The sequence below is a fragment of the Indicator indicator genome, chromosome 12 (assembly GCF_027791375.1).
Source record: "Indicator indicator isolate 239-I01 chromosome 12, UM_Iind_1.1, whole genome shotgun sequence".
Lineage (NCBI taxonomy): Eukaryota > Metazoa > Chordata > Aves > Piciformes > Indicatoridae > Indicator > Indicator indicator.
The window spans coordinates 3,042,421-3,113,788 of NC_072021.1; the positions used below are offsets into that span (position 1 = coordinate 3,042,421).

General features: G+C 48.0%; 1 protein-coding gene across 1 annotated transcript; it reads right to left on the reverse strand.

Moving 5' to 3' along the window:
- Window positions 1–9,893: 9,893 nt before the first annotated feature.
- Window positions 9,894–40,547, reverse strand: CRISPLD1 (cysteine rich secretory protein LCCL domain containing 1). Its single transcript, XM_054385264.1, has 14 exons — window positions 40,512–40,547; window positions 28,012–28,130; window positions 27,576–27,708; window positions 24,992–25,107; window positions 23,409–23,509; window positions 21,429–21,611; window positions 21,275–21,335; window positions 21,083–21,149; window positions 19,922–20,052; window positions 17,844–17,887; window positions 17,682–17,754; window positions 11,659–11,725; window positions 10,714–10,844; window positions 9,894–9,945 (listed from the first exon to the last, which is right to left on the reverse strand). The coding sequence occupies exons 1-14, from the start codon at window positions 40,545–40,547 to the stop codon at window positions 9,894–9,896; spliced, it is 1,314 nt and encodes a 437-aa protein (XP_054241239.1).
- Window positions 40,548–71,368: the final 30,821 nt, after the last annotated feature.

Here is a 71,368-nt window from a genome sequence, read left to right on the forward strand (position 1 = left end):
GGGCTCCAAGAAGGCTGCAGAGAGACTGTTTGCAAAGGCCTGCAGTAACAGGACAAGGGGCAATGGCTTCAAACTAGAGAAGAGCAAATTTAGATTGGATGTGAAGCACGAGTTCTGCACCATGAGGGTGCTGGAATACTGGAACAGGGAGGTGGTTGGGGGCCTGTGAGGCTCGACAGGGCTCTGGGCATCCTTATCTAGTGAGGATGTCCCTGCTGACTGCAGAAGGGGTTGGACTGGATGAGCTTTGGAGATCCCTTCCAACCCAGACCATTCTGTGATTCCTTTATTCTATGATTCTGTGACTCATCTAGTGACTAGTGCTGCATTAACGTTCTTTGCACAAAATTATCTTGTTCTTAACAGCTGTGGTGAGTAATTGCACATCAAATGGAAAAGCTTCCTGTGTCTCCTTGGAGTGTGTGCACTATTAAGTTGTTAAAAAAGAGACAAATCCAGAAAGGCAAAAAAAAAGCCCCAAACAAACCCCAAACCCAAAGAACAAGCTTGCTTGGCTGCAAATGGACTTCAATGCACAGAGTCCTTTGTTTCAATGCACAGAGTGAGATTTGAATCATTGAATCCAGAATTGTTCTGATTTGACAGGACCTTTAAGATTATTGAGTCCAACCATGATGATCTTCAAGGTCCCTTCCAGCCCAAACCATTCCTCCCCCTCTACACTGTCATGCTGAGACCACACTGGAATCCTGTGTCCAGTTTTGGGCTCCCCAGTTCAAGAGAGACAGAGACCTGCTGGAGAGAGTCCAGTGGAGAACCACAGGGGTGACTGGAGGACTGGAACATCTCTGCTATGAATAAAGCCTGGAGAGGAGAAGGCTGAGAGAGGATTTTATGAAAATCTACAAATATCAAAGGGCTAGATGTCAAGATGAAGGTGTGAGGTGTCCAGTAACTGGACAAGGAAAAGCAGGTGCAAGCTGGAACCCAGGAGGTTCCACCTCAACATAAGGAGACACTTCTTTGGTGGGAGAGTGCTTTAGCCCTGGAGCAGGCTTCCCAGAGAGGTTGTGGAGTCTCCTTCTCTGGACACTTTCAAGACCTGTCTGGATGTGTTTCTTTGTGACCTGCCCTTGGTGATCCTGCTCTGGCAGGGGGGTTGGACTGGATGATCTCTTCCAAGCATGAACACTCTATGGTTCTGTGATCTTCATCACACTATGGACTTCTCAGAGAATTGCTTCTCCTTGCTGAATCCTGGGTAAATCCAACATAGCATTTTATTCCACAGACATTACCTGCCATAACATTCACATGACATACCTGCCATTCACATTCTTATGAACTAGCACTTTCCAAAGAAATTACTCCTAGCTTCAGCACTGTTAAATGCTCTAAGAGCCTGCTGGATTTCTCAGCAAGAAGTTGGAAGGATGGTTTCATGTGAGGGAAAGAAAAAACAGAAGGCAGGTTATACCAACCTAAGATCACCTTCCATCTCATATCAAGCCTAGATGACATCCATGCCATGAATGAGCAAAGCTATTTCTGAAGGCTTTGTATTTACATTTTTGTTTCAGCAGACCTTGGCTGAAGCAGGATGCCTTTTATTCAAGTCTGTAGGAGACGGATGCATCAGGGTCTGGGCTGATGAGGAACAGCTGAGGGAACTCAGCTGTTTAGCCTGGAGAAGAGGAGGCTGAGGGGAGACCTCATTGCTTTCTGCAGCTCCCTGAAAGGAGGTTGCAGTGAGGTGGGAGTTGGTCTCCTCTCCATAGTAACAAATAATAAGATGGTTTGAAACGATGTCAAGTTGTACCAAGGGAGGTTTAGGTTGGTTATGAGAGCAAACTTCTTCACTGAAAGGGTTGACAGCCAGTGGAGCAGGCTACACAGGGAGGTGGTTGACTCCCCATCCTCTGAAGTGTGTGAAAGAGGCAGAGATGTGGTGCTGAGGGACATGGTTTAGCATCAGCCTTGGCAGAATTAGAGAATGGGTGGACTGGATGAGCTTTTCCAATTGAAATGATTCTAAATCCACAGTCAGAGAATCACAGAGTTGTTTAGGTTGGAAGAGACCTTAAAGAGTTAGATAATGGTTGGGCTCAATGATCTTAAAGGGCTTTTCCAGCCCAAACAATTCCATGGGGCACTCAGTCAGAAAAGTACCTTTGAGCATAAAGGTTATGTTGAAGCCTGGTGTCTAAAAATAGGTGCTTAAATGGATTACAAAATGCAATGTACTTATGGCCTTGTTTCATGGCAAGTGTGTGTATCAACAGTGCTGAACTGATAATTTCCTGATTGCTCACTCTCTGGAATAATCACTCTTTCAGAGTGTGAGGTTCTGATGTCACTCCCCTTTGCTCCAGTGGGAGTCTCTTATTAGCCTCAAGGAGAATGGGAAAGCAGTTGATGTTTGGGGACAGAGTTAGATGCCACCACTTCACTCATCACCTGGCAATCACTGTGTGTGGGAGCAGCCTTCTTAATGAGAAGAGGGGTGAGGGTGGAAAGGGTTAAATCCCACGAGTTTCCTTGTTAAATCCATGCCTGGGAGTTTGTGAAAGGGCTGAAAGGAATCATAATGCAATTGCATCCGCTGCTCACAGCTATTTGCTCAACAGCCACTGACAAGTTCAGATGATGTCATGCTTCCAACATCTGCATTGTTGCTGGACTCAGTTCCTAATTAAATCCCAGGCTGAAGGAGCAGTGGTTGGGTGTCAAGCTGCTCAGAGGTGGTCTCTGCACCTTAGGGAACATTTCTGCTTCAGCTCTCTGTGTCCTTACTGAATGCACAAAGTCCTTTGTAAGAAAGTCTTCCCTTTCAGCCTTGGGTTGGGGTTTGCTTCCCCTCAGTCACCTCAGGGCTCTTAATGGCCACCTACACAGAACATGACAAATGCTGCTCCTCTAGCAAAATGTGTCCTGGCAAAGTCTCAGTGATTTATTGACACTAGGAAAGCACTCTGGCAGTACTTTGCTGGGGCAGGACCTGGACAGTAAGGAAAAAGAAAAACTTTACCTGGGATGGAAAAGCTGCTTGAGAGTGCTGCTCCCAAAATCATCCTGAGAAAGCAGGGGGCACACATCATGTGTTCAAGGCCTGCATGGGAGCTCTTTGGCCATGCAGCTGGTTTTTTTCACTGCCTGGTGTATAAAGAAGTTCTAGTGATGAAGAATAAAATCCAGACCCAGGGTCTGCAGTGAGCTTGCTAGATACATTAGAAAAGTCCTTTGACCTCAGCAAGATATTCCCTATACTCAGCTCTGGTTAGACCACACCTTGAGTACTGTGTCCAGTTCTGGGCCCCACAATTTAAGAAGGACATTGAGACACTTGAACATGTCCAGAGAAGGGCAACGAGGCTGGGGAGAGGTCTGGAGCACAGCCCTGTGAGGAGAGGCTGAGGGAGCTGGGGGTGTTTAGCCTGGAGAAGAGGAGGCTCAGGGGAGACCTCATTGCTGTCTACAACTACCTGAAGGGAGGTTGTAGCCAGGTGGGGGTTGGTCTCTTCCCCCAGGCAACCAGGGACAGAACAAGAGGACACAGTCTCAAGCTGTGCCAGGGGAGGTTTAGGCTGGAGGTGAGGAGAAAGTTCTTCACAGAAAGAGTAATTGGCCATGGAATGAGCTGCCCAGGGAAGCACTGGACTCACCATCCTTGGAGGTGTTCAAAAAAAAGATTGGATGTGGCACTTGGAGCCATGGTTTGTTTGTCAGGAGGTGTTAGGTATTAGGTAATAGGTTGGATTTGATGATCTCTGAGGTCTTTTCCAACCTGGAAAAACAAAAAGCACCCAAAACATTTAGAGATCCAATACCTGCACATGGTGCCTGTTTGCAACTGAAGCCACAGAAGATAAACAGCTACCTAAGAACTAATTACACATCCATAGAATGGGTTGGTTGGAAGGAACCTTAAAAATCTAACCTGGCCTTGAACACCTCCAGGGAGAGGGCAGCCACGACCTCCCTGGGCAACCTGTTCCAGTGTCATCTACCTTGCAAGAAAAAGCTGAAAGACTTGGAGCTGTTTGGCCTGGAGAAGAGCAGGTCTGAGAGGGAATCTCATTAGTGCTGATCAACAGCTAAAGGGTGAGCGTCAGGAGGCTGGAACCAGACTCTTCTCAATGGTGTCCAGTGACAGGACAAGGGGCAATGGACACAAACTGGAACACAGAAGGTTCCATGTAAACATAAGAAAAAAAGTCTTCCCTGTGAGGGTGCTGGAGCCCTTGAGCAGGCTGTCCAGAGAGGTTTTGGAGTCTCCTTCTCTGGAGACATTCAAAACCTTCCTTTGTGGTTTCCTCTAGGTCACCCTGCTTTGATAGTGGGGTTGGACCAGATGATCTCCGGGGGTCCCTTCCAACCCCTACTGTTCTGTGATTGTGTGTCTGAGGACTGCCCCCACCTAAAGAATGAGAAACATCAACTAATCCCTACTAATCCCTGCACTGAACTCGCTGACCCTGCAGCCAAGCCCTGCTCTGTTTGAGCAGATTATTTGCAGACTAGGCGAAAGCACCAGAGGCAAGGCACGAAGAGGAGAAAGTCTTTTCTGACACCAGATCAACACTGTTGCCCTTAACATCCTCACTCACAGAGAACCTGGTGAACTATGGCTGTGATGAGCAGTGAGGTAAGGTAAAAACTGTCTGAATGGTTGCAGCTGGAGAAGCACACAGTGCCACAAAGCCTGCTTGGAGGCCAGCAAGTACGAGTGTACTCCGTGGGTCTACACTGCTCCAAGCCTGCTTAATATAGAATGGTTTGGTTTGGAAAGGACCTCAAAGATCATCCAGTTCCAACACCCTAGTAGCAGGGTGAGTCAAAGGTTAATACACTGCAGCATGGTTTCATGCATTCAGGGATTCACAGAATGGTTTGGGTTGGAAGGGACCTTAAGGATCATCCAATTCCAACCCTGCTACTATGGCCAGGGACACCTCCCACCAGCCCAGGTTGCTCAAGGCCTCTTCCAGCCTGGCCTTGAACACCTCCAGGGAGGGGGCATCCACAACCTCCCTGGGCAACCTGTTCCAGTGTCTCCCCACCCTCACTGCAAAGAGTTTCTTCCTGATCTCCAATCTCAGTCTCCCCTCTTCTAGCTCAAAGCCATTCCTCATTGTGGCACTCCCAGCCCTCGTAAAAAGTCCCTCCCCAGCTTTCCTGTAGTCCCTTCAGGTACTGGAAGGCTGCTCTAAGGTCTCCCTGGAGTCTTCTTGTCCTCCAGGATGAACAGCCCCCAACTCTCTCAGCCTGTCCCCACAGGGAAACATGTTCAGGGAAATATGTTCTTTAATAATCTGGGTGAAGGGACAGTGTACCCCCAGCAAGCTTGTTGAGCTGGGAAGAGTGGCTGAAACACCAGAAGATCCATCCAGAGGGACCTCAACCTGGACAGGCTGGATCAATGGACTGAGGCCAGCTAGATGAGATTGAACAAGGGCAGGTACCAGGTCCTGCACTTGGGTCACACCAACCTCCTGAATACTCCAGACTTGGGGCATAGTGGCTGGAAACTGCCCAGCAGAGAGAGACCTGGGGCTGCTGGTCTAGAGCTGGCTGAACATGAGCCAGTGTGTGCCCAAGTGGCCAAGAAGGCCACCAGCATCCTGGCCTGAATCAGCAATGGTATGACCAGCAGGATCAGGGCAGTGATAATTCCCCTGGACTAGGCACTGGGGAGGCCACACTTTGAGTCCTGTGGAGTTCAGTTTTGGGGTGCTCACTCCAAGAAGGACATTGAGGAGCTGTCCAGAGAAGGGCAACAAAGGCAGTGAAGGGTCTGGGGAACAGGGCTGGTGAGGAGTGGCTGAGGGACCTGGGGGTGTTTAGTCTGGAGAAGAGAAGTCTGAGGGGAGCCCTCATTGCTCTCTACAACTGCCTGAAAGGAGGATACAGTGAGATGGAGGTTGGTCTCCTCTCCCTAGTAACAAGTAGTAGAACTAGAGGAAATGGCCTCAAGTTGCACCAGGGATGGTTTAGGTTGGCCATTAGAAGAAAATTCTTCACTGAAAGGGTTCTTACCCACTGGCACAGGCTGCCCAGGGGTGTGGCTCAATCCCCATCCCTGGAGGGGTTTCAAAGAGGCAGAGCTGTGGTGCTGAGGGCCATGGACTAAGCCCAGCCTTGGCAGAGGTAGAGAATGGTTGGACTGGCTGACGTTGCAGTTGAGCTGACTCTGTGACTCGGTGGTGGTGTGGATAGTTGTGTGATATGACTGACACCATTTCACTGGTGCAAACCCCATGTTCCCACCTCTCATTTGCACCACTGTGCCTCACAAGTCCCACCCTGACTGCTTCAGAATGCAGTTTGCTGCCTTTCCGAGGGCACAAACCCTCTCTCCTGTTAGCACTGGGACTGTGCTGAAGATGCCTTTGTTCCCACACCTGCCTGTCCATGCTCCTGCTACAGCAGGACTATTCCCCTCCTCCCCTCCCTCCCTCACCTCCCTGTGACTGCACAGGAACAGCCTCAGCAGCAGAGCCCTGCCAGGAACCTGCCATCCCTCCAGCCCTGCTGTGCACTGCCCCCACTCACAGCCTCTCAAGATTTTATCTTTGTACCTCCCACCTTTGGCTAGGAAGGAAAAGAGGCCTTTGTGCTCTTGCTGAGACTCAAAGCAGCTGGGTTAGGTGGAGGAGACATTCTACCTGTGTTTCACAGTCACTTCTGTCACTAGGCATGAGTCAGGAGAGTGAGACAGTACAGATGCTTGAGTAGCTCCAGGGTGGAGCCCAGGACTTGTGTCTCTCAGCCACCACATACCATGGAAGTAGTAGGGTGAAACAAGCTTAGGTGCTTTATGTTGGCTTTTTGGGGACACAAACTGCATTCAGAGATTCACAGATTCACAGAATGGTTTGGGTTGGAAGGAACTTTTGAAGATTATCCACTTTCAACACCCCCCCCCCCCCCAATACTTCCCACCAGCCCAGGTTGCTCAAGGCATCATCCAGCCTGGCCTTGAACACCTCCAGGGAGGGGACAGACACAGCCTCCCTGGGCAACCTGTTCCAATGTCTCACCACCCTCACTGCAAAGAATTTCTTCCTCATCTCCAGTCTCAATCTCCCCTCTTCCAACTCAAAGCCATTGTCCCTCCTCCTATGAGGAGCCCTTGTCAAAAGTCCCTCCGGAGCTTTCTTGTAGGCCCCCATCAGAGTGAGGAAATAAATCACTGCACCTGCACAAGATCAGCAGATCTCCATCAGTGGCAAGTCTTTCTCAGCAAGCCACCAAACCCATCCACCTCATTGTTTCTTCCATTTAAAAATGCAAGTTGCTCTCATTTCCCCCATAGTTGTGGCTGGATAGGAGAGGGGCTCAGAGCTCCTCACCAACCCACCCCCTCAGCCCAGTGATAGCTGTGCTAGAGCAGGACCTTCACCTCCAGTCCAGCAAGCACTCCATCAGTTCATACAATGCACTGCTTTGTCTGCTGGCCTGGGCTGAATCCCAAAGCTGATATTAAGTCCTTTGGCATGTGATGATCACTCTGTCCCTGTGCTCAGAGCAGCATGCAGCCCCACAGCTCTTGGAGACCTCCTGACACAGTAAGAGGAATTCTTATTCAGAAAACATCTTTCTGAAGTGGAAAAAACAAACAGAATCACCCACCCACCACCACCTTGAAACAGATGGACCTCAACAGTTGAATAAGGAGTGAAGGTGGAACCAGCCACAGAGAGATTAATGCAGTGACGGTTTCAAACTGATTCTGGGCTGTGCAGTAGCAGCACTTTCTGAGAAGCCAAGGCCAGCTGGCTCTTTTCATTGCATATAAACAAGCCCAAGGGAGGGATTAAGCCACTGCAGGATTCACCACTTGGCCCTCTTGAACCTCAGCCCATTGGCATCAGCCCAGCCAGCCAGCCTGCCCAGGTCCTTCTGCAGAGCCTTCCTACCCTCAAGCAGATCAACTCTCCCTCCCAATTTAGTGTCATCTGCAAACCTACTGATTTGGTAGAGGTTTTGGAGAAGGCTTTGGCCTGATGGGGTTCTGTGTTAAGCCCAGACTATGGATTTTTGTGTATTTCATCTGCTTTTGCACTGCTTGGCATTGTAGTTTGTAGTCATTAATAGCAATTTCCATTTAATCTTCCAATATATTCTGTATTTCTGTCCAAAGCCTGTGTGGAGCCTTCTTTAATTACGTTGAAGAGTAATTTTAGAGGCTGTCTTCCTCCACTACTACTTTTAAACCAAAGACACTAAGAAAATGTTTAACATAACTATTAATTATTTATTAACTGTCTTCCAAAGAAAGAAAATATTTACCTTGCAGAACAAGTCAATATTGGGTAGCTGTTCTTCTTTTTTCTTCTTGATTCAGGACAAAGAATTCCAAAAGAAAGGCTGCCAAAGGTCCTTTTTACTATGTAAATTAATTTTATTCAAAACAAGATTAAAAAAAACCCTAGGAGAGCTGGCCTAACTACATGAGGTAGTACCTGTAGCACAACAGAGGACAGCATTCTGAAGGAAGGAGGCTACCAGGGACTTCACAAGTTGGATGGAAATCAACTCAAGATGAGAAATGAAACCTAGCAAACAGAAAGTGGAACAGCTTTTCAGTGTTAAAGCACCAATACACTTCTCACAGAAAGAGACATGGGATCTCCACTGCATGTTCTTCCAGACTTCTGCCAGGAGATGGTAGAGTTAAAGCACAAGGCTGGGCACCACAAATGCATTTTTATCCATGGGGAAGCAACAGATGACATTCCTGTCACGGGACTCCATACCATGATACTTCCTGGCCTGCAGGAGTATTAGCCAGATCAGGAGAAGCAGGGTGAGCCTTTGCTACCATGTTCTGGAAGTGCTTCAGGGACATCTGCCCTCTTATTAATGGATACAATGGATACCATGCACAGCTTCAGGTCTCCAGCTTGCAGGTCTGTATGCACACCCACATTTCCACACCTCTGCTGAAACCCAGTTTGGGTGACCTGAAGGAGTCACATGGCAGAAATAAAGCACTTCTGTTTGTGGAACTGATGGTTTAGTCTTTAATTTCAGATCCTGCTTGGACCCTTCACAGCTACCTGTGTCTGCCTCCACTCCTCAAACCCTTCAGATACTTGTGTCTGCCTCCACTCCTCAGACCCTCCCTGGTTCTGTCCATCTGTCCCTCACTCACCCATCTCCAGCTAGCTGAGTGGCTGTAAAGGGCTGGGCTACAATGACTTGGTTGTTCCAACAAAAGAGCTCAGCAGCATCCAGTAAACATTTTAGTCATGTATTCAAGAAACAAACAGTCTCAAACGTGCTGAGATGAGCCAGGACTTCCTTGCATTTTCCATCTCCAATTTACTTTCAAAGTGTGAAACTGAAACCAGCCCGACTCTTCCTTTGTGCTTGTGTGGACAATGCTGCTGTAAACCCCCAGTTCAGATACTTTTAGCTCACCTGAAGGCATGATTTACAATCCTGAATTATTGGGTTGTCTCCTTTGCTGTACAGTGGAAATAAACCCCTCAGGCCTCTCTCTGGTACAGTTGTGAAGGTTACTGTTAGTGGCATACAGAAAGCACCATAATATATTCAGATAAAGAAAACAAAGAAGACTGAGGAGCTTGGAATTAACTGGAGAGGAGTAACTGCTAAGAAAATATAGCAAGATTTAACACAGGATTCCAAGCACTGCTGTGGAGCATTGGAGAGTCTCAAATCCATTGTTCTCCCATGTTTACTTTTACAGGTTGGTTTTGGTTTGTTGTTTTCTTTTTTTTTTTTTTTTTGTCATTAAGATATAGAAGTAACCTAAACTTTTTGGTGGAAAGCAGTATACATCTTCTGTACAGTAATGTTACAGCTTTATACAACTTTTAGGAACGATAGGAAATGGTCTTTCTTCTTCTCCTCTTCCAAGAGCTCTGGTTTCACTTGACTGCTGGACAAGTTACCTGCTGGACTCACACAACAGCAAACACTCTGAAGGCCTTGCTGCCTGGAGGGTTCTGTAAACTGAAACACAAAAACCAGGCCTGGGGTTATTTTTAAGACTGCAGCAGTCTAATGCTGATTTGCTGATGACACAAAGCCACTTCTAACCCCACTGAACCCTTAGAACAATTGGCACAGAGAGTTGAGAAGACATCTCCACTTGGTTACAGGCAAGAGGCCTGCTGCTTGGTGAAGGCTGAACAACCCCTTCAAACACTACTGTTTAAAACCACAGCAAGTTGTTTCTTTACATAAAAAAGGGTGACCCTGGCTCTCGACATGCAGGTCATCATCAGGATTGGCTGGCTACATCGAGTCCAACCATCAACCCAACACCACCATGACCATCAAACCATGTCCTCAAGTGCCGTGGCCACACATTTCTTAAACACCTCCAGGGATGGTGACTCCACCACCTCCCTGGACAGCCTGTTTCAATCCCTGATCACTCCTGAGGCAATCTGCAACTTAACCCTCCCCTGGCACAATTTCAGGCCATTTCCTCTCATTCCATCACCTGAGACTGGGGAGAAGAGAATGACTCCCACCTTGCTCCAGCCTTCTTTCTGAGTGTTGTAGAGAGCAGTAAGGTCTCCCCTCAGGCTCCTCTTCTCCAGACTAAACAACCTTCTGGGCTGCCAGCTGACACTGCCAAGACCTGGTACCACCCCTTCTCCAAAGTCAGTGTTACACAAGCTCTGGACATCACCCAGCTTGGCCTGCTGGTTGATTTGCAGCCGTGCTCCAGGTTCAGTCAGACACAGAGCAGGCTGCCAGCAGGCTCCCTACCTTTCTGAGGATATCCCGTTCTGAAAGGAGGCCACATAGACCTTCCTCTTGTCTACTGGCATGACATCAACATAGCCACCCTGGTTGGGGACCACACCAGCGTGCACAGCTGCCCGGCAGATACTGGAAAGCTGCAAAAGGAGGAAGAGAAGGTTAGCCTGTGCTCAGCCTTTTGCTTTGAAGTCATTGACAAGAAAACTAATAAAGACTTGAACCCAAATTCTAGGAGACAAAAAGCCATTGTAGTTATTGCATGGCAGTGAGGGGGGATGCCCCTCCCTGGAGGTGTTCAAGGCCAGGTTGGATGAGGCCTTGAGCAACCTGGGCTCAAGTTGGGAGGTGTCCCTGCCCATGGCAGGGGGGTTGGAATTGGATGATCCTCAAGGACCCTTTCAACCCAAATCATTCCGTCAATATATGAATGTAGGACCCAATCTTTGACAGAGAGAACAGCAAAGTAGTTCCAGTGAATCCCCACTTCAGGCCAAGTTGTTTTGTAGAAGAAGCTTTCAGTGCAGTAGGTCTCTCCACACCAACCTGACAAACTTGGCCAATGTGATTCAGGATGCCCAGGGAGGTGGCTGGGGCCCCATCCCTGGTGATACTCAAAGTGAGGCTCAACAGGGCTCTGTGCAACATGACTGCAGGGGGGTTGGACTGGATGACCTTTGGAGGTCCCTTCCAACCCAAACCTATGATTCTATGATTATCAATAGTTTTTGAACATGGCAGAAGGGGTGCCATTTATGGTCCTCTGTACTTCTCCTCCCAATGCTGCAAGAGTTCTGCAGAGTTATACACTGAAGGCCACCAGCAGTGGATGACAGCATCTTTATGTACTCCTGCTATGGCAGTAACTAAAGATCAGACTGATCAGCTTTCCAATCTAGTGAGGAGGGCTTTAAATTAGAGTTGCTGGAGGAAGGGGTCCTCAACCCATCCCACATCAGAAACAATGACACCAATAGGCACCCTGAGCCTGAAGCTGGACAGCAGGCTGGGAAGAGAGCACCTGAAGAGCAAGAGAAGGAAACCCTGGTCAGTAAATCAGCTTTGATGAAATGCCTCTGAACACTAAGGCAGGCAGCATGGGGAACAAGCAGGAAGAGCTGCAGACGTGTGCATGACTGCAGGGCTGTGATGTCATTGGCATCACTGAGACATGGTGAGATGGCTCCCATGACTGGATTGAAGGATTAAATGGTTACAAGCTCTTCGGGAAAGACAGGAAAGGAAGAAGGGAAGGGGGTGTTGCCCCCTACATCAAAGACAACTGGAGTCCATGGAGCTCCACCTGGGGATGGATGAGGAGCTAACAGAAAGCTTACATGTGAGGGTTCAAAGGAGAGAGACATCACAGTGGAGGTCTGCTACAGGCCACCTGACCAGGAAGACCGAGTGAATGAGGCTCCCTATAAGCAAGGAACAGCTTCATGTTCACAAGCCCTGGTTCTCGTGGGAGATTTCATCCACCAGCATATCTGTTGGAAGAGCAACACAGCAGGACACCAGCAATCTAAGATGTTTCTGGAGTGCACTGTTGGTAATTTCCTCCTCCATGTGGTAAAGGAAACCACAAGAAAAGGTACTGTGCTGGACTGTGTCCTCTCCAACAAGGAGAGGCTGGGATGCAAAACCTAAGGGCAGCCTTGGCTGCAGAAACCATGAAATGATAAAGGGGGAAGATCTTCAGGGCATCAAAGAGGGTACAAAGGAAGCTCACTGCTCTGGACTTCTAGAGAGCAGACTTGATCCTCTTCAGGGATCTGCTTGGCAGAGTGGCATGGGATAAAGCCCTGGAGAGAAGAGAGGCCTAGGAAAGCTGGTCAATATTCGAGCCCATCTCCTCCAAGCCCACAAGCAGTGCATCCCAAGAAGGAAGAAGGCAGGCAAGAGTGTCAGGAGGCCAGCATGGATGGACAAGGTGCTCCTGGACTTACTTGGGCACAAAAGGAGAGTCTACAAGCAATGGAAGCGAGAACAGGCCACGTGGGAACAGCCGGGGATCAGCTTAGGAAAGCAAAAGAGCAGAGATTAAACTTTCTGTCAGGGGCAGAAAGGGGAACAAGAAGAACTTCTGCAGGTACACCAGTGACAAAAAGAAGGCTGGGGAAGATGTGGGACATCTCCAAAAAGAAAATGGAGACCTGGTCACAACAGATATAGAGAAGGCTGAGGTACTCCATGACTGCTTTGCCTCAGTATTCACCAGCAAGGGCACCAGAAGGCAAAGGTGGGGAGTGGGAAAAGGAAAATCTGCCTACTGTAAGTGAAGGTCACTTCAACACCATGGAAAGAACCTGAGGATGCACAAGTTCGTAGGGCCTGACGAGATCCACTCTCCAGGCCCTGAGGAAGCTGGAAACGAAGTTGCCAACCCACTGTCCATCATATTTGGAAGGTTGCCTGGTGAAGTGCCTGCTGACTGGAAAAGGGGAAACACAACTCCCATCTCCAACAAGGGAATGAAAGAAAACTCCAAAAACTCTAGGCCAGCCAGTCTGACTTCTGTGCTTGGCAAGATCATGGAGCAGATCCTCCTGAAGGCCTTGCTAAGCTCTATGGAAAGTGAAGAAGAGGTGATTGGTGGTAACCAGCATGGCTTCAGCAAGGGCAAATCCTGCCTGATGAACTTGGTGGGTTTCTATGATAGAGTTACAGCATCAGTGAATAAGGGAAGAGCAACTGATGTCATCTACCTGGGCTTGTGTGAAGTGTTTGACACTGTCCTCCATGACATCCTGGTCACCAAACTGGAAAAATATTGCAATGCGAAAGGAGAAGAAGAATGGGAGGGCAAGAGGGCAAAATTTCTGTGGGGCATGAGTGCTAAACCAGAGCACAACCATTCTCATGAACAGGGAGGGGAAAAAAGTTACTGTGAAATATGAAATGAGTCTTAAGAATGAATAAACGAGCAGAGCAAAGCCAAAAGAGGAAAGGTTTAACTAGATTCTCCTGAAGACTACAAAAATAGGTTTGTAAACAGAGCTTTTTGTATTAGAATCATAGAATCATTCAGGTTGGAGAAGGCCTCTAAGATCGTCAAGTCCAATCTTCTACCCAACACCTCCATCACCACTAGACTGTGTCCTGAAGTGCCACATCTACTTGTTTTGTGAACACCCCCAGGGATGGGGACTGCCACCTCCCTGGGCAGCCTGCTCCAATCCCTGACCACTCTTGCAGCAAAGAAATTCTTCCTAATCTCCAGCCTAACGCTCCCCTGGAGCAGCTTGAGGCCATGTGCCCTCGTTCTGTCCCTAGCTACTTTGGAGAAGGGACCAGCACTGGTTTCACTCCAACCTCCTTTCAGGTAGCTGTAGAGAGCAATGAGGTCTCCTCTCAGCCTTCTTTTCTTCTGGCTAACCAACCCCAGCTCCCTTAGCTGCTCCTCATAAGACCTGCTCTCCAAAAAAAAAAAAAAAAAATAGTAGTGACCTCTGATGTTGCTTTTTCTTCTGAATATCTCTGCAGAATCTGCTTCCTTTACTGCCTGAAGAAGCCTGAGCAGCAGGGCAAACAGTCAGGTGCTTACGTCCCCAGACACAGACCCACAGAGCTGCATTTTTGAAACAAAAGAATTGGCAGGAATGGCACCCAAAAAAATAAATCTCCTTGTCAAAAGGATTCCATCTCTGACTCAGGTAACTTCCCCTTCTCTTCAGTGACTGAGTACCGAGAATTCAAATGGCAGCCTCTAAAATAAGATAAAAGAGTTTTGGGAATAAGGGGGGGGGGGGGGAGGGTGGGGGGGGGGGGGTCCATTGGATAAGGCCAGACATTTGGAAGGGAATAGTGGGTGATAGACTATGATTGCTGCTAATCTTACCTCTTCCTTCCCTGTATTTGTAATTGTACTGTCTACTTTCTTTCCCAGCTTTGGTGGTTTAATTTGCCCAAATCCATGATTTTTCTCTGGATAATCTACCATGCGCTATAATATTATGAATTGTAATATAAAACTGCTATCCACATCGCTTCAACTGCACTTTCCATCAGGATGTTAAATCTGAGTGATGTTATAGTCTATTCCAGAGTTGACTTAACGTGCGTAGTGGGATTTTTGCTTGCAAGACAGTGTGTTCGTGTCCTCTTGAGTGACCATTTACACCCTGTAACTTATCATTAATCACAGTCATTAGGTTCTAGGTGGGAATATTTTTTTTATATGTGTGCAAGCGAAGTGGTCATAATAGTGTTCGCCCATTACATCATCTGAGATATTATGTGATAATCGTTAGTTAATTCCAACAGCATAATTGCGAGAAGGATATTGGGGAATTGGTCATCTATTTCCATGTCGATTCTTCCAGTTCTGCAACCCCCACGTGCCAAGAGTCCGAGAGGATCGCGACCACAGGGCAGGGTACTTCAGGAACAACTTTTAACTAGGTGGCGGTTTGGGAATAGCCTTTACCAGAGAAGTGTGTTCTCATATCAATCTCATTCTTGTTTTTCTTATTTCTAAATTTTATTTGTCCTGGGACCAGATAGCTTTAATGCTCCAAGGCGACTCCCCTATTGACAAGATTAGCCATTACTCCTCACAGGGATTTACGTTTTACCTTATGTTCATGTGCGGGTACACTCCTTTTATCTCTATGGCCTATTTCATGAATTTGGGATGCCGTAGCACCATCTTGTGTATATCAACGTGGGGATGCTGTGGCAGGGAAGAATAAGAAAATGGCTGCTGAGTAGATACTGGATCTTTTAGTCACTTCCTTAAATCTACGCAATGACTCCAAGAGGTTTATAGTAATATTTGTTCTTGGGCAATTCTGTGTAGACCAAATCGCTTAAACTCATATTGTGTGTAGGCTGACCTCTATGTATGGGGTCAGACGATGTGGGTGACTGCTACAGAAGCTCCAAGTCCACGGTGATATGGACCGCTCCCTCAGCATGATAGATGTCCTCATAAAGGTGGAGAATGTGCTCACTGCTAGCTACAGGACAGCTTTGTTGGCTCTGTTGCTGGAACTGCTTTCTATACCCACAGAAAGGTCCTTCCTCGAGCTCGAGAGCAGCCACCAGATTGCCAATGCTGGAGATGCAAACCTGCCTTGCGGTTGCCTCATGATCACATGGGGGGAAGAACTCAAGAATGCTTGGGAGGCCAGGTTTCTCTTGAACTAGTTTTAATATAGTTCCTGTTGAAGGGGATCTTCTTATTTACATGGGACTAGTAGTGACTGGGTTATGAGATAGTTGCGAGTTCGATGTTTCTTTGATTAGCTTGTGGGAAGACCACATTTTGACTTGCATGTAACCCGAGAGATTTAGGATGGAGAATTTCAATCTTTACAGTGTGGTGTGGTGGATGACTCTGGAACAGGATTGACAGAAGAGGATTAGGTTGAAATGGCCCCCCCCCACCCCCCCGCCCCGACAGCGCCGTTCCGCGCTCCACTGGGTAGGTGGCTTCAAGGCCAGGGATCCTGGTAAGGTGTATGTCATTAAGAATTACATGAATGATGATAGTGGTCCTCAATTGAAGCAAACATAAGGCTCGGGTGGGAGGCTTTTAATTCGTTATTGTGAGAATATACCTTTTGTCCTTCCTCGCCCCCCGCCGATTTTGCCGCTTCTAAGTTTTATCAAGATATGCATAGTGTGCGAGTGTTGGAATTGCGTAAGATGATCCTTAAGAGGTCCCTGGTACCAACCACAAAAGTTTTTAGTTATGTGTAATCCATGATATGTACGAAACCTTTCATATGCTTGCCAGTGTGATTGAAGATACCCATGTTGACTCCTCTGTGGTTTTTAAGATGGTCTTACTTCTGGATTTCTTTATTCATCTCTACAATTTAGACGTGTGGCAACAACTTGTGGAAGATGTTCAGAGGTGTTAAGCTAGTCAAAGGATATTGTATTGCATCTGAGCTTAAAGCTGCCCCATTGTACATCCAATACAGTTTCGATTAACCTGATTTCATCGAATTTCAGTTTCCATTTTACCATTAATGTTGTCCTTTGACAGCGCCGATCGTTATTCTATGCTTTTTTTATCCAGACAGGGTTTGCTACTTCTAAAAAGAGTGGTGAGTAATTCTATCTTTCTGGCTGTTTAAAATATTAGTTCTCTATACATATTTATATGTTTGTCCTGCTCGCCTAACAGGCATATAAAAACTGCTAATAAAAGTGCCTTAGTGCTTAGATTTGACCCTAGGTATTGTAATGGCATATGGCATTGCTGTAATCTAAAGATGACCTTTATTGTGGCATGGCGTCCCTTCCAACCCACTAACATCATTTTATAAGTATAGTGCGGACTGGTTGTATGAGAAATAAAAAATGCATTTTGCTTTTCAGCTTTTAGTCTAATCAATGATGACTTCACTAAGATTTGCCAAGGGACCACAGACAGATTCATGGATCCATAGAACAATTTGGGTTGGAAGGGACCTTAAGGATCACCCAGTTCCAACCCCCCTACCATGGGCAGGGACACCTCCCACCAGTCCAGGTTGCTGAAGGCCTCATTCAGCCTGGCCTTGAACACCTCCAGGGAGGGGACATCCATGACCTCCCTGGGCAACCTGTTCCAGTGTCTCACCACCCTCACTGTAAAGAATTTCTTCCTCATCTCCAGTCTCAGTCTCCCCTCTTCCAGCTCAAAGCCATTTCCCCTCGTGCTGGCACTCCCAGTCCTTGTCAAAAGTCCCTCCCCAGCTCTCCTGTAGCCTCTTCAGGTACTGGAAGGCCACTATAAGGTCTCCCTGGAGCCTTTTTTCCTCCAGGCTAATCTTCATGGGCAAAAGAGAGAGAGATACTCCTCATGGAAATGCCTGCAGATTGTCTTCACCTGGACTCGTACTTAGAGCAGAGACTAAAATACCAGTAAAACATTTATGGCTTCACTTTTCCAGCTGCTGTTGTCACTTTTGTCAATGACAACTGTAGGAAATAAGTAACTGGCAGCACTCTCAAATAGTGAAGGAACAGAAGAATTTTACCTTGGACAGTGTGAGGCTGGTTTCTGAAATGGGCACAGCTGCTCCACTGTTGTTTCACAGGTGATAGCTTGAACTGAGGAAAGCAAAAGAGAAACAAATGAATTTGTGCTCTGGAGAATAAACCATGGAGTGCTACTGAATATGTAAGAAAGAAATGCTAACCTGTTACTTTAGAGACAGTGAAGGAATTGGCAGACTGGTATTTTCTGAAGAAGAAATAACACAAATAGTCAATAAACAAATACATCTCAGGGACTTCTTTTAGCTACAATAATTTTTATCAGAGAATCTAGAAATGAATTCAAGGTGTTTTCCCCAGTCAATTTTTATTCACAGATACATAGAATGGTTTGGGTTGGAAGGGACCTTGAAGATCATCCAGTTCCAACCTCCCTGCCATGGGCAGGGACACCTCCAACCAGACCAAGTTGTTCCTGGCTTCATCCAGCCTGAACACCTCCAGGGAGGGGAAATCCACAACCTGACTGGCTAACCTGTTCCAGTGTCTCACCACCCTCACTGGAAAGGTTTTCTTCCTGACTTCCAGTCTCAATCTGCCCTCCTTCAGTCAACTGCCCCATGTCCTGTCTCCTCAAGGCCTTATGAGAAGTCCCTCCCAGCTTTCTTGTAGACCCCCTTCAAGTATTGCAAGGCCACTCTAAGGTCACCCTAGAGCTTTCTTTCCTGTTCTAAATCTCTTTATGGAAATGGCATGACTCACTTGGTGCTCCCAGTGAATATGTTTGAATGCCTTTTAAACTCATTCAGTAAATTAATTTGCTATTAAGTGTGCTAGGAACAAAGCATGGAATCTCTTTGTCCCTCAAAATGTAGCAACCAAAATCTCTGCTTGCTCAGAAGCATCCATCTACCAGAAGGTTCTGGTCCTACAAACAACTCCAGCACTGACAAGGGATTCTCCTGGCAGGCTTTTTGTCAAATTTCATTACATTCTACTTTTGGATCTTGTGTCTAGGATGAATTACCAGTATCACTAAGCTCTCAGAGTCTGCTTTTCTCAGTAATGATATGGTACCCAGATGTACCTGTTTCGTGTTGTCATAGGATCACAGAATGGCTCAGGTTGGAAGGGACCTCAGAGATCATCTACTCCAACCCTCTCCCATGGGCAGGGACACCTCTCAACTAGACTCAGCTGCTCAAGGCCTCATCCAACCTGGCCTGGAACACCTCCAGGCAGGAGGCATCCAGGACCTCCTTGGGCAGCCTCTTTCAGAGTCTCACCACCCTCGTACTAAAGAACTTCTTCCTCAGTTCCAGTCTAACCCTGCTCTCCCTCAGCTTCAAACCATTCCCCATTGTCCTGTCTCTAGCCACCCTCATGGAAAATCCCTCTGCAGCCTTCCTGGAGGATCCCTTCAGGTATTGGAAGGCTGCTCTAAGGTTCCCCCAGAGTCAGCAGTGCCCTCATGCAGCCCAGCAGGCAGCTGTGTGCTGGGCTGCAGCCAGAGGAGTGTGGGCAGCAGGGCAAGAGAGGGGATTCTGCCCCTTGACTCTGCTCTGCTGAGACCTCACCTCCAATCCTGCCTCCAGTTCTGGTGTCCCCAGCAGAAGAAGGACACAGAGCTGCTCGAGTGAGTCCAGAGGTGGCCACAAGGATGATCCAAGGGCTGGAGCACCTCTGCTGTGAGGAGAGGCTGAGAGAGCTGGGGGTGTTCAGCCTGGAGAAGTGAATTCTCCAGGGGGACCTTAGAGCTGCCTTCCAATACCTGAAGGGATCCTACAGGAAGGCTGCAGAGGGACTTTTCATGAGGGTGTCTGGAGACAGGACAAGGGGGAATGGTTTGAAGCTGAGGGACAGCAGGGTTAGACTGGAGCTGAGGAAGAAGTTTTTCAGCATGAGGGTGGTGAGACTCTGGAATAGGCTGGTCCTGGATGCTTCCTCCCTGGAGGTATTCAAGGCCAGGCTGGATGAGGCCTTGAGCAGCCAAGTCTCAAGTTGAGAGGTGTCCCTACCATGGCAGGGGGACATTAGAGTAGATGATCTCTGAGGTCCCTTCCAACCTGAGCCATTCTGTGATTGTTGTGTCACTTTTCCATCCCCCATTAGACACCAGCAGAGTTTCACAAATGGATACCTACAGATCTTTCTACAACATTTTCCTCTTTCTCAGCAGAAAAAGTATGAACAAAACGTTAGGGCTGTGAAGTATTTGGTATGAAGTCAACAGAAAGGGGTGAAAGAACTTGTCAGACCTTTCAGTGTTAAGGAAACTCACCCAATTGACTGAATGCCATTTCTGTACGACTTGATGAAGTAATTCTTCCGTCCTTGCCTAGTGACATCCACCCAGCCACCTTCATTGTCCAGGATGCCATAATGTATGGCAGCTTTACAGATACTGGATTGCTGAAAAACAGAGCAGGACAAGCAGATCCACCTCAGACAAAGGCACTGCTTTACGTTGCAATTCATTAGTGGAGAACCCCACAAGCTTTAATTACAGTGGGTGACGAAAAGCTCAGTTGATACCCTTGAAGTTTGATGTAGTCTCAGAGGTATCGTTGCCAAGAAGGCAAGCACCACTTTGACTCCCTCAGAGGTAAACTGGACTCATTTCCAGCTTACTTGTTCACAGTGGCTGTTCTTTCTTTCACTGTTTCTCAGTTGTGCAGAGTAAATTATCTCTTTGCTGCTAATTAAGCTTAGACAAGCAGGCCTCCCTGCCTGAAACAACTGATCAGTGTATCCCTGACCTGGGGCTGTTTAGTCTGGAGAGAAGGCTGAGTGGGGATCTACCAATGTCTATAAATATCTGAGGGCTGAGGGTCAGGAAGGAAGGGACAGGGACAGGCTCTGCTCACTTGTGCCCTGTGATGGGACAAGGGGCAATGGATGGAAACTCCAGCACAGGAGGTTCCACCTCAACATGAGGAGGAACTTCTTCACTGTGAGGGTCACAGAGCACTGGAACAGGCTGCCCAGAGAGGTTGTGGAGTCTCCTTCTCTGGAGACTTTCCAGCCCTGTCTGCATGTGTTCCTGTGTGACCTGTGCTGGATTCTATGGTCCTGCTCTGGCAGGGGCTTGGACTTGAAGATCTCCAGAGGTCCCTTCCAACCCCTAACATCCTGGGATTCTGTGATCCCCAAATTGCTGTGTTTCTCATTCAGTTGCACCGTCCCATATTTACACAAAAATTCTACTTCTGTCTATCTACAAGAGGTTTGAAGCACACTCAGATAAGTCCAGGCAGAAAATCAGATGCAAACTCAGGAGCCCTCAAAGCTACCTCAAATATTTGGTGTAGGTTTTTTATCTTTGGTGAATATTCATCTCTTACAACTCCATTCTTCAGATGATTTTAATAAAGATCCCAACAGAAAAATCCATCCCATTAAACGTTCTGCTGGTGCAAAAATCTACCATAAACATATTTACCATTTCATAATGTACACTTCCAATAACTTTGGCTTTACTATCCAAACAGCCAGCAGGACATTCATACCTAGGAAAACAAAGCACAGCTTCATCTTAAACGTTGGCATTACAAGAAGGGAAAACATTTCATCTCACATACAAACAGAGCCTTTTAGAATCATCTCAGAAGGACAACTGTAAAATTTGCCATACCTATTGCAAGTTGTTCCTTTGCACTGATCCCTGAGCCTGACTTCACATGAAACAATCTGAGCTAAAACAAGCAAAAAGCAATTTCACTCCAAGGAATTTGATACTACAGGAATTCAAATTTGCTGACCACTTGCAAGCCAGGGAACTTCCTTACACATTTGCTGTGTGCTTATGACTTCGTTTTTCTCACTGTCTTCAGTGCCTGTGGAGGCTGAAGAAGGTGGATGAGCTCTTGGCCGGCTTTGCGCCGTTGCATCCTGGGCTTTGGATCGCTGCCGTTCGATCTCGTTCGTTTCTTCTTCTGGTTCATGGGGAGAATAAGGTCTTTCTGAGTCCTCTGTTTGAAGAAAAAAGGGGCAAAGAAATTAATCTTTCAGGGGGAAAAAAAGCCTTTGTGAAATGTAAATCCCTTACCATGCTTGGGTACCGTGACTTTGCTCTCATGAAATGCTGGAAGAGCACAAACAAGAGAGCCAGGACAGCTTCCCATTACTTCTTAAAATGAGGACTTCATCATGAACAACACATCTCAGGGATGTTTCTGATGCTGACAAAAGGCAGGTGTTTTGCTAGCACAGGCAGCACAAGCAAGGTATGAAACTGCTGTTACTATTCCTGTTGTAATAACTTTCTGTCATCAGAAAGCCAGAAGAACAAAGCTGAGATTTCTGTGAAACATTGGAAGAGTTTCACCAAGTTCATAACAAAGAGTCATCAAGGCAGCTGATGTCATAAAAACATACACTTGAAAATGAGACCTTTCCATTCACATAGCATGTTAGGGGTTGGAAGGGACCTCCAGACATCATCCAGTCCAATCCCCCCTGCCAGAGCAGGATCACTTAGAGCAGGTCACACAGGAACACATCCAGCTGGGTTCTGAATGTCTCCAGAGAAGGAGACTCCACAACCTCTCTGGGAAGCCTGCTCCAGGGCTCTGTCACCCTCACAGGGAAAAAGTTTTCCTTTCTGTCCCTGTGGTACCTCCTCTGCTCCAGCTTGCCCCCAGTGCCCCTTGTCCTGTCCTTGGACATCCCTGAGCAGAGCCTGGCTCCATCCTCCCCACACTGCCCTGCACATCTTTATCCCCAGCAATGAGGGCAGCCCTCAGGCTCCTCTGCTCCAAGCTCCAAGCCCCAGCTCCCTCAGCCTGTCCTCACAGGGAGATGTTCCACTGCCTGCAGCAGCTTTGTGGCTCTGTGCTGGACTCTCTCAAGCAGTTCCCTGAGGTCCTTCTTGAAGTGAGGGGCCCAGAACTGGACACAATATTCCAGATGTGGCCTCACCAGAGCAGAGTATAAGGGAGGAGAACCTCTCTCAACCTACTTACTACAGCCTTTCTAATGAACTCCGGGATGCCATTGGCCTCCTTGGCCACAAGGGCACCCGGGGGGATGAGTGGCTGGACAGCACCTGGCAGAGAGGGGCCTGGCAGTGCTGGGTGACAGCAGCTGAACATGAGCCAGCAGTGTGCCCAGCTGGCATGGAAGGCCAGTGGCATCTTGGCTTGTATCAGGAACAGTGTGGCCAGCAGGACTAGGGATGGAATTCTGCCTCTGTGCTTGGTACTGGTGAGGCCTCACCTCGAGTGCTGTGTGCAGCTCTGGGCCCCTCCCTGCAAGAGAGATCCTGAGGTGCTGGAGTGGGTCCAGAGGACAGTGACCAGTCTGGGGAAGGGACTGGATGGAAAATCTGATGAAGAGAGGCTGAGGGAGCTGGGGGTGTTCAGCCTGGAGAAGAGGAGACTCAGGGGGGACCTTATGACACTCTACAACTACCTGAAGGGAAGCTGTAGGCAGTGGGGGTCAGGCTCTTCACCCAGGCAACTCATGGCAGGATGAGAGGGCATGGCCTGAAGCTGTGCCAGGGGAGGTTTAGGTTGGATGTTAGGAAGCAATTCCTCATGGAAAGGGTAATCAGACACTGGAATGGGCTGCCCAGGGAGGTGGTGGAGTCACCATCCCTGGAGGTGTTTAAGAACAGATTGGATGTGGCACTTAGCAACATGGTCTGGTTGGTGTGGTGGTGTTAGGTCAGAGGCTGGATTTGATGATCTCAGAGGTCTATTCCAGCCTCAGTAATTCTGTGACTCTGTGATTCTTTTCCCATGTGTAACTGGTGAAATGGTACCTACCTCTGTAACAAAGATTTTCTCTGCAACCTCCTCCAAAACTAGGGGGACAGGCAGAGCAAGGGCGGCCAGGTTTGTAAGGAGCATGACCCCACCAGTTACCCCTGCACAGAAAAAAGAAATAAATACTAGCAATACATGTCTTAATAAATCAACATATTAATATTAAACAGCATTGAATATGATGACAAACAACTGATGCAAACCAGCAGACATTAGACCCTAACACTGTTCTGATATTTCCAAGTAACAAGTGATAGGACAAGAGGAAATGGCCTGAAGTTGCCCCAGAGGATGTTCAGACTGGATATCAGGAAAAATTACTTCACTATAAGGGTTATCAAGCACTGGAATAGGGAAATGGTTGAGCTACCAGCCCTGGAGGTATTTAAAAGATATGTAGATGCAGTGCTGAGGGACATGGTTTAGCCCCAGCCTTGGTAGAGACGGAGAATGGCTGGACTGGATGATCTTAAAGGGCTTTTCCAACCCAAACAAATCCATGATTCTATACCAAATGCCTAGAGAGGTAATTTCAAAGTCCACGAGGAAACAACTGAATTACAGCCATAAGCTGCTGTAAGATCTTTCTAGCTTGGCATACACTAAATTCCTCATTACATGAGAACAGGCTCTGCTCTCCTAGATGAAATCTTAGAATCATGGAAAGGTTTGGGTTGGAAGGGACATTTAAAGGTCATACAGTCCAACCCTACTCCAGTGTGCAGCAACATCTTCAGCTAGACACGGAATCATTGAATGGTTTGGGCTGGAAGGCATCATCTGGTGCCATGGGCAGGGACACCTCCCACCAGTCCAGGTCGCTCGAGGCCTCATCCAGCCTGGCCTTGAACACCTCCAGGAAGGGGGCACCCATAGCCTCCCTGGCCAACCTGTTCCAGTGTCTCACCACCCTCACTGTCAAGGATTTCTTCCTCATCTCCATCCTAAATCTCTCCTCTCCAGCACAAAGCCATTGCCCTTCATCCTGTCACTCCCAGCCCTTGTCAAAAGTCCCTCCCCAGCTCTCCTGGAGCCCTTTCAGGTACTGGAAGGCTGCTCTAAGACCTCCATGAAGCCTTCTCTTCTCCAGGGTGAACAGCCCCAGCTCTCCCAGCCTGGACCCACTCCAACAGTCCCATGTTCTTCTTGTGTTTGGGGCCCCAGAATTGGATATCAAATCTGGAACATTAGCAAAATCCAGCCAACCACCAAACCTCTCCTCTTCCTCCACCAAAGAGGTTTTAAAAGGCATTTGGAATATCCTTCAGATTTTGCCCTTAACCACAGGCTTCCTGTGACACATTCCTTAAGGTCAGGATGGGGAGATCCATTTGTTTTTGCAGACAGCTATCAGTCTGCATCAAAGATCTCTAATGTTGCATGCTAAGACACAGACCCCCACACTGCAGCTCTAGAAAATCACAAGAGCCTTTGTGCAGCCATAGGCTGCCTTGGGAACAATGCTCCACTTTGTAACAGCACAACAACCACAAACCCAGCCTCATTTCCTTTCAGATTAGTTCCTGGATTATCCTAAAGTACATTGCCCCCCTCAAGATATTTTTGGATGTCAGCCTACTTACTTAGGAGAATAATTGCACACCAGATAGACTGCTTTGGGCCAAATCTGCCCCCAGATGTTCATGTTATGACACAAATTAATTGCACAACCAATTCTGCTACTTGTAGCCCACACAACCTGTGAAAATGGAAAGAGAAAAGCAGGTGAAAACCAAAGCTGAGTGACATCAAATCAAAACTCTCTGCAAACTTCAACATCTAATGACTTGAGTCACAACAGTGCTGTTCTGTCCCCTGTGTTATCAGTGAGGGGAAGGGACCCAATTACAAGTGGTAAAAGGCCACTCAGTTATATTTAGATACATTTTATGATGGGTTTATTTTTATCATTTTTTCCTTACTAGAAAGAAAAGCTTCACCTTGATACAAAAGATGTGGCTCTGATTTTAGATGCATGGCCTGAGCCAGCATTTGAAAGTGTAGGAAAATATTTTACAGAACATGACCTGAAGAACCAGTTCTTGGTATTCAATGTAACAGGTAAAGATGGATCAGGAGAAATTAGGTTCCTCTGCCCTGCAGTTCCCAGCACAACTTAATGACCCAGAGGGGGTCAGATTGGTTAGACTGAGAGAAAAGATATTTGGTAACAGAAAGAAAAAAAACATTCACAAAAATCCCATAAACCACAAAGACTCAAGGCACAGATTTGAAATTAAGATACTTTCATGTCACTGCAATCTAGGGTGGCTGTGCTTCTCTCTTCCTCTGCTGAAACAATTTTCATTGAAGATCTCAAAATAACCTGAACCACACAGGCTGGAATGTTCAAATTAGAAAAATATGATCCTACTCTGCCCTGCTGAGGCCACATCTGGAATATTGTGTCCAGTTTTAGGCCCCTCACTTCAAGAAGGACTTCAAGGAACTGCTTGAGAGAGTCCAGCAGAGAGCCACAAAGCTGCTGCAGGCAGTGGAACATCTCCCTGTGAGGACAGGCTGAGGGAGCTGGGGCTTGGAGCTTGGAGCAGAGGAGCCTGAGGGCTGCCCTCATTGCTGGGGATAAAGATGTGCAGGGCAGTGTGGGGAGGATGGAGCCAGGCTCTGCTCAGGGATGTCCAAGGACAGGACAAGGGGCACTGGGGGCAAGCTGGAGCAGAGGAGGTGCCACAGGGACAGAAGGGAAAACTTTTTCCTGTGAGGATGCTGGAGGCCTGGAGCAGGCTGCCCAGAGAGGTTGTGGAGTCTCCTTCTCTGGAGACATTCAGAACCCAGCTGGATGTGTTCCTGTGTGACCTGCTCTAAGTGATCCTGCTCCAGCAGGGGGGTTGGACTGGATGATCTCTGGAGGTGCCTTCCAACCCCTAACATGCTGTGATTCTGTGATGAAAGATGCTAAGTTTGTATTAATTCAACAGTGTAGTTTCTGTAAGATTTTATTAATTCAACTGTGTAGTTCCTGTAAGATTTAGAAGTTGAAAGAGATAAGTGGTGTGGAAAATTATCACCACAAAGAGCTCTATGTGTGTATGGGAGGTCTGAGATGGAGTGGAGAAGTGTAACTAGTTTGGTATTGTCTCCGGAATGGGAATTAACAATCTGGAGGTGACTCTGTGGAGGTGATTCAGCCTTAAAATTAGATACAACTGGAAATTGTGCTACTGAGCAGACAAAGGAAATGTTTACAAATGAACCCATTTGGAATTGTTTTCTATTGAACAATTCCATGTGGATTTTAGGATTCAAACCTGACTGGTGCCCCTGTGGAATAATTCAGGCCAGATACCAAAGAAATTAGTTCTTAGGCAGTTTTCAGATCTTGCTGAAGTGAAAGCAAAATGTTTTGATAAGAGGAATTCACCTAAGAAAACCTCCTGTAATTTGTTCCCAATGTGCTGTTTCTTCAGCATACAACAGCACAGATTCTGCCAAGTGCAGTGAGCAGCAGTGCTCAGTTTCACACTGCTCTAGGAGATTTTCTCCTCACTCACTCACGTTCCAGAAGTTGTATTTGTGAGGAGGGAACCCACAGATTTGTGTGGCAACCCTGCTCTGTGCCACCAGTGCTCAATGCTTGTAACTATGCAGCCCAACACCAAGCAGCCCCATCAGTGCTTTAGTGCTGTGGTATATACTGCAAGATTCATCTGGTCTGCACATCACAGAATCACAGAATGGTAGGGGTTGGAAGGGACCTCTGGAGATCATCCAGCCCAACCCCCCTGCTAAAGCAGGGTCATCCAGGGCAGGTCACACAGGAATGCATCCAGGTGGGCTCTAAAAGTCTCCAGAGAAGAAGACTCCACAACCTCTCTGGGCAGCCAGCTCCAGGGCTCCAGCACCCTCACATCAAAGAAATATCTCCTCATGTTGAGGTGGAGATGGCTTGTACCTGTTGTTCCTTGTCCTATCACTGTGCACCACTGAAAATAGCCTGGCACCTTCACCCTGACACCCCTCATATTATTTATAGACATGGGAAAGATCAACCCTCCACACCCTCTCAGCCTTCTCCTCTCCAGCCACAAGTCTCTCAGTCGTTTTTCACAGGAGAGATGTTCAGGTCCCTTCATCATACAGCAACCTAACTGGAGGTCTTGACCACTCCTTTCCCTAGCTGACAAAACCCCAAAGCCACCTACATACCTGTGTGTAATGTGTGCATACTGGACCAGAGCATTTGTAAGGACAATATGGGTTGCACTCGTGAGGATGGGGATAGGTGAAATCTCTCACTTCATCATACCATGCTTGGACATGAAATGTTGGAGGTCTGTACCTATGAAAGCCAGTAGTGGTCTATTAGATCATTCAAAAGTTGGAGCTTCTATCATTCTTCCTTTAAACAACAAGTAGATTTTGTAAGGTTAAAAAGAAAAAAAAAAAAAAAGAAACCCAGATATGAAAGATTCATAGAACGGTTTGGGTTGGAAGGGATCTGAAAGATCATCCAGTTCCAATCCCCCTGCCATGGGCAGGAATACCTTCCACTAGACCAGGCTGCTCAAGGCCTCATTCAAGCTGACCTTGAACACCTCCAGGGAGGGGGTTATATAGTATAAAAAAAATCATCTTTGACTACCTTCCCCAGTGTGCCCCCAGATTCTGTCCAATTGATGGAAGAAGGCTTGCAGGGCCATGCTCCCAGAGACAGGTTTCAGCCCATGACTCTGCAGATCTCTCCAGTTCTGTGTCCCATGTCTGAAACGAGAGAGGAGGAAGAGATATCTTCCAGGAACCACTCGGGGTGTAGCTCAGACTTTCAAACAAACAAACACACAAGCAAAGGGTTGTCCATTTGTAAAGCTTCTGCTACCAGGCTCCTAGAATCAAGAGACTTGGCACTTGTGTGCCCCATTTGTGTTACAGGAGGAAGAAAAAAGGTTTCATCAAGGCAAAAAAACACCCACCACCCACAACAAGCTGTGATCCCTTCAGGGCATTCCCTGTGGAAAGCACGGCCGGCCACACTGCAGTGAATAAAGCACAAGTCTGCTGCAAGGCTCAGTCCAGCTTCCCACCCTAAATGATGTCAACTTTGCGACCTTCTGAGATGTTTTATTCACACACACTTCTTTTAGCCCAAACGCTATTGTCCAGCACACTCTCAGCATAAGGCTTTACCTCCTTGGAACCATCAGCTTAGATGAAAGGAAAGCAATTTTCTCTCCCTTTTCACAGAATCACAGAATGTTAAGGGTTGGAAGGGACCTCCAGAGATCATCCAGTCCAACCTCAGTGCCAAAGCAGGATCACCCAGGGCAGCTCACACAGCAACACATCCAGATGAGTTTTGAAAGTTTCCACAGAAGGAGACTCCACAACCTCTCTGGGCAGCCTGCTCCACGCCTCCAGCACCCTCACACTAAAGAAGTTTCTCCTCCTGTTGAGATGGAATTTCCTGGGACTGAGTTTCCATCCATTGCCCTTCATCCTATCCCTGGGTATCACTGAAAAGAGCCTGGCTGCATCCTCCTGACAGCCACCCTTCAGGGTGTTGCAGACCTTGATAAGGTCCTGTCTCAGCCTTCTCCTCTCCAGACTGAACAGCCCCAGGACTCTCACTCTTTCTTCCTTAGAGAAACTTCAGGGCCTTCATCATCCTCATAACTCTCTGTTGAACTCTCTCCAGAAGTTCCCTGACCCTCTTGAAACGGAGAGGCCAGAATTGGCCACAATACTCCAGATGTGGCCTCACCAGGGCAGAGCAGAGGGGCAGGAGAGCCTCCCTTGACCTGCTGGCCAGACTCTTCTTAATGCACCCCAGGAGACCCTTGGCCTTCTTGGCCACAAGAGCACATTGCTCTCTCATGGTCACCTTATTCTCCACCAGCACTCCCAGGTCCTTCTCCACAGAGCTGGTTTCCAGCAGCTCAGCCCCTTCCCTGTGCTGGTGCAGGGGGTTATTGTTGCCCAGCTGCAGGCCCCTACACTTCTCCTTGTTGAAGTTCATGAGGCTCCTCTCTGCCCAGCTCTGCTGCCTGTCCAGGTCACACTGAGTGGTAGAGCACAGCCTGAGGGTTGTAGATAACAAGTTATGGAGCTCTTCCCTCTCAGGTTGAGCAAGCTCACTTCTGGGGCTGGCTTGAGAAATGCATGTTGGACCCCTCTGCTGTGTGCAGAAGAAGGGACCACAGGTGAAATCAAGACAGACTCAAGCCTACAAAATGATGCATGCTGTACCCTTTTGTGCTCCAGTCTCTTCAGTGCCATCAGTTCTTCCACAACACTCCTGACCACAGGATGACCCTGACACATGCAGCTTTCTGCCTTATCCACTGCATTTTCTGAGTAACACATTCAAAGCAGCCTTTGCTTCAGTGCTAATCTTCTGCAGACACCAAAGCTACAGATTCACAGATTGCAATGGGTTGGAAGGGACCCTCAAAGGTCATCTTTGTCCAAACTCCCCCGCAGTCAGCAGGGACACCTCCAACTTGATCAGGGCAACATCCATTCTGATCTTGAATGTCTCCAGGGATGGGGCCTCAACCACAGCCCTGGGCAACCTGTTCCAGTATTTTGCCACTCTCATTGTGCAGAACTTCCTCCTTATGTCCAACCTAAATCTGCCCTCCTCCAGATTCAAACAACTGTCCTTCATCCTATCACTTGGAGTGCATCAAGAAAAGTGTGGCCAGCAGGTCTAGGGAGGTTCTCCTCACCCTCTACTCTGCCCTGATGAGACCATACCTGGAGTAGTGTGTCCAGTTTTGGGCTACCCAGTTCAAGAGAGACAGGGATCTGCTGGAGAGTCCAATGGAAGCTATGAGGATGATTGGGGGACCTGAACATCTCTCCTTTGAAGAAAGACTGAGAGACTTGGGGTTGTTTAGTCTGAAGAAGGCTGAGGAGGGATCTTCTGAGTATCTATAAGTGAGGGGTGGGTCCCAGGACGAAAGTGCCAGGCTCTTTGTGACAGTGCCCAGTGATACAGCAATGGACAGAAACTGGAACACAGGAGGTCCCACCTAAGCATGAGGAGACACTGCTGTGAGGGTGCTGGAGCCCTGGAGCAGGCTGCCCAGAGAGGTTGTGGAGTCTCCTTCTCTGGAGTGAGTTTTCACTCATTGCCCCTTGTCCTATCACTGCACATCACTGAGAAAATCCCAGACCCATCCTCATGATCTCCACTCTCTAGATATTTCTATGCATTTGTAAGGTCCCCTTTCATTTTTCCAGGCTAAAAAGACCCAGACCTCTTGGCCTCTCCTTGTAAAAGTTATGATTCCATGAAAAGTGAAAGGAACTGTTTGATGGCCTGACTGCTGCTGGACCAAACAGGGAGGAGGGGATTCTTTGCTAGAGTCCACAAATCATGGAGGAAGAAAATTATACACAAGAAGTACAGGAAGTTGCATAAGAGAATGAAATCTCTCCAGAGAAGAGATTCTCCATAACCTCTCTGAGCAGCCTGCTCCAGGGCTCCAGCATCCTCACACCAAAGGAGTTTTTCCTTATGTGTAAGTGAAACCTCCTGGGTTCTAGTTGGTGCCTGTATCTCTGGGCACCACTGAGAAGAGCCCAGCCCCATCCTTATTGACCTCCACCCTTGGAGAAGATCCCAATGCTTGTCTTTCAGACTAGTTGCAATACCACCATGACTGAAATCCAAGGGGAATAGGGAGGGTTTCTAAATTTAGATGAAGAACATGCTTTTGAAACCCAGGTCCTGCTCACTGCCACTCACTGCCTATCGCAGAGCACTCTTGCAGTACAAGCTGGACCCTGTCCAGGTAAAATACCAGCAGCTGTGCTCCAGGAGTGTATCCAACACTCTGCAGTTGCTCCTGGGTATACACTGCACACAGAGCAGACCTAGTGCAATACAACCCCCTTGAAATGCAGGCAGCATAAAGGGAAGGTCCTCAGCACCAATTCTTTTGCTCTATCAACCTCCTCCTGCTGCACCACAAAACTTGACAACACAGGCATTGCTTTCAGGATCCTGCTGAAGCCTGGTGCACCACAGCCATTCACAGAGACAGGGCACTAGCAGCAATTCACAGATGTTCCACACACACCAGACCAGCTGAAGCTAAAACCCAAGTGGCCGATTGAAGCCAAGGGCAGGAGCAGTCACTGACTCCAGCTGCTGACTCACAGGGCTGGCAGCCCTGCCATGTGAGAAAGGACTAAGACCTAGGGTCATTCAGCATGGAGAAGGCTCAGGGGAGACCTTATTGCCATGGACCATACAGAAAGGCTGGCTACCAGGAGGATGGGAGACTGCCATTGTACAAGAAGTCCCATGGACAAGACAAGAGGTGATGGGGACAAGTTACTGCTGGGGACATTCCCATTGCACTCCAGAAGGAAATGTTTCCCCAGGAGAACAGTTAGTTGGACATTGGAATCCTCTCCCAAGGGAAGTGGTGGATTCCCCTACACTGCACAGTTTGAAGACTCAGCTTGCCAGGGTGCTGGGCCAGCTCATTTCACCCACACCATCACCTAGAAAGATTGGGCCAGATGATCCTTGGGGTCCCTCCCAACCTAGCATTCTGGGATTCTGTGATTCTAGCCCAGAAGCTTACAAGTTTTGCTGCAGGGATGTTGCATGCAACATGGATCTTCTGAAAGTTTCTGGTGTACAAGATATCACCTTAAACCAAACCACAGCTAACACCAGTTTAACTTCACAGACTGGACCAGGAGTTGTGGGATTTAACCTCTGTCAACACGGGGTTCAGGTAGCATGCAGACTGAAACCAATGCTCTGCTTGTGGAGCAGCTGATGATTCACTGAGGATACCACAGTTTCAATTACAATTCCTCGCCAGCCAAACTAATCAGATGGGATGGGATTAACCTCCTTTGAATTTGAACAGCCTCAAGACAGATACCTAACCTCTGAGCTAATTATCTAACTTACCTTTTCAGCTACACAGACAAAGAAGCATCTATAGAGGGAGATAATTTTAGCTACCCACCTTTAATTGAGATAAACTGACTTAGAAAGCCTAATTTTTCTCTACTAATTAGAAAGGAGACAGGCTTGGACACAGCCATCTACACCACAGACATCAAATGCTTGCTGAGATGAATCCCACCATTTGTGTTGGGTGAATGGTAAAGCAAAAGAGCACCAGAGTAAGTGAGCCATAGCATCATAGAATGGTTTGGGTTGGAAGGGACCTCCAAATGTTATCCAGTCCAACCCCCCTGCAGTCAGCAGGGTCATCCTCCACTAGATCAGGTTGCTCAGAGCCTTGTTAAGCCTGACCTTGAATATCTCCAGGGATAGGGCCCCAACCACCTCCCTGGGCAACATGTTCCAGTGTTCCACCACCTTCATGGTGCAGAACTTGTTCCTAACATCCAATCTAAATTTGCTCTTCTCTCATTTCAAACCCTTGGCCCTCATCCTGTCCCTGCAGGCCTTTGTAAACAGTCCCTCTGCAGCCTTCTTGTAGCCCCCTTCAGGTGCTGGAAGGTCACTATCAGATCTTCTTGGAGCCTTCTCATCTCCAGGCTGAACAACCTCAGCTCCCTCAGCCTGTCCTTGTAGCAGAGGTGCTCCAACCCCCTGATTATCTTTGTGGCCTTCCTCTGGACCCACTCTGTCAGGTCCACATCCTTCCTGTGCTGAGGGCTCCAGAGCTGGACACAGTACTCCAGGTGTGATCCACCAATTATATCAACCAGCACTGCAAGAGAACTGCTAGGTCCAGTAGCTCAAAAAATGTTTTCCAGTAACTAAAAATCAAATCAAATCAAATCCAGTAATAACATTTTAATTGGGAAAGGCAGGAAGGCAGGAGAACCCCAGATGGAATGGGACTCTTATGGAAAGAAATAGGAAAACTCCAGATGGAATGGGACTCTTATGGAAAGAAATAGGAAAACCCCAGATGGAATGGGACTCTTATGGAAAGAAATTGGAAAACTCCAGATGGAATGGGACTCTTATGGAAAGAAATAGGAAAACCCCAGATGGAATGGGACTCTGTGGAAAGGGAAAAAGAGCACAAATGTAAGCTCAGTAGAGTTGGAAAAGTCAGTCCAGTGGGGAGCACTGAAAGCAAACATTTACCATGGCATGGTATCAATACCTCACTGCTGTATGCACTCTAAATATATGGGGAGAGTGACAGAGCAAACACCACAGTACAGTGTGGGCATTTATTTACTTGGGAACACAATACACTGTATTCTTTAAGACCAAAGACAGTAAGGAGGAAAAAAGGAAACATGAAACACAGAGTGAGAAATTGCAGCAGCAAATAAGCCAGGAAGACAGCTGAGAACTAAAAATGTCTGCTCTGCTGAGACCCCACCTATAGAAATGAATCCAGTTCTGATTCCCCCAAAAGAACATCAAACTGTTGGAGCACATCCAGGAGGCCATGAAGATGATCAGAGGCTGGAGAACCTCCCCTATGGGGACAGGCTGAGAGAGTTGGGCTGTTCAGCCCGGAGAAGAGAAGGCTTCAGGAAGATCTTAGAGCAGCCTTCCAGTACCTGAAGGGGCTGCAGGAGAGCTGGGGAGGAACTTTTGACAAGGGCTGGGAGTGGCAGGACAAGAGGTGATGGCTTTGAGCTGGAAGAGGGGAGATTGAGACTGGAGATGAGGAAGAAATCCTTGACAGTGAGGGTGGGGAGACGCTGGAACAAGTTGCCCATGGAGGTTGTGGCTGCCCCCTCCCCGGAGGTGTTCAAGATCAGGCTAGATGAGGCTTTGAGCAACCTGGGCTAGTGGGAAGTATCCCTGCCCATGGCAGGGGGGTTGGAACTGATCATCTTTAAGGTGCCTTCCAACCCAAACCATTCTGTGAATCTATGAAATCAGCTACACAGAAGCAGCACAAAACACCAGAGAGGTACAGCCAGAAACGACTTCAAGAGACTGATCTCAGCAGTTTCTGGCACTGAGACAGAATCCAATCTATTATTGCCATTTTTAAAGTTAAACCCAGCCCTTTCAGAAGAATATTTACTGTCATTTTCTTCTGGAGCTCTCTGATTGTAAGAATAAAGAGCATTTCCTTGGTACACGAACTAAAGCTCCTGCCCTGTCCTGCTAGCTGATGTTTTCTTGCCAAGAAAAAAAACAATCCCTCTCTTTCCTGTATTTCCCAGATTAAACAAATTCAGCTGCCTCGTTCCTTCAGTCTTCCTCATAAATCACACCTTCTGTGTTTAGAATCAATTCCACCAATCTCCTTCATTCTTAAAGAAGTGCCCACACCAGACAGCACATTTCAGACCACGTCTCACAGGTTTCAGGCAGAGAAGCCTCCTTTCAAAGCATATTTCCTCACCTTATTTTTAAAATCACTGTGACTCCTGCATCTTTTCACAGAATCACAGAATTAACCAGGTTGGAAAAGACCTTTGAGATCAACAAGTCCAACCTATCACCCAACACCGTCCAATTGCAGTGTTACCTCTACATTTCATTCCTTAGCATTTACCTGTTGGATTTTTTTCCTTACTCCACACCATAGCAGTTCAATTTCAACCTGTTGATTCCAGGTCATTATTTCTACTTGTCAAGTTCTTCTAATTTTGACCACACTTACAGATTCACAGAATAGTTTGGATTGGAAGGGACCTTGAAGATCATCCAGTTCCAACCCCCCTGCCATAGGCAGGGTCACCTCCCACTGGACCAGTTGCTCAAAATGTCCAAAAAGAGAGTTGGGAAAATGTCTGAGGGGGGTTCTTGACCATATGGAGATCTAACAGGGAACTCAGAACAAACAATTAGATGTCTCAGGATTTCACAAGTGAAGCAGCCTCATTTTAAGAAACTGTTATCTTTCTTCATGACAAAGTTTAAAATGTCATAGAATCATTAAAGTTGGAGAAGACTTCAAAGATCATCAAGTCCAACCTTCTACCCAACACCTCCATGACCACTGGACCACGTCCCACAGTGCCATGTCCACATTTGTTAAACACCTCCAGGGATGGTGACTCCACCACCTCCCTGGGCAGCCTGTTCCAATCCCTGACCACCCTGTTCCAAACCCTGACCACCCTGTTCCAAACCCTGACCACTCTTGCAGCAAATAAATTTTTCCTACTCTCCAACCTAAGCCTTCCCTAGCACAATTTCAGGCCATTTCCTCTCCTTCCATCACCTCATACTAGGCAGAAGAGACCAGTCCTCACTTCATTCCAGCCTCCTTTCAGGCAGTTGTAGAGAGCAATGAGGTCTCCCCTCAGCCTCCTCTTCTCCACACTACACACCTCCAGGCCCCTCAGCTGCTCCTCCCCATCCCTGTTCTCCAGACCCTTCACCACCTTCATTGCCCTTCTCTGGACCTGCTCCAGCCCTTCAGTGTCCTTCTTGCAGTGAAGAGCCCAAAACTGAACCCAGCACTTGAGGTGCAGCCTCACCAGTGTTTAGTTACAGGGGCACAATCACTGCCCTACTCCTCCTGGCCACACCATTGCTGATCCAGGCCAGGCTACTGGTGGCCTTCCTGGCCACCTGGGCACACCCTGGCTCATCTTCAGCTGCTGTCAACCAGCACCCCCAGGTCTTTCTCTGCTGGGCAGTTTCCAGCCACTCTGCCCCAAGCCTGAAGCATTTGTGGGGTTGTTGTGATCCACTGCAGGACTCAGCACTTGGCCTTGTTGAACCTCATCCCATTGGCCTCAGCCCATCAATCCAGCATGTTTAGATCCCTCTGCAGAGCCTTCCCACCCTCCAGCAGATCACCACTCCCTCCTAGGTTGCTGTCATCTGGAAACTTCCTAAGGGTGCACCTATCCCCTCATCCAGATCATTGATAAAGACATTAAAGAGAACTGGCCCAAATATGTCTTTCTCCATGTGGACAGAAGACAATCTTCTTAATGAATCACACTCTCCTAACTATGATAGTCTTTATACTCATACCACATCCAATTTTGTGGCTACATTTGGAGAGGAGAGGATAAATTACTATCTAGCACATGTTAAAAAAGAAATCTTTTTTCTCAGTCAAAAAAATCTCCAGCTAAGGAAGATTTCTGGGCAGGTATCAGATGGCCAATGAGTTACATGTGTTGACTTTTGTGAATCTCCTTGGTGTTTTTCCTATGGTCAGCTCACATTTTGCTTTTAAACTCTGATTCTGCTGCTACTGGTTAATATTTAATGATCTTTTTTATAATATGGGGACAAAGGAGTTCTCTGACAGCACAAACAAAAGATGAAGAGTGTCTGTGCTCCTGCTTCCTTTTGGGAAGGCTCTCCCTCAGCTCTCAGGCAGACACTGAGCCTTTTCCTGCTCCTTTCCACTTTCAGTTTCTGTACTTGGAGTTTGCTTGGTTGTTGTTGTTGGCATCACATCAATGGAAGTCATAACTGTGGACTTATCCACTTGCTTTCTTGGCCACTTGGCATTGCCGAATCCTTTGGCTAAAGGCTTGCCAGGGAGAATAAGAGGAATAAGTCAACGTCACTCATGCAAGGCTCTTTTGATCCAGAGGTTCCCAGTAGTGGCCTCTGCACACAAGCAAGGAGCTGAAGCACTTCCACCCAAGCTCTGGATGTGGAGAGTGAGCAGCATAAAAGTGGAAAAAAGCAGCAGGGAAAAGGAGGGCAGACGTTCCCCTCTTCACACAAAGAGCTTGCCTCCTGTTCTCTTGGCATGCGCCAAAGTGGCTCTCCAGTCCTACTATCAGCAGGATTCCACACACAAACCCCAGGTCCTTCTGCCTTGAAATGAGACAGGAATTGTTTGTATATCACGCAACGCATCCCTAGAACGTACGTTTTGGGCAACAAGTGGAAACACTAAACTATGAGACCATTAAAGAAGAGTTTCTGTCAGGAAATGTTCCACTGGTACGGACCTTTCTATTCAGCATCCCAGAAAATACTCGACCACGAATGTGGAAGGCCAACTTACAACAGACCTTTCCTTTAAAGTATATTATCCAATGGCTCTGATCGATTCTCCTGAGAGTACACTAAACAGAGTTAATAAAAGTTCTCTGCGTGGGAGCTGACAGAGCGTATGACACTAGCTCTGCAGCTTCCAGACTTGTGCGGATGATCAGGAGGGATTTCTAACAATGCATCACACAAGAGGCAGAAAAGTTCTTGGCGAGTCGCCCTCCATCAGGTCGATAGCACTCTGCAATGACATGAGCATTTTACCATAGCCAGCGAACTCAACTGAGCTAGCATGCATATCTACACAATCAGGTAAAGCACCAATGGTTTGTACTTCTAACACAGGCAGAATTGAGATCTCGAGCAAAAACAAATAAGAACTAAATCTATAATGCTAGAATACACTGTCAGTTGTTCTCCATTTATCTTTTCTATCTTAAGTTCATTCATCAAGTTACTGTAAAAGAGTAGGCAAGAGCTTCAAGCCCAGCTTCAAAATCTAATCGTGTACAACAGAAGGCTATCAATTCTATCATTATGCTTTGGAATAGAACTGTATGGGATCAGGGCTACCCCCCCCCTCCCCCCAACAGCCACGGAATCCATGAATTGCATTTCTGAGCTTTGAGCGCGCGAAAAGCCACTTTAAAGAGGTACCACTGAGCGTTCCATACTCCCCTAGCTAACCATTTCAGGGTATAAAGGAATATTCTATGCCGGAAAGAGGAGGCCTGGGCAGCACAGATACAGCTCCAGAGCCAGGAGAGAAAGAAGCTAGGACATGACACTAAGAGAGACAGACCTCAAGAGGCTGCAGAGAGCTCCCAGACGACTAGTGTCCCGAATTCACAGAAACATGATACTTGCTACAGCCAAGCAAAGTAGTTGGCGCATTCAGTTATAGCAAGGCATCGCATCAGGAAAATCCTTTTCCATAACACTAGAGAGTTAGCTCCCAGATTCTGACATGCATGGGAGCAGCCATCCTGGTGAACAGTGGGCCCATGGTGGGAAATTTAATCAGATCAGAATTACCTTACAGAGATGCGCTTAGGTTTTGGGAAAGAGACAACAAGTTGATCAAGACATAACCCCCACTTGCCCTGTACCCCCAGCGTGTCAGAGGAAACACCTCCTCAACTGGACTTTGAGTTGCTCAACGGCACTGTTCATCCAACTCCTCCCTGCCATGAGCCAGAAGCACCTCAGGGTCAGAGGATCACACAGGTAACGCAGTCCAGAAAGTTTTCCGGGAAAGTAAAGCACCTCAGTAAGAAGGAGAACACTAGGATCGTATCAACCTTTCTGAGGCAGATCATCCTGATTATCTAAGGGCACCCCAGCACCCCTCCGAACTCACGTAAAGAGAAGGTGTCGTCCCCGTATCCATAAGTTGAGGAGAGGCATACCATCCATGTGTAATCCAGGTACTGAAGCTTCCTCATCATTTAGGCTACACACTTGTTCACTATTATCTCACAAGAGTAAACACGCACTATAGCGGAAAAAAGAGCCTGGAACCTTCTCACCTAGGACACTTCCAGACGGACACGTGCCGCGCCTCGGGAGGGTAAGATATATAAATTATAGGCCATTAGATAAGGTACCAACATTCTCGGAGCCTTGCTCTGGTTCACTCAAACAACACAGGGATACATTATCCAGCCAGGGTAACTCAATCTCTCTACAGCAGACGAGATGTTCAGAGTAATCCAAACGACCACGGACACCACAAGTACCAACAGTCATAGACTGGCGAAACAGGCCCTAAAAGCTGAGTGCAGAGCATCCACTGAAGATATTTCTCTGTTCACATGTAAAATATGTGGCTTTTCCTGCCACATTCTAACCTAGAATTCGCATCACTCGGCTACAATTTCCCCCAAGAGCTGCAAGGACTTGGGAATCGATGAAAGCTTTTATTCCCCGTCCTGATGAATATGGTTATCAAGCCCCAGGCTCCAGCACCTGAGAAGACCTAATTCTGTATCATTATGGCCACTCAAACCGTTTGGGGGATACGTTGACCTGCGCAGCTGAGAAAAATTAGTAAGTCTTCCTGCAACCTATGTGAACCAGCCATCAGAGACCTTTTCTCTTTATCAATGGCAGGAGGGAGAGAACGGTCCGCAATCTTACAGAAAGCGAATTCAAATCCATATTGGGGGTTCTTTTTGTACTCCCCATTTTACACCTTAAAAGGATCTTTTTTCCTAATTTGGTCAACAACATATCCTCAAGTAACATGTGGCACCTGTACTCCTTCTGGGCTCACTCCTCAGTTACAAATCTTGAAAGAGTGGATAACTGCAGAAAGAGTAAATGGGCCATAACAACGTATAGCTTCCTTACCCAAAATCGTTGTTGTTCTTACAACATCACTCCCAAAACGTTCCGTAACACGTGGGCCCCTTCTAATCAGCACCTTGAGTAGCACTAAGCTATCTGGCTCAGATACCAGTTCAAGACTCAGGACTGTAGAGAAAAGACGGAATAATTAAAATACTGAAAAGAATGCAAACTCCTGATTCTTTATCAAGTTCCTATGGCCTCATGTCACCATCCAGACGATTTCAGGACCACGATGGCATATTCATTTGTCATCACAAATAATCTCATCAGAAGTGTGTTGGCGCTGGAACACAGGCCCTCACGTATGAAGATCAATTGAACACACTATCAAAACTTGAACAAGCCCACCGTGACCATTTAAACCCTGTCCCAAAGCACCAATAGAGTGCCAATCGGCCCACACAACAGAACTTATTCTTTTGAAATCATTAGCGTACCCGAAAGACCCGATATTCCCCAAAGATACAAAATCCCGGGATGGCGGGACATCACAAACCACTCACCGCTAGGGCAGGAGCCTGTTCAAGAAAATTGCTCTGACCAACAGCTAGCAAAGAAAAGCATATATTTTTCCCTAGAATAAAACCGTATAAATTAATATTAAACTTCAAACCCTCCTAGCTCCAAACCCCCGTCCGCCCGTGGCACCATGTTAACAGGTACCATTTCCCTCTCAATTTTATATGCACCTGATAGTCGAGGGAGAAATGCAGCCCAACCCTCTCGCCACCAGAATCCACAGGAAAAACATTTTAGGTCAACCTCCATATCATGAACTCAGGAATGGGAGCAAAATAGAAGGTGTCTCCAATCGACATCCCTCGACTTTTCCTCTCAAGACCTAAAGGCACGTACGATTTCCTACTCCAGGTCCCTATACGAGCTGCTCCTACATCAGCTTCGTGAGAAACCTGCCAGCTTATCGACATCGCGGCGATTTGGAATAACTCAGACAATAGCCTTGTTGGTAGCGGTGGAACCAGGCTCGCCCAGCCCCGACGTCAGAGTGTTCCCTGTTCTTGGGGTTGAGAAAGCCCAAAACCGAACCCAGCGCGAATTTCGCTGCGTAGCACCGGAAATCATCACCCCAAAAATAGTTATATGACATAATGAACAGAGGGCAGACGAAAGTCAGTTCCCTTGCTTCACCTCAAAACTAAGCTGAGACTACGACAGAATATCTATTCCTGTAGACTAAACCACCAGGCCTTCATAAAAGAGACCTCTTCATTTGCATTACACAAATCCCCAAATTCGGAATTTGCCACAATACTAAAGTCACTAATTTCCTTTTGACTGATTAAAGTCCAGTAAAATGGAAATCCCATCTTGCTTGAAAAGCTGCTGTCTAAACACTGTTTCATAACCTAAATGGGAATCAATAAATGGGTTGGAACAGCCCTTTACAGATCCAGTCCACTTTAACCCCATATAAATGCAACAATATACCTCTCTTACTCCAGCATGCATAGTGTGCTAAATCCAAATTGGCCCTAACCAAGCACCACACATCTTACCTCAAGCCACTCTTCAACACAACCCTTCAAGTGTAGGTACGAGGAGGACACATCTAACCATCCTACAACCTTAGAGAAGCCGAGAATTCAACGGGCAGGCTGCAACAAATTTATCCTTCCCAAGAAACGTTTAACTTTCAAGGCCTCCCTTGCTAAAAAAGTCACATTTTGCACCTGACCTTGCCCCCCTAGGGCTGCAACTTGACGCCATCTTCGAACGTTGAACTCCTAACTACTGTTGTCTCACTAGTCTAACGACTAAAGACAAAGACGGCCCAAGCGCTCTGTCCTGGGCACCGCAGGGGGCCGCAGCAGAGCCAAGTGGTAGTATAGTAGAGAGCCCAGGAAAAAGTTGCGACCACTTCAGTTACTTCACTAAAAAAACTCATTCACATGGAGTCGTGGCTCACCTACACACGCAACTCTCCCCCAGAGCCTAATTGCCTCCTTTGATAAGCGTCCGCCAAAAATACATAAGCAGAAAACCTGTTTACATGCAATGTGCAACGTAGCCACATTGTAACTGGCACGGAGTTAAAAGGAAGATATCAAGATTATTATTAACCTTTACTTTAGATTTTTATCTTTTATATTGAAGGTGAAATGTGGATACTTTGACTTATCTTGAAGGTCTTAGTCCGACATATAATATAGTATAGAAACTTCGATTGGGAAAAGACCTCTTAAAGACTAAAAAATCAAAACCTTCTGAAATGTGCGGGTTAAGCAAGCGATGTTTTAGCATCTTGGGAACACATGTATGACGAACTTGCATTCACAGTTTTGACAGGGGTTTTGTAAGAAGGCGATCCTAAAGATCAGTCCGTTCTGCACACCCCTCATGACGTTTATATTGGGCAAAGACAGCCGTTTACGTGTCCAGCTACATAACCACAGTAGTTGCTCAAGGCCCATCAACTTGGCTTTCAAAACACTTCCAGGCTTTGGAGCCTCCTCAGCTTCTCTGGTCAACCTGTTCCAGTGCCTCACCAACCTCATTGGGAAGAGTTTCTTCCCTAATGATCTTCTTTAATGGTGCTTTTCTGGTTTGAAAGCTATCACCACCTCATCCTGTCACTCCATGCCTTTGTAGAAAGTTCCTCTCTCCATGCTCTCTTGCAGCCTCCTTCAAATACTGGAAGGCTGCTCTCAAGGTCCCCCCAGCACCCTCTCTTCTCTAGGCTGACCAGTCCTACTCTTTGTACCTGTCTACATGATCGGGTCAATACAGACCTCCAAGCTGAGAAACATCACTCCAAGCTGGGAATGATCTCTGCCTCTTGAACCACACAACCCTGCAGTGGAAAGTATACCAAATCCAAACACAGATTTCCTGGTAAACAACTTTCTGGGTTGACTGGATAGATAAAAAACTGTGTTGGACAGATAAACAACACACTAGCATGGACTCAGGAAACAATTGTTGAGCTTTGCTGCAGAACTGCAATACAGAAGAAAAACTGCCCATTCCTGTCAGATTTCTGGACTTCTTAAAGCTCTCATGACCTTATTTGATCTAATTAGCAAGGAGAAGAGAGTCAGCCTTGTATATGGCATGAAATCAAAATCAAAACCATGGAAGATTTAAGTCTACCAAACAAAAGGTTTCTTAAGGAAAAAAAACCCCACATACATTAAATTATGTATTACATTATTCATCTATTAAACACTTGCCAAGATAAATAGAGACTTTCTTGTTACAGGTGCCTCATTTTTGCCAGGAAATGCCATTCCAACTAGAAGCACAGGGAGAGAATCCTATTATTTGGAAACTTCATTGATCAGTACTCTTCTTAGATGGTGGACTTTTTAGGCCACAATCAGCTACCCTGAGTATTGCAATTCTGGAAGTGACCCCTAACACGGAGGAATTGTCACTTTATTCTAGGAGAGCTAGGAGAGGTGAAAGCCATTAACTTCATGCAGAACATGGCACTCCATACCACAAATGGCATTTTTTATTCACAGCTGACCCTGTACACACAAAATTCAGACAAGTAATAAGTGCTTTAAATGAGAAATAAGCATGCCAAGACGGAAAGTCTGATGGTTTATTTAAAGTGACAGTAACTATTCTAAGCCACATTTCTTTCGGCATGTCACTATCAGGTTTTCCTTTACATATATTCATATTGGAAAGCTGGTGGATTACACCTGACCCAGTAATTTTATTATGATGATCCAAAGTTACTCTGCATATCACTGTCTGTGATAGCCCTTTTCCCTCTCTGCTTGGCGACTCCATCCACGCTCCATCTTCATTCAGTGTTCTTTTCCAACCCCAGTTCCTCTATGTGCGTGGCTTTGGGATGTACCATGGCTAGTTAATCGTGGCTTGAGCATTGGAATAGCATACGTGGTTTCTCATGTGCCATTTCCTACTATCTACAGTCTTTCTTGATAGAATGGATCTCTTAATGCTCTGGAGTTTGGCTCCTAGGCATATTGTCTGTATCGTACACGTCTGGTTGGCTCGTATTTTGCAGTTGTGAGAGTGTTATAGTATACTTGGGTACGCGGTAATATGCTTGGCTTGGTATGTCCTTTCATTTAGCTTAACCGCTATAGTGTGTGCCCTACTGGCGGTTTTTCGGGGGAATATCCTCTATTGCGTCTGTGATGGGCCTAGAGCTCAGGATGTCTTACTGTTGTTGGTTAGTGTGTGTTGTGACTCGTGGCAAGCTGTGTTCGGCGGCGGGGGACCATGAGGGGGTAGTGTGCTGGCGGGTTGGCTCGGGGATACTGCAGGCTGGGCTGATTGATTGGCAGGGGGGTGAGGGGGGGTGGGTGGGGGGGGCGGGGGGGGGTGGTGGGGGGGGGTGGGGGGGGGGGGGGGGGGGGGGGGGGGGGGGGGGGGGGGGGGGGGGGGGGGGGGGGGGGGGGGGGGGGGGGGGGGGGGGGGGGGGGGGGGGGGGGAGGGGTGGGGGGGGGGGGGGTGGGGGGGGGGGGGGGGGGGGGGGGGGGGGGGGGTGGGGGGGGGGGGGGGGGGGGGGGGGGGGGGGTGGGGGGGGGGGGGGGGGGGGGGGGGTGGGGGGGGGGGGGGGGGGGGGGGGGGGGGGGGGGGGGTGGGGGGGGGGGGGGGGGGGGGGGGGGGGGGGGGGGGGGGGGTGGGGGGGGGGGGGGGGGGGGGGGGGGGGTGGGGGGGGGGGGGGGGGGGGGGGGGGGGGGTGGGGGGGGGGGGGGGGGTGGGGGGGGGGGGGGGTGGGGGGGGGGGGGGGTGGGGGGGGGTGGGGGGGGGGGGGGGGGGGGGGGGGGGGGGGGGGGGGGGGGGGGGGGGTGGGGGGGGGGGGGGGGGGTGGGGGGGGGGGGGGGGGGGGGGGGGGGGGGGGGGGGGGGGGGGGGGGGGGGGGGGGGGGGGTGGCGGGGGGGGGGGGGGGGGGGGGGGGGGAGGGGGGTGGGGGGGGGGGGGGGGGGGGGGGGGGGGGGGGTGGGGGGGTCCGGGGGGGGGGGGGCTGGGGGGGGGGGGGGGGGGGTTGGTTTGCGGGGTGTGGTGTAGGGGTTGTTTGTTTTTTTTTTTTTTTTTTGTTTTTTGTTTTGTTTTTGCTTTTTTTTTTTTTTTTATTTGTTTTTTTTTTTTTTTTTTGTTTTTTTTGTGTTTTTTTTTTTTTTTTTTTTTTTTTTTTTTTTTTTTTTTTTATTTTGTTTTTGTTTTTTATTTTTTTTGTTTTTGTTTTTTTTGTTTTTTTTTTTTTTTTTTTTTTTTTTTTTTTTTTTTTTTTTTTTTTTTTTTTTTTTGCAGAGCTACTTAAAAGCAGCCGGCCAGCAGTGAAGGTTAGGCTGTAGATAAGGTCTTGCACTACTGGAATTTAAGAACACAAAAAAGTTAAAAGGCTTGCATTCATTGCCCCAAAGTGAAATGCAAACCACAACGAAGTTGATATGAAATATCCCTTTGTGGCACGTTGCAAAATACAACTCGGGATTCAAGCTTTTGGGTTGAGATTTGCAAAGAAATCTAATAAAACTAAAGGTTTTCAACTCGGGAAAAGAAAATGGGAGGCGATGAAGTTATGCTCTTCACCGAACAAAGGAGAGAACACGCAACTCCCAAGAACACGATATTCCAGCATCGCTTACTACATGACCGAGGGCTTCAGACTGGAAAGCAACGCTCCCTCCTCCCCTCCCTCACCCCGCTGGATCCCGCCACACCGACCGCGATGGATCGAGCCTCTGGCAGGGACATGAACGATGGCTACAAGTCAGAACCCGGCTCTCTTCAGCCCGCCGCCGCCACCCTGCGCCGGCAGCCCAACCTCGGCTCCTCTCCCCGTGGTGCTGCCGGCCACCGAACCGTCCCCCCCAGCGGCCTGCAAGCCGCTGATCTCCCTCCCCCCCCCCCCCCCCTTCCCCCCTTTCGGGGCACCGTAGGGCCCCACTGTGCCCTTACCCCCTCCGGTGGCGGCTGCTCGCTCCTCTTTCCGTGGCCAGCTTCGCTCCGCCGCCCACCTCCTCGCCAGGCCCGCGGCGGTGGAGGGGGGAGCGGCGCGGCGCTTGCAGACGTGTCCAGCCGGCTGAGGGGCTGCCTGCCGTGCCGAGGGGCTGCCTCCCCACTGATCTTGGGCTCGCCGCCGCCCCGAGCAGCTCCCCACTTTTTCTCCAGGCTCCCCCCGCTCCGGGCATTATATCGCTGGCGGCGGTGACGCGCCCCGGCCACCCCTCCCGACACCGCCCCCGTCCCCCGCTGCCGCTGCGGCGCCCGCACCGCGCCTGGACCCGAGCGGCAGGAGTCTCTGGAGATGAGACTCGCACCGCTCCGCGGACCCTGCCCGGCTCGGATCTTCTGCGGCTCTAAAGGGCCTGTGGAGGGAAAGAGGATGGGGCTGGACTGTCCTCCGTGGTGCCCAGTCATAGGACAAGGGGCACAAACTGGAACCCAGGAGGCTCCATCTCAACTTCTTTGGTGCGAGGGTGCTGGAGCCCTAGAGGAGGCTGTCCAGAGAGGTTGTGGAGTGTCCTTCCCTGGAGAGATTCCAAACCCACCTGGACATTGTGATCCTGGGCAAGCTGTTGCGAGTGACCCTGGTTTAGCAGGAGAGTTGGAGTGGATGACCTGCAGAGGTCCCTTCTACCCCCCACCATGCTGGGATTGTGCGGCTGGAATGTAGTAGAAGTAGAACTCAAAAGCTTGTAACCACTCATTTCTGTTTCCAACAAGACTAGGCATCACTGAATCACAGAGTCGTGTTAGTTGGAAAAGACCTTTAAGGTCATGGAGTCTAACTGTTCTCTACCAAGTCTGGTGCTAAACCATGTCCCTCAGCACCAGTCGCTGCCTCTCTTTTCAACCACCTCCCTCGGCAGCCTGTTTCAGCCCTCACTGTGAAGAAGTTTCTTGTAATACTCAACCTAAACCTGCCCTGGTGTGACTTGAGACTGTTTTTTCTTGTCATGTGTGCTTTTTTTTTTTTTTTTGGTTGTATTTTCATAAAAGTTTTGTAGTCTGATTTATTTTTTAGGCAAGCTGTTGGGGACAATCTTGCATTTATTTAGTACAACTAGGTATATTGAGTTAAGGGCAGGATTGACCAGGTTCCAGTCTTCACAGGACTGCTGTCCCAGCTTGCAAACCTTTCCATTTTCAGAGGCTGAGGTTACAACTCATCAGAATCCATCTGGCTTCAGACGGCTCTATGAATGCTTCCACTTTCAATGGGCCCAAGAGAAACAATACTGTGCAAGTAACACACTGCTTACTGTGCTCTCTCTTCCTCAGCTGGAATCACATAGAATCATAAAGGTTGGAAAAGACCTTTAAGATCATCAAGTCCATCTGTAACCCAACTACCTTGACTACAAGAAGAGGCAAAGCACTGAAGAGCCATCACACATCACCGCAGAAGAGATGTTCTCCCACCCATTTGGAAGCTGCAACCCATGAAGGTGGCTCCAGTGGCAGCTGTGCTAAGGACCTACAAGATACTTGGAGTGGCCCCTTAGAATCATAGGAGACCACTGAGATTGAGTCCAACCTTCAGCCTAAGACGACCATGGCAATTAAACCATGAAAAGCCCTGCTGAAGTATCCCAGATGAAAGAGACAACTCCCTGCTGTCTCCCCACAACCTCCCAGCAAACTAGATGTTCCAGCCCTCTGATCATCTCTGTGGCCTTCTCTGGACCCACTCCAGCAGGTCTGTGTCTCTCTGTGTCCCATGGATGGACACAGCACTGCAGGTGAGGTCTCCCCAAAGCAGAGCAGAGGAACAGTATCCCCTCTCTCCATCTCTGGCCATGGTGCTTTTGATACACCCCAGGCTGCCATTGGCCTTCTGGGATGCCAGTGTCCATCACTGGCTCTTGTCCAGCTTCTCATCCACCAGCACCCTCAAGCCCTTCTCTATAAGGCTGCTCTCAGTCTCATCATCCCCCAGCCTGGACTGATATCAAGGGTTGCCCTGACCTAGGTCCAGGACCTTGCTCTTTGCATTATTGAACCTCATGAGGTTCTCCTCAGCCACCTCTCCAGCCTGTCCAGGTCCCTCTGGATGGTAACCATCCTGTCCTTCAGTCTTATCAGCCACAGCACTCAGCTCGGTATCATCTGCACGCTTGCTGAGGGTTCCTCATGCTCCCTGTTTATAGCATTGATGGAAATATTGAACAGCACTGGTCCCAATACAGACCCTTGAGGGACAGCACTTGTCACCTGTGAGACCTTAATTTAAACAAGTAGTTAGACACCATTCCATCTCCTGACACTAAAACTAACTGTCCTCCCTTCCCAGAGCCACGTGCAGACAGGGCATGTGCAGGCATTCAGAAACTCTGTGCTGAATACCTGCAGCAGCAGCAACAGCAACAACAAAAATCCACTTAGAAACCCTTAAGGGATCGCCAGCCTTGCTGGACAACCTCTGATAATCTGGCACTGAGAACATCCTAGAAAAGGAGATTTTTAGCCTAAAATTTGGCTAAACAATAATTTAAAATTTGAGGGGGGAAGTATCTTCTTCTGTTTGTGTTTTCAAAGAATCACAGAATCGTTTCAGTTGGGAAAGACCTTTAAAATCATCAAGTCCAACCATTCTCTAACTCTGCCCTTACCATCACATCTGTGCATCTTTTCTGGGTTTGATGAGAAGGAATTCCAGCAACCATTGTAAAAAAAAAAACAAAAACAAAAACAAAAAAAAATTACATGAATGAAAGAATATTTTACTACAGAATCACAGAATCATGTTAGGAGTTGGAAGGGACCTCGAAAGCTCATCCAGTCCAACCCCCTGCCAGAGCAGGATCGCTTCAAGCAGGTCACACAGAAACACATCCAGGAGGGTTTGGAAAGTCTCCAGAGAAGGAGACTCCACAACCTCTCTGGACAGCCTGCTCCAGGCCTCCAGCACCCTCACAGGGAAAAAGTTTTCCCTTCTGTTCCTGTGGCACCTCCTCTGCTCCAGCTGGCACCCAGTGCCCCTTGTGCTATATTTGGACATCCCTGAGCAGAGCCTGGCTCCATCCTCCCCACACTGCCCTGCACGTCTTGAACACCAGCCGTGAGGGCAGCCCTCAGGCTCCTCTGCTCCCAGCTGCAGAGCCCCAGCTCCCTCAGCCTGTCCTCACAGGGAGATGTTCCACTGCCTGCAGCAGCTTTGTGGCTCTGTGCTGGACTCTCTCAAGCAGTTCCCTGAGGTCCTTCTTGAAGTGAGGGGCCCAGAACTGGACACAATATTCCAGATGTGGCCTCACCAGAGCAGAGTAGAGGTGCAGGAGAACCTCTCTTGACCTACTAACCACAGCTCTTCCAGCATACCCCTGGATGCTCAATTTGTTTTCGTAATGGAAATAACTCACAGGGCCACCAGGCATGAAGAATTGAATTAAGAAAGAGTGACACCAACCAAGTAAGGAAGACAGAGAGACAGACAGACATGAAAACATAACACTGGTACAGGCTCCCCAGGGAGGTAGTTGAATCTCCATCCCTGGCTAAAGTGGAGGAACTGTGTTCAAAGCCTCGTTTCAGGCTTTTCCCCCAAACAGCCTCTGCAGTTTTTTTCTTTTTCTGCCAGGTCAAATTTAAAAAACTGTTACAAAAGGTTTCTGGCAAGGATAAAAAGTGAAATGATCGTGGGTGCTGATCTGGGTGTGGTGGAAACCTGTATCCAAAATAAAATTATTCTAGTGTTGCAAAATCTTTTATTGATGTACTCCTTCAGCTGAAGATTTCTTGGCCACATCCATTGTTGAGGACCTCATGAACTGTTTTGTTTTCAGGCAGCACAGCAGCATTGGTCAGTCTGGGACAGAACTCAACAACACAAGCCATGGGACCTGGCTTTTCTATAGCTCATTTACCAGAGTAAAAAGATTAGTAAAGATCTCATGTTGTGTATCCAAAGTGATAGAAATGGCTGGAAAATCTGCATGCACCAGGTAGCCTGGCCTTTTGTAAAATCATGGAATGATTAAGATTGGAAAAGCCTTCTAATATTGTTGAGTCCAACTGTCAACCCAACACCTCCATGACCACCATGTCACATGTCCCAGAGGGCCATGTCCACATGTTTTTTGACCACCTTCAGGGGTGGTGACTCCACCACCTCTCTGGGCAGCCTGTTCCAATCTCTGGCCACTCTTGCAGGAAATAAATTCTTCCCAATATTCAGCCTAAACCTCCCCAGTTTCAGGCCATAAACTCTCATCCTATCAGTTGATATTTGGGGGAATAGACTGACCCTACCTGTCTCCAACCTCCTTTCAGGGAGTTGTAGAGAGCAATGAGGTCTCCCCACAGCCTCCTCTTCTCCAGGCTAAACAATCACAGTTCCCTCAGTTGCTCCTCACCAGCCCTGTTCTCCAGACCCTTCCCCAGCTTTGTTGCCTTTCTTTGGACCTAATCCACCCCCTCAATGTCCTTCTTGGAATGAGGGGCCCCAACTGAACCATGTCTCAGCAGTGCTGTTATTAACAAGCATCACTATGCATTTTGTAGTACAATTTGTGCAATGTGCAGTTTGTTTATAAGAACCTAAGGAGGACACAGAGCTGTTGGAGTGAGTCCAGAGAAGGCAACAAAGATGATCCAAGGACTGGAGCACCTCTGCTCTGAGGACAGGCTGAGGGAGCTGGGGTTGGTCAGGAGAAGAGCTGGAGGGACCTTAGAGCTGTCTTCTGATACCTGAAGAGAACCTGCAGGAAGGCTGGAGAGGGACTTTTGATAGGAACAGGACAAGGAGGAATGGTTTGAAGCTGAGGGAGAGTAAGTTTAGACTGGATCTTAGGAAGAAGCTCTTCAGTCTGAGGGTGGTGAAACTCTGGCACAGTTGCCCAGGGGGGCTCTGGATGCCCCCTCCCTGAAGGTGTTCAAGGCCAGGTTGCATGACGCCTTGAGCAACCTGGGTGTGTGGAAGGTGTCCCTGCCCATGGCAGGGAGGTTGGAACTGTGGATGATCTTTAAGGTCCCTTCCAACCCAAACCATTATTCTATGATATGCTTTTTTTTTTTTTTTTCATGTGTGTTTATTTGTTTTAGAGGGGCAGGGGACTTCTAAGCAGGCTGGGTATTTTTTTCTGCCTGAAGAGATATACCCAGAGAGCTCCAACAAATTCAAGCCCTAAGCACAGAAAAGCTTTGTTCCAAGTTCCTTTGCTGCTGATTGATTTGGAATAGGGCTGAGAAGTTGCTTGGTGGTTTTCATTGTCTCCAGCTCTTTGTCCCACAAAATTAATCAAATTTAATGCTGCTCTTGTGCTCAGTGTTGCTACAGAGACAGAATTGGAACATTTTGCCCCAAACCAACTTCTATTCCAAGATAGATGGGTTTTTGTTATGGTAAGTTTTGAACACCTAGTAGTCAACTGCATCTATTTTCTTAGTTTTTTAAATGAAATGTGGCTGACAATTTAGTTATAAATTTAGATCTCAGAACCCCTTGAGCTGCATGTATGAAGGAGCAAACCAAAGTCTGAATCCCTTCTTGCCAGTTAAAACAGAGCATTTAATACTGTACTGGCTTAACATTTAATAGTTTAATTGTAGTGGTGCAATCCTGTTCAGTCTGACCCTGTGAGAGTCATCAAATCCTTGTTTACTCCTTGGAAAAGAAATCTTGACTTAGCCACATGGACTTACAGAATGGCTTGGCTTGGAGGGGAGCTCCAGAGGTCATCTAGTCCAACCTCCTCCACTAGATCAGGTTGCCCAGAGCCCTGTCAAGCCTCATCTTGAATATCTCCAGGGATAGGGCCCCAACCACCTCCCTGGGCAACCTGTTGCAGTGTTCCACCACCCTCATGGTGCAGAACTTGTTCCTAACATCCAATCTAAATCTGCTCTTCTCTCATTTCAAACCCTTGGCCCTCGTCCTGTCACTGCAGGCCTTTGTAAACAGTCCCTCTGCAGCCTTCTTGTAGCCCCTTCAGATACTGAAATGCTGCTCTAAGGTCTCCCTGGAGCTTTCTCTTCTCCAGGCTGAACACCCCCAGCTCCCTCAGCCTGTCCTCATAGCAGAGCTGCTCCAGCCCCCTGATCATCTTCATCAGCTTTTACTAAAGCAAGGTAGGAATAGCAGTGGGGTTTCAGTATAACTGGTAAAAATTGCATCTTTATCAACATGTATCACAACAGAAAAGAAGAAAAGTGTTTGAAAAGGAGAATTCATGGAGAAGTTTATCCTCAGCTCGAGATATTTCCAGTAGAAATGATGAACATTTTTTTGTTTGGTTGGGTTTATTGTTTGGTTGTTGATTTTGGTTTGTTGGGTTTTTTGTTTGTTGGTTGGTTGGTTTTTGTTTCCTTTGATAAGTACATTCCCTGTCCCTGGGCACACTGATTGCTTGCCTGAGTTGACTGGCACAGAAACAGTATCACAGGGATGTTATGGAGTTTAAGCTCTTAGTAGCACTTTATTTTTTGCTTTTGAATCTCTAAGTCTAAGCATGGGAATTCTTTGAATGGTAAGAATAAATGAAGAACCCACTGAGTCAGACCAATGATCCATCCAGCCTGGTGCCCTGTCTCCAATGGCAGCCACAGAGGAGGCTGCATGGGGAGCACAGGTGAGCCACTCATGTTTTGTGGTCTGTTCCCCTTGAAGACTGAGCTGCAGCCCACCAGAGGCCAGCCAGGGTAGAAGGACAGTGCTCATGGCAGTGCTCGTGGCAGGTCCTGCTGGCCATGGTAGCATGAAATGAAAATCCCTACTACCTCATTGCAGCCTGAGGAGAAGAATCAAGCACCTAAACTGCTGCAAGCACTGCTGCTATTGCCAGGAATGACATATCCTGCTACACCTAGATGGTTGTTTATCCCCTCCTTGAAAGAGAAGGAACAGAGAAAAGTCCTTCCTACTGGCTTCTGCCCTTTTCTCTTCTTGCTTCACCTTTCCCCCAAGTTCCATGGCCACACATATTTTTAACACCTCCAGGGATGGTGACTCCACCACCTCTCTGGGCAGCCTGTTCAAATCTCTGACCACTCTTGCAGCAAAAGAAATTTTTCCTAATCTCCAGCCTAACCCTCCCCTGGCACAATTTCAGGCCATTTCCTCTCATTCTGTCACCTGAAACTATGGAGAAGAGCCCAGCCCCCACCTGGCTCCAACCTCCTTTCATGGAGCTGTAGAGAGCAATGAGGTCTCCCTCAGCCTCCTCTTCTCCAGACTAAACACCCTGAGCTTCCTCAGCTCCTCCTCATCAGCCCTGTTTTCCAGACCCTTCCCCAGCTTTGTTGCCCTTCTCTGGACATGCTTCAGCACCTCAATGTCCTTCTTGGAGTGAGATCCATTCATGAAGCATTAATATATGTCACCTCAGTTTTCGATAGCAACTTGTTCTAGATGGCCAAAAAAATCAACACCATATTTAAAACAAAGATCTTCAGATGGTTCCTTTTTTGTTGTGGTTGTTATTCTATTTCCTGAGAGTCTCCAGATAAATGTAATTAACTACAGGATTCCCCAAGAACATGAAAGGAAGGAACACTTAAAAAATGTATTCATCAGGACGATTTAATTAGCGTTACAAAGGAGAAGGAAAACAATGAACTTTGTCAGTGGGAATATGACTCTTTCCTAAGCAGATCTTTGAAGAAGGTGCTCGTTAGCATACTGCTATATTTTGCCCAGGAGCACTCCAGCCAGGCTTATTCAAGTGTCATTAATATTTGAAAATATATGGCAAAAAAAAAGTAACTTTAATTATAGGGCTGGATTATTTGAAAATTAAAAGGCTGCCTTTAGCTGTACTAAAAGAGCACTCAGAGGAGACCTTGTGAGAATCTTATTTCTCCTTAAATCCCACAAGATGGAATCAATTTCTTTTTTAATTAATAGCTTATTTGCCAGTCATTTACAATTCAGTGCGTAGCCTTGACTGTTAGCACCTCTAAATATTCATTCCTCACAGTGGGTAAATTATTTCCCAATATCAGGGAAAGGTCTGTGGCACAGGATCTATTTGTGAGCCAGAGATGGCTTTGGGAATCGATCCAAGTGGCACATTACCCTATGAGAATCATAGAATTGTTTCAGTTGGAAAAGCCCTCTGAGATCATTCAGTCCAGCCATCAACCCAACACCTCCATGGCCATTAAACCCTGTCCCCAAGTGCCATGGCCACATGTATCTTGAACAACTCCAGGGATGGGGACTGCACCACCTACCTGGGCAGCCTGTTCCAATCTCTGACCCTTGCAGCAAAGCAATTTTTCCTCATCTCCAACCTGAGCCTTCCCTGCACAGTTTCAGGCCATTTCCTCTCCTTCTATCACCTGAGACTAGAGAGAAGACACCAACCCCCACCTCACTGCTGCCTCCTTTCAGGGAGCTGTAGAGAGCAATGAGGTCTCCCCTCAGCCTCCTCTTCTCCAGACTAAGCAGCCCCAGTTCCCTCAGCTGCTCCTCACCAGCCCTGTTCTTCGACCCTTCCCCAGCTTTTTTGCCCTTCTCTGGACACACTCCAGCCCCTCAATGTTCTTCCTGGAGTGAGGGCCCCAAAACTGAGCACAGGATTTGAGGTGCAGCCTCACCAGTACTGAGTAGCTTTGTCTGTTTGTAGCATGGATTATTTCTTAATAATTCCTACATTTGTCAGCAGTGTGGGCATGGGTATGTGGCTGAAGGACATAAAGGGATGTTTATTAGAGAACTCCTTCTTCCTTAGGATCTCCCGTTTCATGTCTTCCATACTCAGCTGTTCTGCATCCAATAATCCCAACTCTTTCCTCTGCCCCACAGTTAAAACAGAGCCCTGCTGCCAAGAGGTGTGAAAGGATGGCAAACCCACACAGCTATGCTTCAGCTCCAGCTACAGGAGGGGTGGAGTTGCTGCTGTGAAGGAACAGCACCTTGAGAGGAGTGCAGGTTATACCCTGCATCAAAACACGGGCCTGCTTCTCTCAATGCTTATGTTAGCAAACATAATTAATTGGCTTACAGAATGTGAGGCCCCAGCAAAGGAAGTTCAGGCAAGCAGCACTGCAGCCAAGGCTTAGCAAAGAAGCTTTCAGATTTGCAGAGCCTGCTGGCACTTCCCGAAGCGGTGTCGCCAACGTCAGCCGGGTGGGTGCCACTGAAAACACAGCAGGGTAAATACTGAAAGGTCAGCTCCCCTTTTGTGCCAGTGGTGTGTGCCTGTTCCTCAGCCCTCCTGCTCCACACAGACCCATATCTGTATGTGTGCAAACATACATCCTTACACTGCTGCCAGTGTCTGCTGCTCCTAAAGCACCAATATTTATATATGCAAAGCAGCCGGTTTCAGAGGGGATGGACTGCAGGATTTCTGCTCTGCAGTTCACAGAATCACAGAATGCTAGGGGTTGGAAGGGACCTCCAGAGATCATCAAGTCCAACAGATCACCCAACCCTATCTAATCAACAAGACCATGGCACTAAGTGCCTCATCCAGGCTCTTCTTAAACACCTCCAGGGACATTGACCCCACCACCTCCTTGGGCAGCCCATTCCAATGGCCAATCTCTCTTGCTGGGAAGAACTTCTTTCTAAGATCAAACCTAAACTTTCCCCTGCACAGCTTGAGACTGTGTCCTCTTGTTCTGGTGCTGGTTGCCTGGGAGAAGAGCCCAACCCCCACCTGGCTACAACCTCCCTTCAGGTAGTTGTAGACAGCAATGAGGTCTCCCCTGAGCCTCCTCTTCTCCAGGCTAAACACCCCCAGCTCCCTCAGCCTCTCCTCACAGGGCTGTGCTCCAGACCCCTCCCCAGCCTTGTTGTCCTTCTCTGGACACATTCCAGCATCTCAACATCTTTCTTGAATTGAGGAGCCCAGAACTGGACACAGTACTCAAGGTGTGGCCTAACCAGTGCTAACAGGCTCCCCAGGGGGGTTGTGAAGTTTCCTTTTCTGGAGACTTTCAAAACTCACCTGGATGCATTCCTGTGCAGACCACCCTAAGTGATCCTGCCCTGGCAGGGGCTTTAGACCTGATGATCTCTTGAGGTCCCTTCCAACCTCTGTTATACTGTGACACTCTGATACTGTGAGTACAGGGCAAAATAACTTCCCTGCTGGCCACACTATTCCTGATCCAGGCCAGGATGCCATTGGCCTTCTTGGCCACCTGGGCACACTGCTGGCTCATGTTCATCCTACTGTCAACCAGTATCCCCAGGTCCCTTTCTGCCTGGCTGCTCTCCATTGCCCTCATCCTATCCTTGGGCATCACTGAAAAGAGCCTGGCTGCATTCTCCTCTCAGAGAGTTGTAGACATTGATCAGATCCCCTCTCAGCCTTCTCTTCTCCTGACTAAACAGCCCCAGGACTCTTGTCTTTCCTTCATAAAAGAGATGCTTCAAGCCCTTCATCATTCTCAGAGCTCTCCATTCCTTCTTGCCTTGTGAAATGAGATAAAGGAACAGGTCTTTCCTGATGTGGATGAGAGCTTAGGAATCTGGTTATCCTTGCAGTAGTAGCTAGTCAACCTGAGAATAGATTTTATGAAGGCCTGTGACCTTTTTGACCAGTCCTGCTGAGCATGCTATAAAATTCAGTGCGACCAAGTGGAAGCAACAATGTTTGCTCAAAGTTTGCTTCCTTGGGAAAAGAAATTCCCTGTGGCTTCAGTTTGGTTGCTGCCATGCAAGAAATGCACTGACTACAGAGGAGTTGTGAAATGTTCAAACTGCAAGAAGGTTGCTGGAATCACAACCTGCATCTTGAGGGGACAGGGACTTAGAAGGCTTCCTCCTATTCTTCTGGCACACAATCAAAGAGGATGCCAAGGAAGCTGTGGCTGGCACAGCATAATTGTGCAGCTGAGCCACTGGGGACCTGGGGTGAATGGCAGGCAGGTTGTCATCCAAAAGAAAAATGGCACTTGGAAGATACATTTTAAGAGAAAGATACAGGAAAATTTTCTGTGTTTTGAAGTCTTTATTATCAAACCAGTTCATTTTCTCCCCATACCTCTCAAGCCACAGTCCTCTGACTGCAGCCCAGCACACAGCTGCCTTCTGGGCTGTGTGAGGGTACTGCTGGCTCAAGAGGAGCTCAAAACCTTTTTTTTTTCAGGGCTGCTCTCAACCCACTCTGAACCCAACCTGTGGTGGTGACCCACCTGACAGTGGGCAAATTCTACCTCTCTATGCTTTCTCTCCTCAGCCAGGTTTTCCCTTCAGAATCACTTCCTGACATCAGGACCACCCATTCCTTGACATAGGATAAAGCTTTGGAAAAATGATCTATCAGCGAGGCTCACAGCTACCCCTAACTAATCATTAGCAACATAACTGACATTTCTAAGGGTCCCAAAATATGAGTTAGAGAAAAAATGCTCTGAGGGAGCTATAGAATGCAGTATTTCCAGATGTAGAATAAATAGCATGGTTCCTTTAGAAAAAAAAAAGAAAAAAAAATGCTAGGAGAGCAGTTTTCTTCCAAGATTTTAAGACAGATTAAGGGGCAAAGGCACAGAAAGGAAACAGTGTTAAGTGTAGGGAAGATGGTTTGGCATGGATAATGTCTACAGAGATTGGTGTAAGGAAACTAAAGTCTATGTCCTGCTCATTTTAAAGAGTTTCTGTAAGAATCCTTAAATAGGATGTATACATTTCTGTGTGTGGCAGCCAGGTTGGATGGGGCCTTGAGCAACCTCAAAGGAGGTGCTGGGGCTGTTCAACCTGGAGAAGAGAAAGCTCCAGGGAGACCTTAGAGCACCCTTCCAGTACCTGAAGGAGGCTACAAGAAAGCTGGGGAGGGACTTTTCACAAGGGCTTGTAGTGACAGGACGAGGGACAATGACTTTGAGCTGGAAGTGAGCAGATTTAAGACTGGAGATAAGGAAGAAATTCTTTCTAGTGAGGGTGGTGAAACACTGGAACAGGATGCCCAGGGAGGCTGTGGCTGCCCTCACCCTGGAGGTGTTCAAGGCCAGGCTGGATGAGGCCTTGAGCAACATGGGCTGGTGCAAGGTGTCCCTGCCCATGGCAGTGGTGTTTGTAACTAGATGGTTGTTAAGGTCCCTTCCAACTCAAACCATTCAATGATTCTGTGGTTTAAAATATCCAAGTGAAAATATTTGTGTTCTGTTTCACAATTCCCATATCCAATTGTTCATCTAGCTTCCATACCTTGCCAGGCTGCTGATCACAATACAGTAGGCTTTGGACCTCTGCTGATTCAGTGTTTGCCCTCCTGGTACCTTTGGTAACACAAGCTAAGGCAAGCTGCATGCATGTCCTGTCTTAGTGGAAAACATCCAGTCGTGCTGGAAAACCCTCAAGAAGGCCATCTGGCAGTTCAGATCTTGTGAACAACCATCTCTTCTTGATAGAGCCTTTAAAAAATGCCCAGACAGGACATTTTGAAGCATTTCCAGAGGGCTTGGATAAATATCCCATGCCCATTTAGATACCATCAACTGAACACAAGGAATACACTGAGTTGAACAGTAAGGTATGGATTCAACACCATACCCTATACTTTGGAACTTACAGGCCTCTTTTGTCAAATCCCAATTTTATTTTATTTTTTCTCCAGTTAGCCCTTTCCAAGTATTTCCCATCATTTGCTCCGCCACAGTATTGTTCCAGCCATTTGTTGCCTGCCAGAAGGATTTTTCTCTTTCATTTCACAGCTTTCTTTTCTTTTATTTTTTTTGAGCCTGGACATTTCTTCCCTCTTGCCTTTTTAATGCTCACTGTCCTTTTGCTTTCATTCTCAGAACAGGGCAGGGAGTTGTTTCACTGTTTTTCTTTCCCTCAGTTCTTCAGCAATTGTTTTCTCTTTCCATGCTGTTATTTTATCATAGAATCATAGAATGCATTGAGTTGGACCTTAAAGATCATCTAGTTCCTCTCCCCTCCTAGCATGGACCTTGACCAAGTTGCTCAAGGTCCCATCCAACCTGGCTTTCAGCACCTTCAGGTTTGGAACCTCAACATCTTCTCTGGGCAGCCTGTTGCAGTGCCTCACCACCCTCACAGGGAAGAATTTCCTCCTGATGTCTCATTTAAATGAAGCTTCTTCCATGTTGAAGCCACTACCCAGAGCCAGAACTCTAGTTTTGCATCATTGACTTTTTTCCATACCTACAAGAATTTAGACATTGGAATAACTCCCAAGGGAGGTGGTGGATTCCCCTACATTAGACAGTTCCAAGGCTCAGCTTGACAGGGTGCTGGACCATCTCACTTAAACTACAACCTCACCCTGAAAGGTTGGACTAGATGATCCTCGAGGTCCCTTCCAATCTGGTATTCTATGAACCTGTGAATTTTCCTCCAGGTCAGGGCTGTACTATGGTTGGTAGTTCCTAAAAGTACCACTCTTGTCTCTGGCTGTCACTCTTCCTTCCTGGGGTGCTGAATAAGGCACCTCATTTGCATTTATTAGTTAGTGTCACTTCTCTGCCTTTTTACTCTGCCTTTCTGTCTTCTTTTAGAAGGTTTTTAAATGAAATCTTCTCCTGTCCTTTCGTTACTTATTGATGTTTTCATGGGGGAAGAATGGTTTGCAGCCTTCTCACAAAGCAGAGGCCAGTCATTTCAATAGCCCCATTTAGTCTTATCAGGAATCAAAGAAAGTATCCACAGAGCTGCTGCAGGCAGTGGAACATCTCCCTGCTGAGGACAGGCTGAGGGAGCTGGGGCTCTTGAGCTTGGAGCAGAGGAGCCTGAGGGCTGCCCTCATTCCTGTTGATAAAGATGTGCAGGTTTACATCTGAGACTGAGCACAGGCACCATCAGCAGCTTTACAATTCTCATCCAGACCAAAACAATCTGTAGACTGAACTACAAAAGCGGGCCATACTAGTAGAAGGTTGCCTAGTATTGTTGAGGGGCTGGATGTGAGGCAAGTGGACAGTGAGTACAAATGAGGAAATGATTTGAAAAACAGAAGATTTCAGGGCTTGTACGAAGGCAGAGGTGAACTTTTCCAGACTGCAGCTCTGAATTCCCTTGCATACAGCTTACTGGCTCTTGACAAATTATAGGTTCAGATGTTAGGAAGCAGTCGGACAGAACTGCCTTCTGTCACTGAGGTTGTACATGCTACCCTTTGGCTGCTGTCCCTACCACAAGATGAGGCTGCATGTGTAAGTAGTGAAAAAGACAGGCTGGGCAGTGAAGACAAACAGTAATCACCACTGCAGCCACAGCCCCACCGTGGTGCAACCACAAAACTAGCATTCATAAAACAACTAAGTTCAAGAAGCACCCTGAGCTGCAAACCAGGCTTTTCAGAGGCTAGAGGTGTTAAACAGCAGTGTGAGCCTTCCACAGGAGGAAGAAGTGATATCTCAGAGGCTAAAATACTTTGATGATCCCAGCTTTGAGGGCATATGGCACCGTAAGGTAACCCTTTGGCTTTGCTGGCTTCAGCTCTGAAACTGATGTAAAAGAGTGGTTCTTTAAAAAAAACACTTTGCATGTAATTTCTGTGTCTGAGGTAAACAAACTTTTACTAGGGGAGTAGCTGCACCAGCTGACACTGAAAGTTCTCTCACTTTCCCAGAGGCCCTGTGTATAGGACTGCACATACTGGGTCATGTATCAGAACAATCAGGGGAACACAGGGTCCTCCAAGGCCCTTAGCTGTGTGTAATGTCCCTCAGGATGCAGCATATAGAATGGTATCCTAGAATCATAGAATGGTTTGGGTTGGAAGGGACCTTAAAGATCATCTCACTCTAACTCCCCTGCCATGGGCAGGGACATCTCTCACTAGACCAGGTTGCTCAAGGCCTCATCCCTGAGCTATCCTCTGTGTTTTCTCTGAGAAAAGATCCTAGTTTTACACACAATATTTCCAATTTCTCTTCCACAAAGGACCATGTGGTCTCTGAGAAAGTCCTTAAAGAAATGATGCCTGAGTGGAGATAGTTAAAGCATCCCTGACAGCACCAGCATTTTAGGACTGGGGAAAGATTGTCCCTGAGCTTTTGCTGTGTCTCAGGATCACAGAATCATAGAATTGTCAGGGTTGGAAGGGATGTCAAGGATCATCCAGTTCCAATTCCCCTGCCATGGGCAGGGACACCTCGCACTGGATCAGGTTGCTCAGAGCCACATCCAGCCTGGCCTTAAAAACCTCCAGGGATGAGGCTTCCACCACCTCCCTGGGCAACCTCTTCCACTGTCTCACTACCCTCACGGTGAAGAACTTCTCCCTAACATCCAATCTGAATCTCCCCATTTCTAGTTTTGTTCCATTCCCCCTAGTCTTATCATTACCTGACACCCTAAAAAGTCCCTCCCCAGCTTTCTTGTAGCCCCCTTCAGGTACTGAAAGGCCACAATAAGGTCTCCTTGGAGCCTTCTCCTCTCCACACCCAATGTGTAGCAGAGAATCCAAACTACATCATAAAATTGATAGAATGGTTTAGGTTGGAAGGGACCATAAACATCATTAAGTTTCAAATCCCCCCTGCCATGGGCAGGTTGTGGAATATGTAAGCTATTAACATGAAATATAAAATATTCTAAACCCATAATCTTTTTTTAATATAAAAATTTCAGCCAAACTATTTACAATTCCACTTTGAAAGGTTCTGGTCCTCGGTCATGGTGTTCTATGCACAAAACAGGTGGTGATTAACAGTTGAAAGCGATTTAGAACAAGAGAAGTTTAATACCAATTATAAAAGTCCTGGAAGGAAAGCAGGCTGCAAATGCAGGAGTGGTCACAAGTGGGACCCCTCGGCTCAAAAGTGAATCAAAGGAAGGAGAACTTTGCTCTGTCCAGAGGCACTTGGGGGAAGCATTGCTGGATTGCTGAGAAGAGCTTTTCCCTCTGCCAAGGGTTGGTAGCCCCGAGCATGGGTCGAGCTGCTCAGGCTTGCCTTGGTAGTCAGCAGCAGGTCAGTCTGGAGCTGCAGAGGGACCTTGCCAGGCAGGATAGAGATGGGCAGAGTCCAAGGGCATGACATTTAACTCGGCTAAGTGCCAGGTTCTACCCATTGACCACAACTACCCCATGCAGTGCTACAGAGTGGGGACAGAGTGGCTGCAGAAGAGGAGGCTCAGGGGAGACCTTCTTGCTGTCTACAACTACCTGAAGGGAGGTTGTAGCCAGGAGGGGGTTGGTCTCTTCTCCCAGGCAACCAGCAACAGAACAAGAGGACACAATCTCAAGCTGTGCAGGGGGAAGTTTAGGCTTGATCTCAGAAAGAAGTTCTTCCCAGCAAGAGAGATTGGCCATTGGAATGGGCTGCCCAAGGAGGTGGTGGGGTCGATGTCCCTGGAGGTGTTTAAGAAGAGCCTGGATGAGGCACTTAGTGCCATGGTCTTGTTGATTAGTTAGGGTTGGGTGTTCAGTTGGACTTGATGATCTTGGAGGTCTCTTCCAACCTGGCTGATTGTGTGATTCTGTGTGATTCACAGTTGTAACGAGCTCCCTGGTGAGACAGGACATAGAGCATGCAAGGACCGTAGAGGAGGAGCTTCTGGTCCACCAAAACTACCACTCTGTGCAATTTCTAGACCCATTTGTGACCCAATCAGCAGAACCAGCCAGGTGATTTTAACCTCTGGCTATGAATTTGCCCTAATATGGTGGGGTTCACCTGGAGTTACAGACATGGGCAGAGGATGAGGTACATGTGGACATGTGTACTTTGGTTTCTTCGGCCAGAGGTGACCGGAGGAGCCCTGGCCATCTCCAGTTCTCCAGGTGGGCTGGCATCTGGATCTTTTGTCTGCCTTCCTACCAAACCCCTATCTCCAGCAGCAAGGGGGGAGGGTGAAGGGGGCTTGTACCCCAACCTGCCTGGCTGCTTATGTGCCCCCACAACAGAGCAGGGACCCCTCCCATCAGCCCAAGATGCTCAAGGCCCCATGCAACCTGTCCTTGGACACCTCCAGGGAGGGGACATCCACAACCTCCCTGTGCAACCTGTTCCAGGGTTTCCCCACCCTTGCTGTAAAGAATTTCTTCCTAATCTCCAGTCTCAGTCTCCCCTCTTCCATCTCCAAGTCATTGCCCCTTGTCCTATCATTACAAGCCTCTGCAAAAAGTCCTGCCCTAGCTTTCTTGTAGGCCCCCTTCAGAGAGTGGACAATGCCAACAGTTTCTTGTGGGCTCAAAGTGAGTTGATAAATTCACAGAGGAATAATGTACCCAAAGAGATCAAGCACAGATTTATTTCTCCTGCCTGAGCAAGCACATGAGCCACAGCTTGCCAAAACCTGGGGAATGATCTCTGGGTGTGCACATGGTTGTCTTGCTCTTATGTTCCTCCTCAAGCAGCCATGCTTGCCATATCCAGAGATGAAGTAATGAACTAGAGCTGTCTCTCTCTTCTTTATTTCCTGCACATGGCACAGTTAAAGTTTAGATACTCAAAATGGAGGAGAAAAAGTAGGGAAAGTAATTGCATCATAAAAGTCTAATGTGATGTTGATTTCTGGAGAGCACTGCAGGAGCCATGCAAGGAGGCAATGAGGCAGAGGTTAGTCACTGCTTGAGAGCAAACCCTCTCCCTGAAATGCTCATGGCTAATCATGGAGATTATTTACTCTTGGCTCATGATAGTGATTTGGCATTTGACCAGTGAGCAATTCCCTGATCAGGAGGGAGCTTTGCTTCCTGATTAAATGGATAACAAACATTTCAAGCAGATGTTCAACATAAATGCAAACCACTAATCAGTTCCTTTCTAAAATGAAATTATCATGGAGTCAACAAATCACTCCTGTCTGTAGCAATTCTCATATTGTATTATATTATTTTTCACAGCTTACAGGGAGCTGTGAAAGTGATGGGTCAATTGCACAGATGCTCCTTAGCAGCCCAAATACTTGCTGGCAATAGCTGGTTAGATCAGATGGATAAAATGAAAGGGACAACCTGGTTTGACATTAAAGGATATCTGTGTCTCCCTGTCACGGTCTGAGCTAGACCAGAACTGACTCTGGTCAGGGCTGACCCTTCCCAGCTCAGTCCCTGCTCAGGGTCAGCACTTTCTGCAGCTCAGGGGCTGCTACTAGCAGTGAGAATGTGATGGGAGAGCTCCTGCCAAGGTCTGGGCTGCAGACCAAGGGCACTCTCTTGTTTTCTCTGAGAAAAGATCCTAGTTTTACACACAATATTTCCAATTTCTCTTCCACAAAGGACCATGTGATCTCTGAGAAAGTCCTTAAAGAAACGATGCCTGAGTGGAGACGGTTAAGGCATCTCTGACAGCACCAGCATTTTAGGACTGGGGAAAGATTGTCCCTGAGCTTTTGCTGTGTCTCAGGATCATAGAGTCATAGAATTGTCAGGGTTGGAAGGGACCTCAAGGATCATCCAGTTCCAATTCCCCTGCCATAGGCAGGGACACCTCGCACTGGATCAGGTTGCTCAGAGCCACATCCAGCCTGGCCTTAAAAACCTCCAGGGATGAGGCTTTCACCACAGCCTCCCTGGGCAACCTGTACCAGTGTCTCACCACCCTCACTCTAAAGAATTTCTTCCTCATCTCCAGTCTCAATCTCCCCTCTTCCAGCTCAGCCCCATTGGCCCTCATCCTGTCACTACAAGCCCATGTCTAAAGTCCCTACACAGCTCTTCTGGAGCCCCTTCAGGTACTGGAAGGCAGCTCTAAGGTTTCCTCGGCGCCTTCTCTTTCTCCAGGCTGAACAGCTCAAAGTCCCCCAGCCTGTCCTCACAGGGGAGGTTCTCCAGCCCTCTGATCTCCTTCTTGGCTTCTTCTGGACCTGTTCCATCTCAAAAACTGTTATTTTTATAAAACATTATATTTCAAAACCAGTAAAAAGAACATCTTTGCAGGAGTGGTTTGACAGCAGTGACAAAAACCCAGCATGTAGGAATGTGGAGTCTCCTTCTCTGGAGACTTTCAAAAGAGCCACCTGGATGAGATTCTGGGCAATCTGCATTAGGTGACCCTGCTTTAGCATGGGGTTGGTCTGGATGATTTCTGGAGGTCCCTTCCAACCCCCACCATGCTGTGATTCTGTATTTTTCTCTTCACCACCAGGCAGGTAACACAACTGTTTGCAACTAAAGGACAGCAGTGACACAAGACTGATTCATCAATTAGCTATAACAGTATCCAGGCTAAAAATACAGGGTTTTAACCAGAAAAATCAGGGTGTCAGGCAGGGTTTTAGTAAAGGATCTGGGGGAAAGCTTGAATATTTGAACCCAGGGTCTCAGCAGTTTCTGAAAGGAGCTCTATGACCTTGCATTATTCCAGGTTTCTGCACTAAGAAAGGGTCCCTTTCAGCCTTTTTAAGGTAAGACTGATGTCTTCTAATCAAAGGGGAAACTATCAGTGAGCTTCATTTCTTCTGAGAAATCTACCAGCTGATACTGTCAGCAGTGACATTCTGGCAGGACAGAAGAGTCATGTGTACAAATACTCTGCAGATTCTGGTCTCAGTTATGTCTAGATCAGCTGGTGTGGAGCTGAGGACAGCAGCACTGATCTGGAGAGCAAGACTGGTTGCAGCAAGTACCTCAAAGCACAGGCATGGACAACACCTGGACATCTTGAAAAAGAGTGAGGGTTTTTTAGAGTGTGTGGCTAAGTGCCAGCTCCTCCACCTGGGTCTCAACAAACCCATGGTGAGCTGCAGACTGGTGAATGTGTGGTTGGAAAGCTGCAGCTTGGAGAGGGACCTGGGGGTGTTGGGTGAGAGTTGCCTGACCATGAGCCAGCAGTGCCCAGGTGGCCAAGAAAGCCAAAGGCATCCTGGCTTGGGTCAGAAGCAGGGTGGGCAGCAGGGACAGGAGGTGACCATCCCCTGTGCTCAGCACTGGGGAGGCCACACCTGGAGTGTTGTGTTCAGCTCTGAGCCCCTCACTGCAGGAAGGACATTGAGGGGCTGGAGGGGATCCAGAGAAGGGCAATGAGGCTGGAGAAGGGCCTGGAGCCCCTGGGCTGTGAGGAGGGGCTGAGGGAGCTGGGGGTGTTCAGTGTGGAGAAGAGGAGGCTGAGGGGAGACCTCATTGCTCTCTACAGCTGCCTGAAGGGATATTTCTACTTGACAGAATCCACAGCTCCTCCCATCTTGGGTTTCTCTGGTGGTAGGAGGCAACAGAGCATGCTGAGCACTTAGCACAGCTCACCCTTCTTGGAGGGTGTAAATCAATTAGCTGCTGAGGGAGCAACCTGAGGCATGGCTGTAAAATGAAGGAGAGGACAAATATGGTTCTCCCAATTTAGATCTTAGGATGCTGATGGTTGGGAGTTTTTTTCTTTGCATTTTTTGCTGGCTTTGTGTTTTGTTTTGTTTGGTTTTCCTGCTCAGCTCTGCAGTGCAGCAAGCTGTTTGTTTGCAGTTCTGGTTAACAGTAGCAATGCATCTGAGATGTAAATGTTTCCAAACAGGAGGCTCGTTCTGAGCAGTGATGAATTCCTTCAGCTCCTAGGATCATCAGAGGTCTGATTTCATAGAATCAGTCAGGGTTGGAAGGGACCACAAGGCTCATCCAGTTCCAACCCCCCTGCCATGGGCAGGGACACCTCACACTGGATCAGGCTGGCCAGAGCCTCATCCAGCCTGGCTGCAAACACCTCCAGGGATGGGGCCTCAACCACCTCCCTGGACAACCCATTCCAGGCTCTCACCACTCTCATGGGGAAGAACTTCTTCCTCATATCCAGCCTGAATCTTCCAGCTTTATTCCATTCCCCCCACTCCTATCACTACCTGATAGCCTAAAAAGTCCCTCCCCAGCTTTCTTGGAGCCCCCTTCAGATACTGGAAGGCCACAAGAAGGTCACCTCAGAGCCTTCTCTTCTCCAGACTGAACAGCCCCAACTCCTTCAGTCTGTCCTCATAGGAGAGGTGCTCCAGCCCTCTGCTCATCCTGGTGGCCCTTCTCTGGACACCTTCCAGCATGTCCATATCCCTCTTGTAATACAGGCTCCAGAGCTGGACACAGTACTCCAGATGGGGTCTCACCAGAGCTGAGCAGAGGAGGAGAATCCCCTCCCTGGCCCTGCTGGCCACACTTCCCCTGATGCAGCCCAGGCTCTGCTTGGCTTTCTGGGCTGCAAGTGCACATTGACAGCTCCTGGTGAGCTTCTCATCCACCAGCACCCCCAAGTCCCTCTCCTCAGGGCTGCTCTCCAGCCAGTCCCTGCCCAGCCTGGATTTGTGCCTGGGATTGCCTCAACCCATATGCAGGACCCTGCACTTGGTCTTGTTGAACCTCATGAGGCTGGCTTGTGCCCTTCTCTCCAACCTGTCCAGGTCCCCCTGGATGGATCCCTTCCCTCCAGCCTGTCTGCTGCACCACACAGCTTGGGGTCAGCAGCAAACTTGCCGAGGGTGCACTCAGTGGCAGGTATTAGCTAGTTGTGCTGATCAGCATTAATTAAGGTTTGCTGGGGATACAATTCTGAACACTCTCCCTTCCAGACGACTCCCTCTGCTGAGTAATGGCTATTTTCCTGGGTAAACTCTGCCAAGGCTGGGATCTTAGCAAAGCATTTAAGGCTCTAAAAAGCAGCATTTACTCATGTGAATTATGCCATTTTAGAGCAAAAGTTCCAGGGTGCTGCTCACATTATTAAGAAGTGCAGATTGTGCCTCATGAGGACAGCCATTAATAAATAAATGTTAAACTATAAATACCTGGACACATTTGGGATCATGGCATCGTTTTGGTTGGAAAAGACCTCGAAGATCATCCAGTCCAGCCATTAATGCTGCAATGCAGAGTTGGTTGTGGGTTTGTTTTCTTTTTAATGTAGTAATAATTTCGCTTGCTGATAAATGCTCTTAATGAAAGCCTTCAGACCAGCACTGGAAGAGTTTTGCTTGATACAAGTGGAAAAATTCTGTGTGTTAAGCTGATGGGAGGGTCATTCAAGGCCATCAGGCTGTGTTTGAGTGGCTCTTTGTATAAACGAGAGCCATTCAACAGGAGGAAAATACAAATGGCACTCCCATCATCAAGAAAGTCAAAATATTGAAGGCTTTCAGGTTATGTTTGCATTATATTGGTTCTTCTGAGGGAAGAGTGCTGCTTGTTGAAGGAGAACACAGGGCCTGTGACATGGGGGAGACATTTTTTAATGCTTCTGTATGTAAAAGCCCAGGTACGTTGTGAAACACATTCAAATGCAAAGTAAAATATCCTTTATTTTAGAGTCATGGAATTGGTTGGGTTGGAAAAGACCTGTAAGATCATGGAGTCCAACCCTTCTCTAACCCTGCCAAGGCTGGGGCTAAGCCATGGCCCTCAGCATCACATCTCTGCCTTTTTGAAACACCTCCAGGGATGGGGATTCAACCACAGAATCACAGAATCACAGAGTCACAGAATCACAGAATGTTAGGGGCTGGAAGGGACCTCGACAGATCCTCCAGCCCAACCCCCCTGCCAGAGCAGGATCACCTAGAGCAGATCACACAGGAACTCATCCAGGTCTTGAATATCTCCAGAGAGGGAGAGTCCACAACCCCCCTGGGCAGCCTGTTCCAGTGTTCTGTCACCCTTACAGGGAAACAATTTTTCCTCCTGTTTCCATGGAACTTCCTATGCCTCAGCTTCCACCACTGCTCCTTGTGCTGGCATTGGGCATCACCCAGCAGAGCCTGGCTCCAGCCTCTGGGCACTCCCCCTGCACATCTTTATCAACAGCAATGAGGTCATCCTCAGGCTCCTCCTCTCCAAGCTACAGAGCCCTCAGCTCCCTCAGGCTCTCCTCATAAGGAAGATCTTCCACTCCCTTAATCCACCTCCCTGGGTAGTCTGTTCCAGTGGTTGAGAACCCTTTCAGGAAGAATTTTCTTCTAATATCCAACCTAAACCTCCCCTGGTGCAACCTGACTGCCATTTCCTCTTGTCCTGGCACTTGTTGCTGGAAAGAAGAGACCAACCCACCTGGCTCCAGCCTCCTTCCAGGGAGTTGTAGAGAGCCAGAAGGTGCCCCCTGAGCCTTCTTTTCTCCAGACTAAACACCCCCAGTTCCCTCAGCTGTTCCTCCCCAGCCCTGTTCTCCACGCCCTTCCCCAGCTTTGTTGTCCTTTCTCTGGACCTGCTCCAGCCCCTCAATGTCTTCCTTGTACTGAGGAGCTCAAAACTGAACCCAGGACTCAGGGTGTGGCCTCAAGGAAGACATTGAGGGGCTGGAGCAGGGAACAATCAGTTCTCTGCTCCTGCTGGCCACACCATTGCTGATCCAAGCTAGGATGCTGGTGGCCTTCTTGGCCACTTGGGCACACCCTGGCTTATCTTCAGCCAGCTGGTGATCAACACTCCCCTCCCCAGCCTTTCTCTGCTGGGCACTTTCCGTCTGCTCTGCCCCAAGCTTGCCCTTCTTCGTGCCCTTAGTTTGCAAAGTGGTGATGCCTTTATTCAGGTGACAATTTTTCCACTGCACAGCAGAAACCTGCCTGAACAAGAAGTCTCTTTGTTATGTTCAGCAGAAGCTGACGAAGTGTGTTGTAAAGCAGAGGATTGTTTACAGAGAACCATGAAGCCCTGCTCCCTCTAATTTCAGCTCTCACTGCCAGCCTTTCCACCTTTCCAGACTTCAGCTTCCTTCTCTGTCCCTGCTCTTAGACAGAGGGGAAATTGTGACAAATGCCAGGATTCTAAAAGAAAGAGAAGTCCAATTCCCTCCTCAGGTGTTGAATAGGAAGGGGGTTAAAATCCAATGTAGGCAAGGCAAGGCAGGGCAGGGCAAAGGAGAGCAGGGCAGGGCAAAACAAGGGAGGGCAGGGAAGTGCAGGGCAAGAAAAGGCAGAGGAAGGCAAGGCAGGGCAAGGCAGGGCAGAGCAGGGCAAGGCAAGGCATAGCAAGGGCAAGTCAAGGCAAGGCAGGGCAGAGCAGGGCAAGGCAAGGCATAGCAAGGGCAAGTCAAGGCAAGGCAGGGCAGAGCAGGGCAAGGCAAAGCAGGGCAAGGGAAGGCAAGACAGGGCAGAACAAGGCAAGGCAGGGCAAGGCAGGGCAGAGCAGGGCAAGTCAAGGCATAGCAAGGGCAAGTCAAGGCAAGGCAGGGCAGAACAAGGCAAGGCAGTGCAAGGCAGGGCACAGAAGGGCAGGCTAGGGCAGGGCAAGGCAAGGAAATGCAAGACAAAGCAGAGCAAGGCAAGGCAATGAAGGCCAGGGGATGGCAAGGCAGGGCAATGCAGAGCAGGGAAAGGCAAGGCAGGCCTACAGGTGCCTGAGGAACTCTACAAACCCCTACAGAACTCTAAAGACCCCTGCAGACATCTACAGAGCCCTGCAGTCCCCTACAGACACCTGCAGAACACCGCAGACCTCTACAGACTTCTACAGACCCTTACAGACCCTTGCAGACCCCTTGAGATGTCTACAGACCCCAGCAGATGCCTACAGACACCTCCAGACCTTTCACATACCCCTGCAGATGTGTACAGACCCCTGCAGATCCCTATAGACCCCTGCAACCCTCTACAAACCCCTGCAGACCCCAACAGAGTCCTCCAGACCTCTACAGACTCAAACAGACCACTACAGACTACTACAGACACTTACAGAACCCCGGAGAGCCCTACAGACCTGGAGAGACCTTTAACAGACCCCTGCAGCCCCTAGCAGACCCCTGCAGAACTCTACAGACCACTGAAGAACTCTACAGACTACTGCAAACCCCTACAGACCACTGCAGAGCTCTACAGATCCCTACAGACACTTCCAGACCCTTACAGAATTCTACAGACCCCTGCAGACCTCTACAGAATAGACACAGTGCAAAGCATTGGGGGTAGTCCCAGATTTCTTTTTCCTAATGGTGTGTTCCCAGGAGAGAGTCAAAAATGATGCTTAGAATTGTGGGCTAGCACTTTCCTGGCAGGAGTTGCAACCATTCCTAAGCAGTTCTGAAGCAGAGCCCTTCCTGGGCCAAATAGACACACAGCAAAGCATTGGAGGGTAAAAGCTAAAGGAAACAAGCCTAGCCCCAAATTTCTTTTTCCTCTTGGTGTATTTCCAGGAGAGAGAGAGAGAATGATGCTTAGAATTCTGGGCTAGCACTTTCCTGGCAGGAGCTGCAACCATTCCTAAGCAGCTTGAAGCAGATTGCTTTCTGGGCCAGATAGACACACAGCAAAGCATTTGGGGGGGGTAAAAGCTAAAGGAAATAGTATAGCCCCAAATTTCTTATTGGTGTATTTCCAGGAGATAGTCAAAATCATAGAATCATAGAATCACAGAATTCTTAGGGTTGGAAGAGACCTCAAGGATCATCTAGTTTCAACTCCCCTGCCATGGGCAGGGACACCTCACACTAGATCAAATTGCCCAGAGCCACATCCAGCCTGGCCTTAAAAACCCCCAGGGATGAGGCTTCCACCACCTCCCTGGGCAACCTGTTCAAAATGATACTTAGAATTCTGGGCTAGCACTTTCCTGGCAGGAGATGCAACCATTTCTAAGCAGCTTGAAGCAGATTGCTTCCTGGGCTGAAGAGACAGAAAGCAAAACTTTGAAGGGTAAAAGCTAAAGGAAACAGCATAGCTCTTTCAGGGAATACTGCTTCTTTATGTTTGATTTCTCTTGCTCAGAAAGGTAATAAATGAGATGGAAAAAACACTCTCATCTGGAGTTTCCTCTCCATTTCTCCAGGCTAAGTACTGCTATCACACTCTCCTGCCACAGCCTCTTCCCTAGGCAGCCCCTAGCTAATCCAGGAAACAGTGGCTGACTTGGTACCCAGACTGTCATGTGCAGAATGGACCAAAGGTGAATGTGTTAACCTCTGACTCTCCTTGTGGTGCCCTGCCAGCTACTGAGTGATTCCCATCCTCCTGTCATGGCTCTTGTTGCTGGAAAATAGAGTGTACTGAGCTTTTCTTCCATTGAAAGAGGAAGCTCACTGCTTGGAAGGTGTGTCCTTTTGCATG

Excerpts from the sequence above, each read along its gene's own strand:
- CRISPLD1 (XM_054385264.1), bottom strand. The coding sequence starts at position 40,547 with ATGTCGATAAGCTGGCAGGTTTCTCACGAAGCTGAT. Across the intron at positions 21,336-21,428 it reads CATAAGCACACAGCAAATGT|CTCAGATTGTTTCATGTGAA; the intron begins GTAAGGAAGTTC and ends TGCTTGTTTTAG. Across the intron at positions 17,755-17,843 it reads CACTGTCTCTAAAGTAACAG|TTCAAGCTATCACCTGTGAA; the intron begins GTTAGCATTTCT and ends TGCTTTCCTCAG.